Source organism: Anomalospiza imberbis, chromosome 27, assembly GCF_031753505.1.
Source record: "Anomalospiza imberbis isolate Cuckoo-Finch-1a 21T00152 chromosome 27, ASM3175350v1, whole genome shotgun sequence".
NCBI lineage: Eukaryota > Metazoa > Chordata > Aves > Passeriformes > Viduidae > Anomalospiza > Anomalospiza imberbis.
Window position 1 is genome coordinate 1,800,103 of NC_089707.1, and position 69,183 is coordinate 1,869,285.

The window sequence follows — 69,183 nt, forward strand, 5'->3', positions numbered from 1 at the left end:
CAACATTTTTGTGGTGCAGAGTGAGGTTTTCCTTCCACCAAACTCCTTCCACCTCCATCCTCCTGAGCCAGGGGCTCAGCCAGGGCTGGTTTGGATCCCTTTGCCAGAGCACTGGAGGAGGAGCTTCCAACAGAACATCAAAGCAGAGACCCACAGGGATCACAGGATCCAGTGTGAGGATCCAACAGCAACATTAAGACGGGATACTGGGCAGGAATTGTTCCCTGGGAGGGTGGGCAGGCCCTGGCCCAGGGTGCCCAGAGCAGCTGGGGCTGCCCCTGGATCCCTGGCAGTGCCCAAGGCCAGGCTGGACAGGGCTTGGAGCAGTCTGGGACAGTGAAGGTGTCCCTGCCATTCCAGGGTGGCACTGGATGGGCTTTAAGGTCCCTCCAACCCAAAGCATTCCATGATTCCATGATCCTTGTCAAATCATAACCCTGCCATGTAGATGTGCCATACTCTTCCCTCCTTGCTCTGCTTGGGTGTTAGTGCTTTTTTTAGCTCTGTTTCCAACATACAGCAAATGAATTTAGAGACATTTGGGTTTTACCTAAGAGGTGATGGCACTTAGGTGGTCATGGAGAGATGCTTTCTGTAAATAACTTGTGTGGGAATGATTCTGGATGGCTGAGAGGCTTCCTTGACAAAAAGCAGGGAAAGGAGAAAGGAAGATTTACATAGGAAAGCCTCAGTTTGCTTTGCCTACCAAAACAAAAGGGTTGGATTGCTACACACAAAAGCACCAAGAGAGAGCCAAGATGCCAATTTAAGCATAAAGACAATGCTGGCATGACACCAACTGGCGAAAAAAAATTGGCTAAAATAAATAAAACTGGAATTAAAAAGGAACTTTGTAATTCTGGGAGCTCCCAGCGTGTGCAAGGGACACACTGGGGGCTGAAGAGGGAGCTCTGTGACTTTATGAATCCTTGGACCACATGTGGACAGCAGGATTGGGCTCAGAAGGTCCCTCCCTGTCCTATCCCTCCAACAGCAAACACATTCCACATCCAGGTCTCCAAACTGGGAAGCCAAACCTTGCAGGTGGAGAATGCTCAATGTCCTCATAAAGCTGCACCAAAAGCTCTTGAAACCTTCTCAGATGAAAAGTCAGTCCAAGGATTGGGAATGCCCTGGGAATGGGAGCTTTTCAAAACATTCTAACAAGCAGGGATCTGGGAGAGCTGCAACAATAGCTGATTTCCAAGGAAAATGAAAGACAACTTGTTTCCCAAATCCCAGTTTCCTCCCAATGCGTCAGAGCTGTTATACCTGGAGGTCAGGGGAAAAAAAAGTCATGGAAAAAAAGGCCTCATTGGAACTAGTAAGTATTTTGGATAAAAGAAAAGACTTTGGATGTGTCCTGGCTGAATCCAGTGAGGACAGACTGGAGAGAAACTGTTCCTGCCTGTGGGAAGTGAGGGATGAACAGCAGCCATGGATTGAAGGGGGAAAACCCCAAATGCTTTGTACTAGTAAAAACAGCAAAGTATTGGAAGGGATTGTGTAGGGAAAAGTTTGCCTCCCTCTCTCTGCAGGGTTTTCTGAACAGCTTTGTCAGGAAGGGTTCCTGAAAATCCCTTCCTTTTTTAGGGCAGGATCTGGGTTATTTATCCTACAATGGCAACTAACACCACCTGTGACCCAAAATGGGCTCCTCTGATCCCCTCTGTCCAAAGCTGGACACAGAACTGCTGCTGGCTGCCAGCAGGGACCCACCACATCCCACAGTGACCTGGAAACACCATTCCTGAAGCAGCTGGAACACCCTGGTCCTAGCCTTGGGATTACAGTTTGGACCAGAATGATAAAGGCTTAATCATATTAATTAACTTTATTTGCATTGCTTTGCATGGAAGCCTCAGGAAAGGCTTGTTGTTAAAATTCAGTTTTCTAAGTCCCAGGGACACTGAGAGCAGTGATACAAATAACCAGAGTTTTGGTGCCATTGTGTCGTGTGGCAATGACAGGGGCGGCTCCTGTCCATCACCATCATCCTGAGAATGATAAAATAAATCCAGTTTTCTATAAACTAGTATCCTGCAGCCACATCCATAACATGGGGAAAAGCATCCAGTTGCCCCCAGCAGCAATATTTCTGATCACAGTTAAAACCTTAAAATTGCAGAACATAAACCTGACAAGGCCAAACAGCAGAGAAATCATGGAAAAATAAGCCAAGTATGATAGAAAAGAGAATTAAACATGATTATCACTGCCAAAGTGATCTCCCATACTTTTAAAGGTGACAAGGAGATCAATTAAAAAAAAAAAAGGGTGGGGGGGAGTTGAGGTAGGATTAGGACAGATAATTTAGGTTAAAAGGAACATTTTGCTGTGGAACATTGTTTACAAAGGTGACTTTTCAAAGGGACCTGAACTGCCCCCGGTCCATCTTCCACAGAGAAGGGAGGGAGCAGCAGAGCAAGATCAGCTCCCACCTTAGCTCTGCCTTCTCCCATCCTCAGCTTCCCAATCCCCAGGGACATGGGGCAGTTCCTGCTGGAATGACAGCTCCAAAGGGGCGGCAGGGGGCCACAGGAAGAGCCTAAACACACAAACCTGGGCTCCCTGCTTCAGGTTGGACTCGATGATCTTTAAGGTCTCTTCCAACCTCAAAAAACCAAAAAAAAAAAAAAAAACCACAAAACAACAAACAAAAAACCAAACAAAAAACCAAATCAAAAAACCCCCCAAAAAACAACAACAACAACAAAATACCCGTGGCCCCAGGCATGCTGTGGGATCCACCCTGCAGGTATCAGGTTTAACGTTAAGCCTGAGCCTGGGTTTAGCAGAGCTGCAGAGTGGTGGTCCTGGGCACATTGCTAAAGCCTGACCTGCTGACTCCCACAGCTCCCTGTCACATCCCATTCCTTCAAGGATTCCTGGTGACATTTTCCTCCCTAAAGAGCTCAACGAGACTGAAGATGGGCTGAGAGTGCCCAATCCATGATTCTGGACGTGGGATGAGGCTGTGTGTGAAGCCAAACAAACACAAGAATGTTGAGGGGAACGAGGAACTGAGAGCTGAGAAATGAAAAGTGCTGTAGGACAAAAGAGCAGGGAAGCAGCAGGAAGGCAGAGCACCACTGGAAAGGATTTACTCACTGGACAATCCAACAGGGAAACTCTGACCCAAAACCAGACAAACATTTATAAGAGGAATCAGAAATGTGCTAAATACCTCAGAAAACAGATTTCACAACGAAATCTCAGCTCCTGTCCAGTTTATTTCCAGTACTCACAGCCATTCCCAGTCTTCCACATACCTCTGAGGAGGGAGACTTTCAGCTCATCACCTGATGTAGCTGGCAAAAGTCACCATGAGCAGGAAATCAAACTAAGTAGGTCACAGCTCCAAGCCTCAGCAGTAATTTCAAGGGTCTTTACCTTCCTTATGCCACCTCTTTATCTTCCAGCACCTTAGGAAATCTGCTGGTCTCATTAAGAGCTCGGGGCACGTGCTCAGCTCTGTTGGAAGTGGGGCTTTGCCCTCCCAAAGAGGAGTCAGGGCATCTGTCTGTGACACACACAGCAGGACACATGGGAATAAACAGCTCCATAAAGTCTGGTTTCTCTGGAAACACCAGGACAGGCACCACGGGAGCGTGCCTGTGACACTGCACTGCTCACCCCTCTCCTTGAGCAGTGAACCCTTCAAACCTCAGCTTCTCCCGGAGTTAATGACCAACAGGAGGCAGGGGAAGTTAATCTGTATCTAGAACAGCTCCATAAATAAAACTGGAAAATTCTGGCACTGAACTAGAGCTGTTTTCATTTTAAAGCCTCCAGTCCTGAGTGTGGCGGCAGCCTGGGGGCTCCTTTGATGGCAGTTTGATTCCAGTCCCTTAGGGAGCACAAAGTCTTTGGATTTTGGTTTGTCACTTCCAGAGCAGGTTTGTCACTTCCTGGGGAGATGCCAAGGCCTGCCCAGGCTGGGGGTCTGCTGCCCACCCCCTTCCTGAGGGGATTTTTGGCTGCAGAGGCTCTGGGGTGGGCAGGTTGCTGCAGGGAAGGCTCGTGCTCACCAGAGCTGTCATGCTGCCACCTCTCCCCAGCCTGGAAGTCAGGAGTATTTTTAAAAAAGATGTAAACAAGAGAAGCTGCTCAGTTGGGCAGGCTCCAGCCCTGCTCTCACTGCAGGGATTGCTGACAATCCCAATACACAGAGCCCTGAGTAAATATTGGTTCAGACACGGATGCAGAGAGCACGAGGCCGCCTGCAGCTCAACAAACAGCCCAGCCAAAGCAGCTTTCCCCAGGCTGCACCTTCCTGTCCCTCTTGCAGCTCAAAAACCAGCCTGGCAAAAGAAACTGTTCACCAAAGTTGGACCTTCCTCTTCCTCCTGCAGCACCTGAAGGGCTGCCCTGGCCTTGAGCACAGGGATTTCTGGCCAGTGACAGAATCCACGTGGATTATCCCCAAAATAAAGCAGTGTGGAGCACACAGAGCTGGAAGAAAGCCACCTTTGCCCGTTGGTCTCTGGCTGGCTCTCAGGGTGAACTGCTTCCCTCAGCCCCAACTCTCCAAGGGACAGAACTGATTCCAGGCAAAATAACCTTCCCTGCCCTCCAGGCCTGCTCATTTTATTTATGGGAAAATATGCTCGTTAATGCTGTTATCACGGGCAGGATCTAATCGGGGGGGAAAGTCTCCTTTGAGTATCTCCACGTTAATGAGCTGCTGCGTGAGATGTTTCAGCAGGCAAAGCTCACTCTGAGCTCTGACAGAGCAGCCTCTGCACAGGTCTTAACGCTCATCCTGCTGGCAGCTGTTTGTTTGGATAACATTTCCAAACGAAATTAGGGGTTACAAAAGCAGAGCTGCACCGTGCACTTCCTCATCCCTGAGGCTGCCTGAGCCAAGCACCAGAGGAACTGGAGAAAAACAAGCCAGGCTGTCCCACTCCTCTTCCCCTTCCTAGCACGGGCTGGGCAAGGGGATTGTCCTGCAGGGAAACCTGGGATGGTGGTGGATTCTGGGAGAGGGGGAATGGAAACACAAAATAAACTCCTAAATCCACCACACAGGCTCCAGCAAGCAAGAGAAGGGAAGGAAAATGTTCACGGAGGAATTCCAGGGAGGCTGAAATGCTGATTATGATGGGATTGATTGTGAGGGGTTTGTGAGGGGTTTGCTCAGGACCCCAATGCCCTCTCCATGCAAACAGGAGAGACAGGGCTTCACCCCCTCCCCAAATTAACTCCCCTCTGTGACTCCTCAGCAAGAACCAGAGCTCCAGTGTAGGAAATGGATTTGTAGAAAATTCTTAAAATGAAGAAATTTACCCACAAAGGGTAATTTTAGATGATTGGCTTTAAGGCATTTACAGCATGGTGTGACTAAAGCTGATAGGCCAAGAAATGCTCATAGTGTATTGTAATTAGGAAATAGCTGGCTTCTGATTTTGATGGTGTGAATTATAACATCTGTATTGGCTCACCCTCCTCATGAGATTGAAAATGGAATAAAAGTTTTTAAAACGCCTCTCAGTTGCCCCATCTCTGGGCAACTGAGAAAAGGGCATGAAAAATCTCAGAAAAATCTGAAAAATCTCAGAAAAGGGCATAATCCAACATCCATCACCTCTGGGTAACTCGGGAGATGGGCTGGAGCTGAGCTGCCTCTGGCCCAGCAAAAACGAAACAGAAAATGGGGTGGGGAAGGGAGGCTGTTGACACGTCTTTCACTCAATTGTGTTGCAACCACCTCCAAATTCCTCAGAGCCATTTGTTCATAACTGGCAGCAACAGCCAGAGAAAAATCAATACAGGAATCAGTGGTGTGGAACGTTATCCCTAAATTGCAGACCCATACCATCAAGGTGCCCCAGCACACTTCCCAGAAATCATAAGGTGCCGCCCTCTGAGTGTTCCTTGTGGCTCCTGCTCTTGGCCAAACCCCATTCCAGCTGATTTCCTGTTCCCACTTCAACCCCCCCACCCCCCTCCACATTATTTTTATGTGGAACCTGGTCCATTGGATCCTGCAAACTCAAAAAGAACAACTCAGCCTTTCCCAGGTGCCCAAGTGATGTTGGATTCCACACTTTAATTCAGATAAATGAAAATTTACAGTATTTTAAACATCTATTACCTCATCTGCATTCAATCCCTCTTCATGCCAGCTGTTTTTTTATTTTTTTTTTTTGGTTTTTTTTTTTGTGAGAGCACACTTTTTTTGTTGGCCGGATGACTGTTTTCTTCTAGTTCAGTATGTCACAAAGATCTTGGAAAAATAAATTCTTCCCTGTGCTGGTAAACACCTATAAATTCTGGCTTCATTTGGCAGAGTCTCCTTCCAGAACAAGTGGGTCTGCAGAAAGCCTGACCTTCAAATGAAATCATTCTCACAGGGATGACAATGAAAATGAGAGTTTTTCCAGCTAGAAAAGGTGTTCTAATTACTTGTCCCACAAAGATCAGAATAGATTCTGACACACTAAAGAGTGATTTAGTGGGGGAGTATTTAAAATTAGATAACTGGTACTTAACTGTTACCTGTGAGGAGATGAACCAGAAGTATTAAGGAAGGAGAGGGGCAGATTTAAGAGCCTTTTTTTTTTATTAAGACTTATAAAATATAGGTCTGATAAGTGTAGAAATATTACTCTCCAGTGCCTCACAAGCTTTTGCTGTCCTTTGTCTACACAGAGAGCTGACCAACATTAAACATTTAAATTATTCCATGACTAAAATCAGCTAAATGAGAGGGTAAAGTCATCCCAGACAATGATTTCTATGAAATAATGTCCTGATGGACATCTCTGCTTCAGCTTCGGTCCTGTTTTGGTGCTTGGCTGCATCTCTAGATACATCTCAAAACTGGAAGAATAAGCAGAGTTTTCTTGCAGTGGAATAGAGAGAAAAGGCGATCAGATCTACTTGATTTTAAAGCCTGCTTCAATAAATCAATAAATCAATGTATTTTATTCCCATTTTGGGGGAGGTACTAAATGGACAATGCTATGCATGGAGTGCACATGCTTTGAAGGGAGCTCATGTTTTACTCTCATGTTTTTCCCTCGTCAGCAAATCGGAGCAGGATGAATTCCCCTGATGTTGCTAAATGCCACAAACATCCATTTCCACCTTCCAGGAGAGCCCTGAGAGTGTGATGCAGCAAAGCACAAAACACACATGGCTTTCTGCTACTCATCACGAAGGATTTTTGTCCCATTCCCCCTCCCTGGAGCTTTGCTGCTCCTCTAGAATACGGATGCAGGAGCAGCCTCAGCTCCATCAGTGGCAGAAAACCAGGCAGAAGCAGCAGTTTTTGCAGCTGTGTGATTTAATCCTGCTTTAATCACCTGAGTGACAGAAGGGTTTATCTTTCCTTCTTGGAATAAATGATGTTACAGAGCTGTGGTTCCAACGTGCAGGATTTCAGAACCTTAGGAGATTTATTATGAGTGCTTCAGCTCCTGAACATCTTTCTAAGCACTGATCTTGTGTTATCTGATCACAAACACCTGCACACCTGAAAACACAGGGAAGAGGGAAGACAGTTACTTATCCCACACCCATTTCTTGCTGTAATAAAAACAACAGTTTTAAATCTGGTTTTCTTCCTGTGCTGCCATAAACTCATCATTCAGACTATTTAAGAACGTAAAACCCATAGAAGCTTGACAAAGAATCACTGACTGGTGATTTGAATGATTGTTTGAGACCTCTTTTGTGAAAAGGGGGTAAAAAGCAGAAAGAAACAAACTAAGAAAGGAAAATCTGGGAAAATCAACACCTTGGCTTTTCTCAGCCTGAAACAATTTCAACTTAGATCCCTAACAGAGATCAGTTTGTTGGTGCTTCTGTCCTTTCCTCAGTAACTGCTCTGGTTATTGAGTAACTCGGGCTGCACAAGATTCTTTCCCAGGAGGTTTCAGGCAGCCCAGTTGCTCTGACCTGTTTGGGGTAAGAGCACAGAGCAACTGGGACTTGCTGGGGCTCTCTGGAGAGCTCCCTCAACAGCTGAGAACTGACACCAGCTCCTGGCTGTGGGACTGGGAGAGTCCTTGGAAATGCAGTTGTTGGAGAGGGGAAGACTGTGGTAGCTGGAATGAGGAGGACTTTGTGTGTTTGAGGACACCTGCACAGGATTTAGGATGAACGTGATGGATGAGATTCTCTGTTTGCAATGGTTGTAAAAATGCAATGTAATAAAGAAACAAAGAAGGATCCAAAGCTGTTGGAGAGTGTCCCAAGGAGGGACACGGAGCTGGGAAGGGTCTGAGGAGCGGCTGAGGGCACTTGGCTCGTTCAGCTGCAGCACAGGAGACTGAGGGGAGGCTCCTCGGGGGCTGCAGCTCCTCCCGAGGGGAGGCAGAGGGGCAGGGGCTGAGCTCTGCTCTGGGACAGGGACAGGAGCCCAGGAAGGGCTGGAGCTGTGCCAGGGCTTGGCATGGAGCTCAGGGAAAGGTTCTTCCCCCCGAGGGTGCTGGCACTGCCCAGGCTCCCCAGGGAATGGTCCCGGCCCCAAGGCTGCCAGAGCTGCAGGAGCGTTTGGACAGCGCTGCCAGGGATGCTCAGGGTGGGGGTGTTGGGGTGGCTGGGCAGGGACAAAGGCTGCACTGATGATCCCTGTGGGATCCAGCTCAGGAAATTCTGGGATTCTGTGAATCTTCCCTGTGTGTTGAAAGCTGCTGTGCTGGGCTGCTTAGACTGTCAGGGTTCAGTGCCCCCTGAATTAGGTAATTCCAGGGACTGTGATGCCAAACTGGGAATGCAGCCGGAGCAACAACCCTGCTGCAGAGTTACTCTGCCACAGGAGGGGCAATCATGGCAAAAACCAGCTGGGGATGGCAACATCTCCAACTGCCTCAGCCATAATCCTGAAATTGTGAGTCAGAGGCTTCTGTGTGAGGATTTCTGATTCAGTGTCCCTGCTAAAGTGGAAGTCAGGCTATCTCAGCAAAACTGCAGCTGGAACTAATCCCCCGTGGTGTTTAACACAAACCCAGCACAGGTTGGTTGGGCTTTTGCAGAGCTCCTGGAGCTCTCCAGGCACTCAGCTGTGAAATGGAGTGATGGACCATGGAGGTGACAGGGATTCAAAGGGCAAAGCTGTTCCCAGTTCTCAGGGAAGAGGAAACAGCTGCAGCGCTGATTCCACTCACACAGAGCCATTATAAAGAATTACTACAGGATTACTACAGGAATAATAAATGCCATTACTGGAAATAATGAAATCTATCACCGAATGCTAATGTGGCCCTTCCACCCCCTGACACCTTCAGCCCCCAGCAGGAAAACCTTCCTAACACAACACACAAACCAGGAATTGCTAAATCTCCTCTGATGTGCTCCGTGTGGTCTGGATATTCCGGAATTGCAGCTATCCCATTGTTTCAGGCTGGACTCTGGGCAATGCATTAAACAGAAGAGTTTCCCCTCCATAAATCAACACCCTCGAGGGTGAGGTGAGCACAAGCTCCATTTATGTCGTGTTCTGGAACTAAGGGCAGATGCCTGCAGCAGGAAAAGGACTTTCTTCTCATCCCTTTTACTTTCCAGGACTCCCAGATTTTTTCCCTGGCTGCTGGCCAGGCCAGGCTTCTCCTCTGAGCTGCAGGAGAGCAGACACTGCTTTATTTTGGCACTTTTTTATTTGACACTTTGTTCCATCCCGGCTTATCCCAGCAGCTTCGGGACACAAAAGGTGGGTGGAGATTTAGACAATGATCCCTCTGCAAAGTGGAGCTGATCAATCCATTGTGCTCAGAGGTCCTGGATGGGGATATTTTCAAGCAACTAAAAATAAGGTAGGAATAAAAGCCCCTAAGAAGTGGCCAAATGCAGCTCTGGTAGCTGCAGGCAATAAAACAGGTGTGTTGTAGCCTGAGTTGATGAAGAAAAAAAGAAATGCAGCCATCTACAAGTTTTTTAATGGAAAACTATGATTTTTAAAAACCATTACAATGTCTCTTCAGCAGTTTTATTTGGTTCTGTAAACACCTTTCCCCATTTAACTTACAAAGCATCCCTGCCTGCAAACACCAACACACCATTATTTTGAGCTCTCTTTCCATACAGGATAAAATCCACTGCTCAGGATGTGCCTTGGATGTGCCTCTGCCTTGGTTTTCAGGCTGAAACTATCAGAAATGGCTCAGCCAAAGATTTGGTTCCCAAACCCAAGGGGAATGACGACCTATTTAGCTTTTTGTGCACATTTCCTGCTTTAAGATGGATTTTGAAGGCTGACCCTCACCCCCAAGGCATGAAGCTGTGTTTCCATCAGTCCCATCCAGAAGAGCAGTGGGGGTGTCCTGTTTCCAAATTCCCATCCTTTCCTCCAGACTGTTCTTGTCTTGGGACTGCAGAAAGACCCAACCACATCCCCAAGCCTCAGATTTCCAAGCCCCTCGCAGGAGACGGAAAGCAGAGGGCATGGGGTGGCTGTAACAGGGATGACCCCAACTTCTGCTGTGTACATAACCAGAATTTACCCACATCTTCATGAAGGCATTTTTAGCCTAAAAGATCATCACTGTCAACCATTCCCTATCCCCAGTCCCTGACTGATCCATTAACCATCTGTTCCCCATCCTTATTCCCCTATAAATCCACAATCCAACCATTGCCATTCCACAATAAATCAACCATTCCTCATGCCTACTCCCTTATAATTCCATAAACCAATCCTTCCTCTTCCCTATTTCACTATAAATCCATGAACCAACCTTTCCTCATCTCTATTTCACTATAAATCCATGAACCAACCATTCCCCATCCCTATTCCCCTATTAATCCATAAACCATCCATTCCTTATCCCTTTTCCACCATAAACTAACTGTTACCCATCCCTAATCCCTTATAAATCCTTGACCTATCTATTCCCCATCCCTATTCGCTTATAAATCCATAAACCAACTATTCCCCATCCTTATTCCATTCTAAATCCACAAACCAACTACTCCCCACCCCTATTTCCCTATAAATCCATAAACCACGGCGAGGCCAAAGGGGACCAGCCCAAACACCCCCGACAAAACCAGCTCACAACCCCACCCTGATTTTTCAGGGACCCACCCCACTACTTGCGGTGGGTTTATTATTAGTTTTTAATTCGAAGTTTCCCTCAGCACCGAGCTCGGTGCGAAGCTCTGAGGGCGGGATGCCCCCGGAGTTCCCACAGGTGATCCTGCGGCCGCCCCTCCGCTGCTTCCAGCCCCAGGGCTGCACCCTACGGATCCGTCCGTGTTTTTCCATGACTCTCTTCACGTCTCTCCCTCCCTGTGCTCCCTCACACCCCGCTCCTCCCCCGGCCCCCCCCCGGTTACCTCAGCCGGGCGGGGCGCGGGCGCGGGACTCGAACCGGCGGCTCCGAGGGCAGTGAGCGCTTGCGGGGCGCCCGCCGGCCCATGCCCCGCCAGGCCCCGCCCCGCCCGCGGCGCGCGCAGCCAATCACGCGCCGCTACCCCCCGCCTCCCGCGCGGCACCCCCCCGCCGATGTCCCGCCCACCGAGCTCCGCTCAGCCAATAGACTGCGAGATAGTCTAATAGACAGCAGAACTGTCCAATAGAAACCGTTTCCTCGTGGAGGGGGGCGCGGCAAGCGCGGAGGGGCGTGGTCTCTTTGGGGGCGTGGTAGAGGAAGGGTATATAAGGAGGCAGCGGGGCCGCGGTGCCATTTTGTGTAGCAGCGCCTGGGGAGTGGGGGGCGGAGGCGGCGGAGGGTTTCGGGGTTCGGACCAGAGCGGCCGGATGGTGAAATCCTCCCTGCAACGGATACTCAACAGCCACTGCTTCGCTAGAGAGAAAGAGGGGAATAAAAGCACCATCATGCCCGCTGTGCTGAGCCTCAGTACCGGACAGAGCAGGTGAGGCGCCGCGGCCTCCCTCAGCCTCGCACCGCTGGGCCCTCGCTGCCGCCTTCCTCTTCCTCGTCCTCGCTGTCGCCTCCCTGGTGGCCGGAGAGGGGCGGGGGACGCTGCGTGGCCAGCGGGGGAGGGGCGGCCTGGCCCCCGCCGCGCGGGGAAAGGCGGTAGGGGAGGGTGGAAAAAACCACAAAAAAAGGTGATTCTGAGGCCCCAGCTCTGTCCCGGCCCTGGGAGGGACCCCCGAAGGCACCCCCGGGCTGGGAGAGGCTCCGGGCAGGGCTGGGGCAGGAGCCGGGCTGGGGGGGACCCGAGGGGAAACTAGTAATTAGGGAAAGATATCGAAGGATTGGAGGCTGTTATCCCCTTATGTAACCGTGGAGACTCCGTAAAACTAATCGAGGGTAAGAGTGTTATGAGAGCTGTTGGTTAAAAACGCAGCCGAAAGATAAAACACCCCCACAGGTGCTGGGAAGAAAGAAAATACCTGAATTAAGGCGGCTGGTGTGGAGCAGTTGATGCTCAGGACATCAGTCTGCCCTTTCCACCTCGTGTGTGGACTGTGGAAGGAGTTCTTTAACCGTTTTTCTATTTTAACTGCGAGCTAAAGATTGGTTTTTTCCTCCCTAAGAGCACGTAAACATCACTAAAACATACTTATGGTTGCAAACCTTCCTTCTGCACCACGTTTTTGGGGCAGAAAGGTGAAATTATTGAAGATTGCCACAGCACACCTTTGGAAAAGGTTTTTCAAGGTTTATTTGTAAGGGAAATTGAAAATGTACAGTTCACAGTCATTCTCAGATAAAAATAATGTTGGTACTAAAGAAAAACATCTCTTTCAAAGACTTAAAATAATGGGTTGGATACTCATTTAATTAAAGTAACGCTTTCAGTTAGTGCAGATTTTGTATTTTTAATAAAACTTCGCAGTTGTTACCCTTGCTTCATATTAAAATATAATTTACCTTCCAGCACATAATATTTAATCTCTCTGCCCGTTCCCAGCCTTTCTAATACAGATTATTCATCACAAATTTCAAGATCATTAAAAAAAAAAAAAAAAAACCAAAACAAACAAAAAAAGAAATAAAAAACCCCCAAACCAATCCAAACCCCGCAACTCGGGTGCAAAATGGTGGATTATTTTGTAGCTGTTTATTCGGATTTGCAAATGGCTGCAGTGGCTGCTGCTGGCACCCGGAGACAGGACGATTGTGAAAATTCCCCCAAGGGCCTCGATTGCTGCATCTGCTGAGATGACGCAACTCAAGAGTGGAGCCTGCGGGTGAAGGATGGTGCAGAGGGAGGGGCCAGCGCTGCTCTGCCTCGGGAGGAGTGAAACAGCCTTGAAAAGGATGGGGAGAAACTTAAAAATCTTCCTCGCCTCTTCAAAAATACAGTATTTTTCTCCTCGAGTGCTGAGCATTGTGGAATCGCTCTGAGCAGTTCAGTGGGAAGAGGTTTGGAGGTGTTTTTGGAGGTTTTGCAGAGGTTCAGGTGTGGCCTCAGCCACGCTGGAGGTGGAGGTGATTCCCTGGAACTGCTTGGCCTCCAGCTGGGAAGGTCTGGTGGTGAATATCCCAGGGAAAAGTGATCCCTGCCTTGCTGGCCTGGGGGTTTGTGCTGCCTCAGAACAAGGAGGACAGAAAACAGCACATTCCTGCAGGAAGGTTCTTCTCCTGAGGTCAGGTCAGGCCTGCCCTGGCACAGAAACACGCCTGACTCACTCAGCTTGAGTATTTCTCATTTCCAAGTGAGTTTTCACTCAAAATACTGCAGTGGCAGCTCCCTGGGCACTGTCCCTGGTGTGGAGCTTCCTTTGTCCTCCCCCTTGCAGTGGGGGGAGTCCTTTGGTCTAGGTTTGGTTTTTTTAACACGCTTTAAATCCTGCAAATCCCAGGGCTTTGTCCAAGCTTTCCTGCCCTTGTAACCATGCTCCCTTTGCAGTTCCAGGGTTCCCTTCAATTGCTGTAGTAACCTGGGTCCGGGGCCTCGGTGGTGCTCCTGATGTCCCTCACCCACCCCTGAAGATCCCAGGTGGGCGAGGGAATAGTCAGAGGGATCACAATCTTTCAGCTAATTTATTTTATTCGGTGAGTATGAGGTGCAAACAGCTCGTGGTGAGCTTGGCAGCATTCCCTGCCTCACTCCCTCCTCTGAAAATGAACAGGAAAATCACTCTGCCCTTCTCCCTGCTGCAGGATAATCGGCTGAATGTCACAGAAGAACTAACACCTAACAACAGGACAAGAATTCTCAATGTCCAGTCAAGGCTTACAGATGCCAAACACATCAGTTGGAGAGCAGTGCTGAACAACAACAACCTCTACATTGAAATTCCCAGTGGTGCTCTGCCTGAGGGGAGCAAGGACAGGTGGGTCAGGGAAAACTTGGCTGTGGGTTAGCACAAGGCCTCTTAGGGGGTGGGAGAACACTTTGCTCTTTGTATTTTGAAAGGTTAGTTTTGGTTCTTGAGGATCTCTTGTGAGCCTGGTCTCAGGGCTGCAGGCAGAACCGGCCCAAAGTCTGGGATTTCAGGCTGGTTTAGGCACTGAGATCTCCAGGTTGTTTTGAGTCTGTCACTGCAGCTCCTTCAGATTTTTCTGTGCCACTGAGGAGTCTGCCCTTGAGTTCTGCCTGGGGTTCAGGGATCTGGTGCTGTGAGGCTGCAACCTGTGCTTCTTCCCTAGGAGTTCCTGTGTGGATTGGCTCTCAGGGCCTTGTGAATCTCTCTGAAGAAGCACTTGCCTGCAGAGCTCTGGGATTGTTCAGACAGTGCTCAGGGTGGGGTTGTTGGGGTACCTGTGCAGGGTTGGCCTGGATGATCCCTGTGGTCCCTCCCATCCCAGGACATTCCCTGTTCCCCAGGCACTGAACCCCTGGTGTTTCTCTTGCAGTTTTGCAGTTCTTCTCGAGTTTGCTGAAGAACAGCTCCGAGTTGAGCACGTGTTCATCTGTTTCCACAAGAACAGAGATGACAGAGGTGGGTGTTCCTGCGCCTCCAGAGACACAAAATGCCTTTTAGTGGAAATTGAAGGGTTTTTTTCAGTATCCCATGGGTGAAACCTGTCTCCTGCTTTATTTTCTAGCTGCACTGCTCCGTACTTTCAGCTTTTTGGGCTTTGAGATTGTGAGACCAGGGCATCCCCTTGTCCCCAAGAGACCAGATGCTTGCTTCATGGCCTACACGTTTGAGAGAGACTCAGCAGAAGAAGACTAGATTGCAATGTTTGCCTCTTTAGAGCTTTCTTGTTGTCTATAAAGATGATTCTGTAGAAATTTTGTCAACATCTTATTCCAGTCCATCTTAACTCCTGTACGAAACCTTGTGTGACCCAGCTGCTTTGGTGGTGAGATGTTGAAAATTTCAGACTCCACATCTTTCTCTGGATTTTGTGCGCATGTCGTGGTTGTGAAAAAAATAAATGCTCCCTCCAAATTTAGCAGTATATTTCTTGAAGTTTAATATTGTGTTTGTGATACTGAAGTATTTGCTTTAATTCTAAATAAAAATTTATATTTTACTTTTTATTGCTGGTTTTAAGCTGTTTAAAGACTTGCACTCTTAAAGAGGTGGCTCTGGAACTGCCCCAACCATTAAAGTTGCAGGTGTGGAAAGGCTTTGCTTGTTCTTTGCTTGACTGGAACTCGTGGGTGTGCTCTGACAGGGCTTGGAATAATCCAGCAATCCTGGAAAGGTCTACTTTTAGTGAGTAATTAGCAGGTGTGCTAATTAGGACCAGTGCTTGCCTGCTCTGCCAGTGTTTTGTAGGATATTCAGGGCGTGATTTGGTTGGGAAGTCTTAAGTGGAATGTGATCAGCTCAACCCATGGCTGCTTTAAATACTAAAGATGCAACTTAAATACCTGGAATTTTAGTGTTCCCCTAACAGTGCAGCCTTTCCAGTGTGTGCAGGTGACTCCAGGAATTCTGGCTGTGAGCTGGGATGGTTTGTGGCACTCCTGCAGCTCAGTGGTGTCACTGAGACTGGGCAGGCTTTTTGGGGGGACAGATTGTGGTTGAAGGGTGAGGAGGGGGCTGTGCTGGGGCTCCACAGACAGCCCTTGGTGTTGAGGATGGTGAGCAGAAGGGGAAAGGGGCTCCTTGCGATGCTGGAATTAACAAGCCTTGAACTGAAGTTACAACAAATAAGTCTTCAAAGGGGCTGAGCTTTAAAGTGTGGTATTTGCATGTTTTTCAGTACTTGCAGGCTTGTTTGGCACTGTTGGAGCTGATGAATCTTTCCTCTATAAAACCTTGGAGCAGGGAATCCCTGGCATGGGTTTATTTCACTGAGTTCTGCTGGGTGTGAGTAGAAGTCTCAGTGCTGTGAAATGTGTAAGGCCCTAAAGTTTCCCCCACAGCCCATCCCTGGGCTCAGCAGTGCTAGAATCCCATGGAATACACTGAAATATCCCCTGAAACTCCTTGGAGATGCAGCACAGAGTAACCTGGGGCTGTGTGAGCAGTGGTGTGGTGCAGACTGGGGGCTCTTGCTGGGCTCTTTAATTGGCTCTTCCCAATTCTCTCAGGGCCCTACAATTGTGCTCATCCTGGTGGGATTTTTGGAAGGCCAGTGACAGGGCTCTGGGAAACTGCATGAAGCTGAGCTGGGGGAGGTTTGGCATGGAGCTCAGGGAAAGGTTCTTCCCCCCCGAGGGTGCTGGCCCTGCCCAGGCTCCCCAGGGAATGGTCCCGGCCCCAAGGCTGCCAGAGCTGCAGGAGCGTTTGGACAGCGCTGCCAGGGATGCTCAGGGTGGGGGTGTTGGGGTGTCTGTGCAGGGACAGACCCTGGGCTGATGATCCCCGAGGGTCCCTTCTCACTCAGGATATTCCAGGATTTCATGGTGGTGGCATGACCAAGGGAGGGTGTCCTTGTTTTGCTCAACAGGCTGGCACAGGGCTGAACTGCTCGTTATCTGGAAAAATCCCTGTTTTCCTCAGCAACGTGGTGCCTGTGCCATGTTCTGCTCTCCACAGGGACAGGAGTGTGGAATGTGCCTGGTCCTGCCTCCATGGGATGTTTTGCTGACTTTGGATGCTCCTGGCAGAAGGGGAGGGCGTCCACCACGCTGGAAACCAGAACTGGGGGGCTGTGGATCCTTGGAGCTGCCGGCCTAGGGCTGGGCAGGAGCCACGGGAGTGGGTTTGGCTTTGTCTCCCCGGGATGAGGGGCTGTGCCGTGGCCTTTACTGCCCTCTGGTAGCCACGGCAAATACTGCAGGAGAGACTGGGACAGCAGGGCTGGGCTCTCCCGGGGCACCTGGAATGAGATCTGCACCCCCCCATCTCTGTGCCAGGGTTGATGGGGTCCAGCCTGGGCAGGGAGGCTGCACTGGGGGATTTTGAGTGCTGCTCCAGGTGGGAGCAAACCAACCATGGAGCTGGGACTGAGCTCCATGGAGCTGCTCTCTGCAGGGTCCCAACTCTGGTTTATTTTTGGTTTTTGGAGCTCAGGGACTCTGAGGACGAATCCTCCCCACTCCAGCAATGCCCCAGGCTCTGGTGGCTGCCTGGGGAGCCACTGCCACATCCATGGGCACAGCAGACATGGGGAGGCTCTGTCCCACTGTGTGCACAGCCCTGCTGCTGTCAGGTGATGGGAGTCACTGAATCATGGAACTGTTCTGGTTGGAAAAGCCTCCTAAGACCATCGAGTCCGACCATCACCACTAAACTATGGCCCCATTTGCCACACCACACATTGTTTGAACACTTCCAGGGATGGTGACTCCAGCACTGCCCTGGGCAGCCTGTGCTGATGCCTGATCACTCTTTCAGTGAAGGAATTTTTCCTGATACCTAGCCTAGATGGCTGTGAGTGGATTAGTAATTGCTGAGGAATAATTGAAATGACCTTCACCATGCTGGTCCCTTGTCATCTGTGTGGATCTGGGGACTGGGTCCAGGTCCCATGTGCTGCCAGGTGTTTCACAGCAAGGAGCAGATGCCACAGCCCTGCCTTGGTGCCCATGAACTCACCTGAGCTGTTCATCAGAGCCCATGGAGGCTGTTCTGGGTAATCACCACCGGGCAGGGCAGTTAGGCTTTGTGTTTCCCTCTGGATCCATCCCTGGAGTGTGTAATGCTGGCAGAGAAGCACATAAAGGACCAGTGTTTGAGAGGCTCGGCTCCAGGTTTTATTGAAGCTGTATTTTTCCCTTTAAAATGTCATTTTTATTAGTGACTGTGCCACAAATTGTCTCTGGGAAGCACAGGCTGAAGGAGCTGTTTTTTCTGCTCTGCTGAGAAGGGTGAACTGTGATGGGTGGCTTTGAGTGTTATTTAAACCAGCAAAAACCTGGTGGCTGCAAAAACGCTCTGAGGGGGTTTTGTTCAAAGTCTGAGCCCCATAAACTTGGTATTATCAGCCACTAAATTGTTGCTTGGGGCTCCCATTCAGCTGCCGTTCCTCAGGTGTTCTGATAAACCAGGCTTAGAGTATCAAGCAAAAATTGTTTGAGGGTATAAACCCACACTCAGTGGTTTTACACACTTCATCAACCATGGGCTATGGGGGGAGTGGGTTTAGGTTTATAGAGCTTTCCCAGCAAAGGCCTGCTGGGATTTCTTAGGAACTGGTGGATTTTATAGAATCACAGAATGATTTGGGCTGAAAGGATCCTAAAAATAATTTAGTTTCAACTCCCCTGCCATGGGCAGGGACAGATTTGGCCAGGGATAGGTTTGGTCAGGGCCTCGTGAGCTCTTGGCTTTGAGGAGACCGTTGGGTAGGCTGTACTGGAGGTTGGTTTAGGGAGCATAGAGAACCTGGGTGACCTGGTAAAGGGTGTGTTCAGTGACCCCCTGGAAGTACTGGCAGCACAGCCACTCCTCCAGGCCGGGGCTGACCCTGGCCCCCGCTGAGTCCTCTGCAAACCTCAGGAGCAGTAGAGCCCTCTTGACCTGCAGCCAGCTCCGGAGCAGCTCGAGGCTCTTCCTGCTCCTGGCAAAGAGCTCCTGGCGTGGCCCCCAGAGCAGCACCTGCAGGATGCCCCTGGCCTGCTCGATGGACACCCTCTGGTGAGGATCCCTGTGCAGGAGCAGCGTGGCCAAGCACTTCAGTCCCGCCGAGTAGATGGACAGCAAGGGGATTTCAGGAAGCCTTTTGCTTTTGAAGCCCAAAATGTTCTCCAGGGAGATGTCCACGTGCAAGATCTGATAGATCAGCCTGCCCACGTTCAGCTCATCTGCTGCTGGAGGGGAGGATGCAGCGAGAGCCTGGCTCCAGTCCTGCTCCTGGCTGCTGGAACAAGGTCTTTGCTTCTCTTGCACCTTGAAGAAGCTGCTGATGAGCAGCCGTGGAAGGGACAGTCCCAGCGGCTCCTTCTGGCTCTGGGGGGGCCACGGGCACTGCACCAGCAGCAGGTTCTCAGGGCACAGGTCCCCCTGGGCCACATTCTGCCCCCGGAGATGCTCCAGCCCCATGCAGAGCTGCAGGAGCAGGAGGCAGCCCAAGCGTTCGTAGTGCCCAGGGCTGGTCCTGTGCAGAGCGTGGGAGCCCTTCACAAAGTCTGCCAGGGTCTGCTGGGGAACCTCGGCACAAAGGAGCACCTGCAGGACAGGCCGGGGGGCAGGACAGGCTGCTTCCTCTCTGGAAGGGCCCTGCCTCTGTGTTCCAGGGATTCCTGGGAGCACCAGCTCCTGAGGGAGGCGGTCGGTGAAGCGGCCGAGCAGGCGCTGGATGCTGCCGTGCACCCCCAGGGAGCTCTGCACCCCCAGGCTGGAGCAGCACGGCTTGGGGACCTGCAGGGACACACAGGACAGGGCCAGCTGTGCAAAGACAGAGCCTTGTCCTGGGCTGGGCCACCCTGCCAGCTCAGGGCCACAAGCCCTGCTGTGACCCACATGTAATTCTGGGGTCCCCCTACACCCTCTGAACCCAGGAATGGAGCCAGGATGGCTTTGAGCAAGAGCTGGGACGTGAAGGGTGGGGCAGCCCCCAGATGGGCTGGGCTCTCATCCTGATCTCCAGCTCTGTTCCAGCCTCTCCTTTGCACGCGCTGGCCCCTCTGGTTGAGTTAGCAGGACATGTCCCCCAGCAGGGCCGATTTTGACGTGTCCCTTGGCCCCAAGGGAACTGTCACCCTCATCACCCAGCCCCTGCCAGCAGCACTTTGTCATCCAGCAAATGCAGAAGTGGCTGCAGAAGGGGGAAGTGGCCCCAGTGTCCTGTTCCGTGGAAAAGCCAACACTCCTGGGTCCCCTGGCTCCCTCTGCACCACCCAGGCCTCTCACCCCGATTCCCCCCTTACCTTGGCTGCAAACTGCAGCTGGCTGTGCTCGAAGGTGAAGCCCACCCTGAAGTACCATGCGTCCCCGCTTTGGCAGCAGGGCTGGGGGTCCAGGACACGGAGCGCTGCCCAGCGCTTCCCCACCAGCTCTGCCTCCAGCAGCTGCTGCCTCTCCTCGGGCCCCACCAGCTTTTCCTGCATGAGAGCTGAGAGCCGGGCCAGGGAGGCCTCCTGGCACCCCAAAACCACCTCACAGACCCCGGCCGGGCTCTCCAGGAGCTGCCCCAGCTCCCCGTCTGCTGTCCCAAATGTCAGCTCCTTCAGGCTGGCTGAGGGGGCTCTCTGGGGGCTGCTTCGAGCCAGCGGCTCCCCCAGGCTTTGGGACTTGGTCAGGGGCTTCTTGGGTGCCCAGGAGGGTCTGTCCCGCGGGGGAGCCCCCTCCCCGGGCTGCAGCTGGGGTGGGGGGATGCTGTAGAGGATGCTGCCAGCCCGTGGCTCAGGGTCGTCATGGCAGCGCTGGGATGGTCCCGGCTCCGGGAGGGACTCGGCTCGCTGGAGCTGCTTTTTGGGCAGCGGGGGAGGCAGGGGGTCCGGCCCGGGCTGGGGGAGGGGTCTCCCAGCGCCTTCCCCTCGGCTGGCCTTGCGGGGGACGAGGTGGGCCCGCAGCTCTCCTGGCGAGGGAGGGACAGACAGACGTGACAGGACAGACAGGACAGAGGAGAAGAGCGGGATGGGATGGGATGGGATGGGATGGGATGGGATGGGATGGGATGGGATGAGATGCGAGTACAGCATGTTGTTCCTTGCCCCCCACATATTTCCAGCCCCAAAGCCACACCCAACACCAGCCGGAGGGGTGACACCGGGGGAGGACAGGGACAGCAGTGCCACTGCCCGAGGTGACGCCTCGGCAGGCAGGGGCACAGCGGGGTCAGGAGGTCACTCACCCACGTTGCTGTAGATGAGGGCTGAGTTGGGGGACCGAAGGGGGCAGCCCCCCGGCGTGTCCGGCATGGGAGTGGCTAGTCCGGGGTCAGCCGGGGCCAGGCTGGCACTGCGGAGCGCGGAGCTGACCCTGCACGGAGCCGGGAGGCAGCGTCACCCCCGCGGCTCCCGCTGCCTCCGGTGCCGGCTCAGAGGAAGAACGCGGAGAAAAGGGGAAGCAGCGGCCTGGGGAGCCTTGGCAGGGTGGTTCTGGGGAGAAACACGGGAAGTTTGGTGGCCCAGAGACTCCAGTTGCCGCGCTGGGAAATCCTGGGGGTGGGAGCTGGCCCAGGGGCCCCACACGCGCTGGTTCCCACCTGCATGGGACACCCGTGTGTGCCCGGGCCTGATGTGTCACCTGTGGTCCTCGCTGGGTGACCCCAGGGAGGCCACAACGCTGGCAGAGGTGTGGGACGAGAGCAGGAGAAGCCTTTGACACTCCCAGCCATGTCTGGGGGACAGGACAGGGGTCTGGGCACGGGGAGGGAGCAGAGGGAGCCCGAAAGAGGAGGGCACTGGGCTGGAGCCGCTGGTTTCACTTCCCCGTCCTGGCGCTGGGCTCTGGCTTTGGTGCCACCAGCAATACCGAAACCACGGTGGCTTTGTCTAAACCTCCCCGTTCTGCTGGAACGTTCAAAGTTCAGCACCAGCTGAGCAACCCCAGCCGGTGGCCCCACTCCATCCCCAGTGCCCCCGGGACCCCACAAAGCGCTGGGTTGGGGCAGCAGCCGTGCTGAGCAGCTCCTTCCCCTTTGCAGAGCCCCTTGGTACCTGTGAGGTGTCCCTGGCAGTGGGGGGGTCCCGCGGGGCTCCAGCTCCACATCCCGGACCCGCAGCAGCTCCCGCTGCCCATCCCAGCCCCTCCTGGTGCTGTCCATGGCGCGCTCGGGCCTCGCTTTGCGCAGGGTGCTGCGCCCTGGCCGGGCAGGATGTGCTTTCAACACCCGATCCGCGCTCGGCTGAAGGAAGCTGGGGTTTGGCTCAGCTGGGGTTTGGCTCAGCTGGGGTTTGGCCTTGCTCCCCAGAAGCCCCCGGAGCCCCCTGGCATTGCTGCGGCCACGCCTGTGGTCACTGTGTCACCGTCAGTGCCGCCTGTGGGTTTGTGTCCCTCGAGCTGCTCCTCCTTCCTGGATGGCTCCAGGGATGACTTTAAGGGTGGCAGCTGCTCTGAGGAGGGGATTTCCCCCCAAACCCCCCTCAAGTCACGGAATTAATTCCCTTTCCTCCGGGTTATTACTCTGGGTGGGTTGGCAAGGAGGAATATTTTCATTCTTTTCCATGGACCAAGGTTGTGGGTTCAGTTCCTGTCAGAGTTGGAGCTGATGATCCCTGTGCTTCCCTTCCTACTCAGAATATTCTTTGATCTGTGATCTGTCTTTTTGCTGGGATTTCCTGCAGCTATTGCACAAGAGGAGCCCAGCCCTTGGAAAACACCTTTTTGTTTTGTCTCCCAGAGCTTTACAGATGTTCAAAGTGCACCAAGTGACCCAACTCAGCTGGAAAAAATCCTCCCATTGGTGTCTGTCCCCTCTAGCATGAAGTCACTTTTTAAACACTCTAAACCCCAAATATTTCAATATTTCCTCCCTTCTAGTCACTCTTTGAGTTATCAGTGGTGCCACTGTGGGTGCTGTGGGCAGGCAGCTGCAGGATTTCTCCTGGGCACAGCGAGGTTGGGATGAGCAGCCTTTGGGAAATGTGGGTTTCCGTGAGGAAAGTGGAAAATGTCACTGCTTGAGCCCAAGAACAGCAGGACCCTGGGTCCAGGCACCTCAGCAGAGCTTTGGGGGCCGGGGTGGGACTCGGGGGGTGCTGGGAGCCCACAGCTCCCTCCCCATGTATTTATTTCTGTATTTCCCAGGCCAGCTGGGGGTTGTGGCTGTTGGCTGGGGCTGGGGCCATTTCTGGGTGCTGAGGCCGTGTGTGAGAGCTGATAAAAAACTCCATGGGGCTGAGTCATGCTTGGATCCAGCTCAGGGAGGAGGTGCAGGGCTCTGGGAGGTGCAGGGCTCTGGGAGGGGACAATGTGCACCATCCACCCCAAGTTGCACCAGCAACCCAGACTGGTTTGGGTTGGAACGGTCCTCAAAGCCTATCCAATGCCACCCCTGCCATGACAGGGACATCTTCTGCTGTCCCAGGTGGCTCCAAACCCTGTCCAGCCTGGCCTTGGACAATGCCAGGGATGCAGGGGCAGCCCCAGCTGCTCTGGGCACCCTGTGCCAGGCCCTCCCCACCCTCACATACAAAAAAATTGTCACTGTTTTTCCCTAATGAATAAAATTACCTTTAAGAAGTACCAGAATATGGTAGGAATAAAATTACAGAATTCCTGCCATGCCTGTGACCCTGCCAAGCTAGAGAGAAGTGGCCAGAGAAAGAGGGGCAGCCAGGAACTGCCTTTTAGCTGTGAAATTCCTCATTTGTCTTATTCTAACTGAGGAGAAAATGCCAAGTTTAAAAGCCACCTAAGCCCTTAACAAGGACGCTCGTTTCCTGTTGCCAACCTCTGCAGGACTGTGCAAAATGCTGATTTAATTCTCCAAGCCATGGAGCATCCCTGAATCCTTTGGTGGGTTCTGCTGCCTGTTCCAGGTGGATAAATCAGCTGCAGGACATGGCCCTGATGGCACTGACAGCATTTGCAGACTGGTCCAGGAGCAGCTGAGCCCTTTTACCCCTGGATTTGGGGGACTGATGCAGAGAAGCTTTTCTTAGCTCCAGCCTTTTTGGTTTGTAAGGAAATTGGTTTATCTTCCCAGTGGGAGATAGGGTCTTTAAATGCAGCCGCTGGAAAATGGCAGTTTTCTAATTGTCTTTATTATCTTTATTATTTTTGCTGGGTTTTTTTTGGTAGGTGTTTTTTTTTTTTTTTTTTTTTTTTTTTTTTCCCCATGACATCGTTCTGCAGCCCATGGGTGCTGTGGGGATGCTCCGTGCTCAGCTCAGGGTGGGTTGGGCTGATCCCTGGGGCACTGAACCCACCTGGGCGCTCTCTCAGCATCTCCATCCTGCAGCTCACCCCCAAAAGGAGCAGGGAGTTCAGGCCTGGCTCCCACGGTGCCCCCACACCCCTGGGCACGGGCAGGACCTGTAACCTCGACCCTTTGCCTCCCTGTGCCACGAAACGCATCTTGAAGGAAGAAATGAGAGAAAAACCCCAATTTCCTCCTTCCTCCCACGGCAGCTCTCGCCCAGCCCGTGGGGGCTGCAGCCTCGCGGTTATTTTGGCAACCAAAGCCACCCCTCCTCGCGTGATGGGGAGGGAGCTGGGAGCCTCCCCGGCCCCCAGGGTGTGTGTGGGGGATGGAATTCCGGGCTGGAGTGGCCCAGGGCTCGTTTCTCCAGCAGATGGAGGCATTGCTTTGCTCCCAGTGCCAGCCCAGTCCGTGCTGGGAGAGCCGGGACTGGGGCTGGCAGGGGACAGGGCGGGTACTGAGCCTGGAAAGGGACACGGGGGAATTTGGGGAGGGGCAGCGGCCCCTTTGAGGGGGACACGAGAACACGTGGCCCCCTCAAACATAAAACTGGTGCAAACATAACACTACCCCATGGCAGGTGCAGCTCACGAGGATGTGGCCTCTCCAAAGGGTAACAGGTTAAAATAATGATGCTTTTACCCCAAAAAACAGTGGATGGAATGGTTTGAAATATCTGTGTTTCAGTGTGGATGTACTCCCGTTCGGAGTTTCCAAGCAAAATGGTGTTAATATATAGAAGGACCGAGAAAATCTGCTTTTTTTGGTAGTTCCTGCAGTTGGAATGGATGATGTGGTCCATGGGAACACCCAGTTTGAATCTGATCTTTCCAGGCAGCACTTGGGGCTTTCTGCAATCTCTTGGAACACCTGGATACTCCAAGGCACCGTTTTCACGACTTTTTTTCCTGCTTCTCCTTCTCTTTGGACAAGGGGACGCTGGGCTGGCTGAGGGTGGTGGGGACAGTGGTGGCAGCTGTGCCAAGGGCAGGGGTGGCCTTGGCAGGGCCAGGCTGTGCCCTGGGGCTGGGGGGGGGTGGGGAGGGCACTGGAAGGGTCACTCTGTGGAGGAGGAACCCCCTCCTCCTCCTCACTGGCTCCTGCCCCACAGCCCCACTGCAGTGCCCCCCAGTGCCTCAGTTTCCCCTGGCACGTGCCCAATTTTCCAGCCCCATCCAAGGAATTTGGCTCTCTGTGTGTACCTGTGAACATCCGTGCACTCTGGGGTAGATGTCACTCCTTTTAAACCCTCCCAACCCCAATTTTCCTGCCAGAGGGACTCAAGGTGCTGCCTTTGCACCCTCCTTTTGGCACATCCTTCTAAACACCACATTAATAATTAATAATCGATTAATAGCAGCAGCAGTTCATTAGCACACGTGCATTAATCATTTATTAGTTATTAATATGGAATTTGGTACCCTCTGGGAGGTGGTTGCACATTGTTTATGTGGAATTTGTAGGACTGATGGTGGGGATGGACTCAGGGGCTGCAAATCCCAGCAGAGCCCTGGAAAGGGGGAAAGGTCTGCTGGAATTCCAGGAGCTTCCCAGCTTGCAGCAGGTCTGGAGAGCTCAAAGGTGTGAATTCTGGTGCTCCTGCCCTTTCCAGCTCCTGCTCAGGCTTTGCCCATTGATTTTGCCTTTTCTTATCGAGGCACATGGGGAAGAAAAGGGGGACAAAAACCCAAATGAGCCACAGAAGTCCCTTTTTTTTTTTTTTTTTTTTTTTGTTTTTTTTTTTTGTTTTGCTCACAAATACACCTCACATGCTCGTTACATAGAAAACTGTGCCAGGTCTGCACTGCCCTTTGCTCCCACTGTGAGGGTCCATGCCCAACCCTCTCCCACCCCCCTCCCAAGGTTAAAAAACCCCCAGACACCAAACAGGACCCTGGTAGGACACGGCATGCACGGCTGGGGGGCAAGGGGCACCGGGCATGCGGGGCCATGGGGACAGCTGGAGCCACGGCAGGGATGGATGGATGGATGGATGGATGGATGATGGATGGATGATGGATGGATGGATGGATGGATGGATGGATGGATGGAGGGACGGATGGATGGATGATGGATGGATGGACGGACGGACGGATGGATGATGGATGGATGATGGATGGATGGATGGATGGATGATGGATGGATAATGGATGGATGGATGATGGATGGACGGACGGACGGACGGATGGATGGACGGACGGATGGATGGATGGACAGATGGATGGAGGATGGATGGATGGATGGATGATGGATGGATGGGTGGATGGATGGATGGATGGATGAGGGATGGATGGATGATAGATGGATGGATGGATGAGGGATGGATGGATGATGGATGGATGGGTGGATGGATGGATGGAGATGGATGGATGATGGATGGATAATGGATGGATGGATGATGGATAGATAATGGATGGATGGATGATGGATGGACGGACGGATGGACGGATGGATGGATGGATGGATGGATGGAGGATGGATGGATGATGGATGGATAATGGATGGATGGATGATGGATGGATAATGGATGGATGGATGATAGATGGACGGACGGACGGATGGATGGACGGACGGATGGATGGATGGATGGACGGATGGATGGATGGATGGATGGAGGATGGATGGATGATGGATGGATAATGGATGGATGGATGATGGACGGACGGATGGACGGATGGATGGATGGACGGATGGATGAAGGATGGATGGATGGATGATGGATGGATGGAGGGATGGATGGATGATGGATGGATGATGGATGGATGATGGATGGATGGATGATGGATGGATGGATGGAGGGATGGATGGATGAGGGATGGATGGATGATAGATGGATGATGGATGGATGGATGGAGGGATGGATGGATGGATGATGGATGGATGGATGGATGGATGGATGGATGGACGGATGATGGAGGATGGATGGATGGCACCCTGTGGCAGCAGAACAGGGTTGGGCGATGTTCTGAGCAGCCACTTGTGCCCCACAAAGCTCCCAACCCCTCGGATGCCCGGTGCCACTCCGGGATGCCCATCAGGGAATGGGCAGCTGCGCCTCCAGCTCCCAGCCTGACCATCACTGGCTGGAGAAGGGACATCCAGGTGGGGAATATCCCTGCAGGAATAGGGACAGAGATGGGACCTGCAGCAACCCCCAGGGTGCACATGGGAGGAGGAAGACGAGGAGGAAGCAATGAACTCCCTGGATTCTCTAGGTCACATCCAGGCTCTTCCATTCCAGCTTCATTCCTTCTCCCACAAACAAAAATCCACACCCTAAGGCAGAGCCAGTGCAAAGCCTGGGAAAGGGTGGGATGGGAAGGCAGGAACCACCCCTGTGGTAGCAGGAGCAGCCCCAGGGACATTGACCTGTGGTCCTCAGCGCTGGAGGGTGCAGGATCTGGGATGGAGGTGTCAGTCAGGACATTCTCCTGGACTGCTTCTTGCCAGCTTTTGTCTCCTCTTCTTTCCTGGGCCATAGGGCCTCCCTGCACAGGATGAGCCAGGTCCTGCTCTCCTTCAGATTTTGACTTTGCAACTCCAAGAAAACTAACCCAAAAGTGCCTTTTGAACCCGTAGGAATCCCAACCCCCCACTGGGTGGATGCAGAGACGGGGAGGGGGGGCTTGCATTGCCCTGGTCTTCCTGATTTTAACGATCTTGGCCTCATTTTGCCGTTTTTTCCCCTTTTTTTTCTTGCTGACACCTCCTCAGAGCCTGGCCCTGGAGGGTTATTATTGCTTGTGCAGAAGCCTCCCCAGGCACCCACATTGGCAGATGCTGGATCTTAAATCCACGGATGAAAAGCTCTCAAGGCACATTTGTGCCCGGGAGTGAGGGGAGTCTGTCTTTGCCAAGGGGTTGGGGGACACCCCAGCTTGGTACAACCTCCCCAGTCCCACATCACTCCGGAAGACATTTCTCTTGGAAATTCATTAAAAAAAAAAAAATCAGACCAAAACCCCCACCTACAACAAGAAAAGAACCACAAACAACTATCAGGGAAGTTTTCTGAAGAGTCCCTTACAAAAAAAGGGAAAGGATGGTGGGAAAACAGGAAGCATTTTTCTCCCAGGCCCAAACACTGCTGATCTTTTGGCTCAAGAAATGCATAGTTGGTAGCAAAAACCTCGCTACATCAGGAGCCCCTGGGACAGCCCCTGAGCCCTGAGGGCTCTCCACTGGGCCGAGACATCAGGGTCATCCCTCCCTGACCCTGAGGTCCCCATGCTTCTGACCCTGCTGGCCTGTGGCACCTCTGTCTCCAGCCATGTCCCAGCACAGCAAAGTTACTCTGCCAGCTCCGGGACACGGCCGGTGCTCCCACAGCCCTCCCAGCCCCGTCCTGCCGTGGCTGTGCCCTGGGCTGGGCTGCAGAAAATGGTTCTCCTGTGGGAGAGGCTCAGATCATCTTCATGTTGAACTTCCTGGCCCCTCCTTGGCCGGTGGTGGTGGTGGGACCGTCCACCTTGCGGAAGGAATATTCCACGGAGAAGTTGTTCTTGTGCTGCCCCCGGCCGCGGCTCCAGACGAAGAGCAGGAGGAAGCAGAAGAGCACCACGCCCAGGAAGGTGATGCAGCCCATGGCTGTGGAGACCAGAATGGTCTTGAGGTCCAAGGTGAACTTCAAGAAGACCTGGGTGTTGTTGTGGAAGGTGTCGTTGAAGTCGCTGAGGTGCCAAGTCCGGTTGGCGTGGTGGGTGCCATCGACTGGGTGCCCCTTGACCGTCAGCGTGGCGAAGTAGGTGTCGTTGCCACCGGCATTGCTGGCGATGCAGATGTAGGTGCCACTGTCCTGCACCTGGGCGAAGCGGATCTCCAGGGTGCCCCCAGGCAGCACCGTGGCCCGCCCTGTGCTGCGGGTGGTGATCATGCGGTGCTGGGGGGACACCCAGGCAATGGAGGGGTTGGGCTCCCCATCAGCTCGGCACAGGAAGGACACGGACTGCCCTTCTCGCGCCGTCACGTGCTGCAGCTTCCGATCCCGGATCTTGGGCTTCTGGCAGGTGAAGTACTCGAAGAGCACCGAGTCCGGGAAGTCGCGCAGGGCGTTGCCCTGGATTTCGGGTGGTGAGGAGCACATGGGCTGCTGCCCGTCAAAGTTGAGCGTCTTCCGCCGCTGCAGGATCCAGAGGAGCCGGCAGTCGCAGGCCAGGGGGTTCCTGTCTACCCGCAGCGTCTCCAGCGTGTTGACCGAGTGGAAGGTGCTCTCCTCCAGCGTGGACAGGAAGTTGCTGGAGAGGTTGAGCAGCCGGATCTGTCTCAGGCCAGAGAAAGCCTGCGGCTCCACAGACACCAGGAGAGCGCCCACGATGTGGAGCTCCTGGAGCCGGATGAGGTCTTTAAAGGAGCCTTTCAGCACAGTGCTAATGGGGTTGTAGGACAGGTTGAGGTACCGCAGGTACACCAAGTTCCTCAAGGCAGCGGCGGGCACGGCTGTGATATTGGTGTAGGTGATGGAGAGCGAGGTGAGGTTCAGGCCCTGGAAGCTGGTGGGGGAAACCTCCTCCAGCAGTGGCCAGTTGTCGATCTCCAGCTGCAGGAGATTGTAGAGCTTCTTGAAGTTCTGGTCCTCCAGCGCAGAGATGCTGAGGTGCCGGAGCCGCAGCACCTCCAGGTTCTGGAGGTAGGACAGCGACTCGGCCGAGATGGAAGTCAGGTTGCACTTCTCAATGGTCAGCTGCTCCAGGCCCAGCAGCCCCGAGAAGGCGCGCTGGGAGATGTACACCAGGTCGTTGTCACCCACCTCCAGGCTCTTCAGGTTGCGCAGGTCCTGGAACATGTAGTCCAGCAGGATGACCAACTTGTTCTCGCTGATGTCCAGCAGGGTCAGGTTGGTCAGCTTGGTGAAGACCCCCGGGGGGATGAGCTTGAGCTGGTTCCCTCGCAGCCGCAGGGTCTGCAGGTTGAACAGGTTGCTGAAGGCGCCGGGCTCCACATTGGAGATGATGTTCTCGCTGAAATCCAGCTCCTCCAGCAGCGGATATGGGGCGAGGTCCCCGGGGTTCAGGCAGCGGATGCGGTTCTTGTTGAGCTCCAGGACCCTTGTCTCGGTGGGGATGCCCTCGGGGATGGCGGTGAGGCGCTTGCGGTGGCACAGCACCGAGCGCAGCTGCGGGGCGCACTCGCAGCGCGCGGGGCAGGCGCCCGCCCGCAGAGACAGCAGGACCACGTGCAGGGCCAGCACCAGGAGCCACCATGTCATTGTGTGGGGCATGGTCTAGGGGCTCACTGCCGTTCTGCCATGCGCCTGCGACAGAGAGAGAGCGGAGTCAGTGGGGACAAGGTCCTACCCGGCCCCACAGATCACCTGTCTGGGAGCTGAGACTGGACACTGCTCCCCAAGCCTGTGGGCTTCATAAGACCCCAGTCCCTCCAGGAAACCCTCTGGATCCCTTTCACCTACCGTGCCACCTGGGGATCCTGCCCTGTGGAAAGCTGGGATAAACGAGCCTCACTCTCCATCGGAACAGGGAAACTGAGGCAGGGGGAGAGGTCTGTGAGAGGAGCCGGGGCTGCAGACCCACACCTGAGCCTCTGCTCCTGCTGGCTCAGCCCTCCCTGTGCCTCTGACAGTGCAGGCACGGGCGGAGGGGGTGGTGAGCACCCTGGGATAATGCACAGACACCCCAAGGGCAGGGCAGGAGCAAAGAGATGCTGGCAGATGCTTGCCAACTTGTGACACAGGTGGGATGCCCCATTCCCTCTGGTGACACAGGAGGGATGCCCATTCCCTCTGCACCTGGTGTGAGGTCTCATCCAGGGGCACAAATTATCCCCAGGCCCCCAGCTTGGAAGGGGTCCCGTAGGACAGGGGACGCTCGGTGCTGCCTGGTCCCCGTCCCTGTCCTGCCCTCTCAGAGTGCAGATTAGGGCGGCCCCGGGCACAATCTTTGCCGAGGAGGGATTAACCCCGCGGCGCTGTGCCCCGGCTGCCCTCCTTTCCAGGGATTAGCACTTTGCTGCTGCTTTCCCTTTTCTTTGCTTCCCCTTTCCCACTCCCTGTCCCCATCCGTGCCCCAAATCTGCCAGGCTGCCTGGAAACACCACTGCAAACTCCTCAGCCACCTTTCCTTAATGAAGCATGGTCATTAACCTAATTAAGTGGCAGAGTTGCTCGGCTGGGGAGCTGTGGGCTGTTTTTGAGCCTGGCAAGAGAATACTGGAGGTACCAAGGGCAGAGGCAGCCCCTCCAGCCACCCCTGGGGAGGTGAAGGGAGTGGGGCACTGACACCCCCAGCATGGGGGACTTTGTCCCATCGCTCACACAGCACTGGGACAAACTGGGGTGCAGTCCCCGAGGGGTGGTTCCAGCCCTTCTGACCTCCAAGGAGCCCAAGCTGTGGTTCCAGGGAGCCCCTCTCACACTCCCTTCTGTTCCTTGGTGCACCTCAGGGACCCCAAACCTGTCTGTGGGAGGCCAGCAGGATGTGGGGCGAGGTAAGAGGACGATGTGACATCTGTGGCTACTCAAGGCCATCGAGGTTGAGCAGTGCTCCACCTCAGTGCCACTGCAGATCCTCAGTGCCCAAACGGTCCCCAAAAGGCCCTTCTTGAGGTGGCTGCTGCTTGGCTTAGGGGGTGACAGAAGGAGAGCGATGGGGACCCCAGATCCCACAGAGAGGTGACACTAATGGAGCAGGGACAGCAGCCTGGCATCTCCTGCTCCTCACACCCACTGTGCTGATAAAGGACACCAAAGGCTGGTGTCACCCTCCCTCCTGTCCCCTTGGGCACAGCCTCAGGGGGCTGTTATTGACTCTGTGTGCTCAGGTCTCAGGGAAGGATGATATCTCCATGATAATTTCCTGTCCTGATCCTATTAACCCAGAGGAGCAATCTCTGGCATTAAACCCATTGCTCAAGTTCAATTTTGGAAGGACGGGAGATGATCTTCAAGGAGCGTTTGGACAGCGCTCTCAGGGATGCTCAGGGTGGGGTTGTTGGGGTGTCTGTGCAGGGACAGGGGTTGGACTCATGATCCCTGAGGGTCCCTTCCCCTCAGGATATCCCAGGGTTCTGTGACCGTTTACAGATGTGGGGATGTGGCACTGAGAGACAAATGGTGTCCTTGGCAGTGCTGGGCTTGGACTTGATGATCTTAGAGGGATTTCCAACCTCACCAATTCTATTCTGATTCTATGACACTTTTTTCTTTCATTCTGCGTGCTTGCCTTAATTTTGCCACATTTCCCTTTTTCTTCCAACGAATCAAACCAAGAGGGAAGTGTCACCATTTCACACAACCACAGGATTAACAGCTGGTGGATGCAGCTGCGGGACAGGGGAGTGGGACCACCAACCCACTGCTGCCCCTGCCCCTTTCTCCCCTCTCTCCAGCACTGCTCAGCTTCACTCCTTGCACCAAACCCCCTTTGGGGACTGGAGGTCCCCAAATGCCACCTGGACACTGGAGCTGCTTGGCAGCCTCTGCCTTCCAGGAGAGCCACTTTGTGAAGGCTCTGCCGGGCTGGTGGCCCCAGGAACCTGAGGTGGCTCTGGGGTGAGGTGGGGGCAGCTCCTCTTGGTCCCCCTGGTTCTGGAGGCCCCACTCTTGCTCTGTCCTGGGGCTGCATGGGAAGGATGCTCCCAAGCACGACCTGCAAACCCACAGGACAAAATCTTCCCCATTTATTGCGACACTTTTCCATCCTATTCAGTGTCCCTACACTAAATAAAGGTGCCCTGGAGCCCCTTTAATGGTGTCCCCATGCCCACCATCCCTCCCTGCCAGCCCCAGGGGGATCCAGCCTTTCCCCTCCCTGCCTGAGGCTCTGCCCCGTGTTCATTATGGATGAGCCTGGGGTAACCCAACTCCACTTCTGGTTCCTACTCTGGCCACCTGATCCTCTAAGCAAAGCTCCAGCCCCACTGGAGTTGTTTTTCCCTGGCAGATGGAGAGCGGGAGCCACAGCCCTGGGCTCACCTTCCCTCTCCAGAGCCAGAGCATCAGCCAGCCCTGCTGCCCCCCAGCCCTGGGCTCAGCTTCCCTGTCCATCAGCCAGCCCTGCTGCCCCCCAGCCCTGGGCTCAGCTTCCCTGTCCATCAGCCAGCCCTACTGCCCCCCAGCCCCAGCCGTGGGTGCTCCACTGACCCCACAACAAACCCCACAGCTGGATGAGCCAGACCCGAGCTCTGAAACAAGGCTGGCTCTGGCCCTCCGGGCTCTGTTGGCCCCAGGACATCCTGCAGAGGAGCTGCACAGCCCCTGTGTCCCCTGCAGGGACATGCGGTCCCTCTCCGTGCCGGGCAGAGCCAGGCGGAGCCGGGCTCTTTATTAATAGCTCATTACCGCGATTGTGCAGTGCTTTCTGGGCTCGCCCGGCCCCTGGGGAGCCCGGCAATTAAGATCCAGAGCAAGGCCCAGATAGAGGCTCTTCTCCTCATTTAATTTGTTTTTAAAAATAACAAGCTTTCTGCATGCAGGGCTGGGGACAGAGCCAACAAAGCCCGGGGCTGAGGGGCTGCGATGGGGGAAGTAGAGCAATTTTGGACAATTTGACAATTTTGTGAGCCCCTGGAGCCTTCCCTGTCTCATTCCCTACTTCTCCACCAAGATTTGTGACCACTGAGCTTGTTTTGTCCCAGCCACCAGCAGCACAGAGGAACTGCTGCTCTCCAGCCACCCTGGCTTGGGGCTCCCCAGGGAAGCTGTGGCTGCCCCTGGATCCCTGGCAGTGCCCAAGGCCAGGTTGGACAGGGCTTGGAGCAGCCTGGAACAGTGGAAGGGGTCCCTGCCCATGGCAGGAGGTGGAATGAGATGGTTTTTAAGGTCCCTTCCATCTCAAACCATTCTGGGATTCCATGGCTCCTGCAGGTGGGATTTTGCTCCCTCTCCGCCCTTCAAACAGCTCCTGCTCCTTGGGCACAAGCTTGGCCCTTGCAGCTCCTCAAAAAGCAACTGCTCCTCAGCTGCCATTATTTCTCCCTTTTTGTGAATAAAGACCAAAAAATCAGCCCAGGTTGCCATTTCCAGGTTCCCCTGCTCAGACATCACATGAGCACAAACACCTCAGAGCAAGGTCTTGTTTTATCCTTCCCTTGACGTACAGGATGCACAATGCTCCTGCTGAGCCCCTCTCGTTCCAGCACCCCATTGCTGCTGCTCCAGGCCCATGGTGGGGGCCAGAGGCAACCAGAGGATGCTGCTGCATCTTTCCAGGGATGCAGGGAACCCCAGGAGAGGATGGAGACCCCAAAGTAGAGAGGGAGCAAATGGAGCAGAAAGTGATGGTGGGATGCCCACCCTGAAAACATTCACAGGGGGGATAACCCCAGTGTTCTGTCACATGGGCATCAGGGAGCTGCCAGTGCCTTGTGCCAGTGTGTCCCAAACTTGGCATGAGACAGGAGAGGGCTCCTACAAACACCAGCAGCAGCCAAGTGCTGTTGAGAACACCCTGAGCGCTGCCCGCTCGCCACTGCCCAGCCCTCGCCGGCAGCCAGCCCTGCCTGGCAGCTGAGTGTCCCCACGCCATCCTTGCTCCCTGGCTGCTGTCCCCAACCTGGCTCCGTGTCAGGGAAGGCAATGCCAACCATGCTGGGCTGTGCCAGCATCCTACAGACACTGTCACCCTGCTCAGCCCCGGTGTGGGGTTGGGGTTGGATGGAGTGTCCAGGCACCCCTGCAGTGTTCCCCAGTTCACTGACAGCTTGCCAGGATTGCTGCTGGACTCTCCTTCAGGACAAGCTCCGTGTGCTTCCCTGTCCTGGAGTGTGAGCTGGATGAGATCTCGACTGCCAGGAACAGGATTTGGCTGGATCAAGCAGTCTCCATGGGCTCGAACCTCCCCGAGCTGCTGGCAGGGGCTCTGAGCAGAGGATGGGGCACTCGGGATGCTGATGCCAACAATTCCCTGGCTCCAAGCTCTGCCCATGGGGAAGGGAAAACTGCAGCCAGAGCTGCCCCAGGACAGAGCTCCTCCAGACCTGAAGAGGAGCCCAGGCCCCAGTCCTGTGCCAAAGCCCGTCCAGACGTCTGCTTCTTCTTCCCTGCTGGAAAACCCTGAGTCCTCAGTTACACCTTCCAAAAGCACCTTTCCATCTGTATGATTTTAGGCTGAAATGGCAAAAAATTAGTGTCCCAGGGGTCTGCTCCATGCTCAGCTTCACTGGTGACACCATCCACACTGATGGTGGCACCAGGGGCTGCTGGGGATCCCCAGGGGGTGCCTTGGCATCGTTCAGAGCTGGCAGAGCCCAGTTTGATGCCCAAATGTGAACTCAGGGAATCCAACTGTGTTTTTCCAGCTGTCGCCGCAGCTCACAGCAGAGCACACTTCCCAAGGGGCACTGAAATGAGGACCAAAGGTGACCTGTGCCACCCTCCAAAAACAAACCAAAAGCTCCTGCAGCTTTATTTTAGCCCTTGTCTCGAGTCTGCAAAGTCAGTGGGTTTGGAGCCACACTGAGCTTGGCAAAAGCCCAGAAAAGACAGGGGGGCATGGGGAGGATAGAGGTGATGGGGAGGAGCTTCAGGAGCATCCCTTGGACATTCTCTGGCTCTTGGCATGACACCAGCAGGCCTCTCCCTCTGCACAGGGCAGCGGAAACATCCTGGTTTATGCTGGGGTGTGGAGGGGATTAAATCAGAGCTGAGACAGAAACAAAGAGGCAGAAACTGGAGGATCAAAGGAGGCCAGGGATGTGCCCAAGCCTCAGCTCTGGTGATCAGGCAATTAGCAAACCAAGCATGAGAATAAATAATCCAGCTGAAACAGGGAGAGCAGGACAGAGCTGGAGGTAAGAAGGAAGGAAATCAATCACCAGAGCTAATGGAGAATTATCCAGGAGAAAGTTATTCCTAATCCCATCAGGGGCTGGCTCGGAAACAAATTCTCCTGGCTCTGCGGCTCTCAGCACGCTTTTCTGGGTCAGGGCTGGGCTGGGCAGGCAGGAGGGCAGGGCTGGAGGAGCAAAGGGAGAACCAGTGGCTGGGTGGGCACTGAGGGCACCCAACAGGGGCCCTACAGAGCATCTTCCCACCCCACAGGACCCGGCGAACACCTTGAGGGTCCTCAGGCCACCAGGTGGCCAAGTGGCCATCCCCAACAGCCCTGTGGTGGCTGTGCTCCTGATGTCACCCTCGTGTCCCTCTCAAAGCTGCTCAGGCAGAAGCAGATGTTGCTGGCAAGGCACGGGAATGGGGAGGGGAGCGTGGGAGGAGCTGTCTGTGCGGGAGCCAGGCGGTGGCTGGGTCACCACAGAACGTCCCCGGGTGTGACTTCAGGGACAGCTCGAGAACATGAAAAGCTTCCACAGAAGGGAGTTATTTTGGTGAGTGGCAGCTGCTGCCTCTCACGAGGCTCCTCCTGCTCAGCAGCCCCAGGTCTCGGGGCGGCCAAGCCAGCACTGGAGCAGCTCCCAGGGAGGCAGGATCTGCCCTTCCTTCCCAGCAAACCCGGTGTCTCCATGGTGTCTTCCCACCCCAGGATGCCATCCCAAGTCCCCAGCAGCTGTGGCCACAGGACTCTCCACTCCTCTCCCACGTGGGAACTCCCAGCCCTCGCAAACCCCAGAACCGAGGATTCCCTGATGAGCCACGGCACCAAGGAGACGACCCGAAAGAAGCCACCACTTATTTTTAGAGACAACCTTATGATTCCCGAGCACGTGGCCCAGGCAACACTGCACAGGCAGCCCCAGATTGGCCGCAATCTGCTTTTCTTCTTGACAGACATCATGTCTGAATCTCTATCTCCACAAGATGCTCCCAGGAGAGGAGACATTTAGACACGACCACAACGTACAACATTTCGGAAAGGTCACTGCCTGCACCAGGCTATGAGGAGCAGAAGCCACTCATCAGCAACAGGGGCTTTAGGGAGGTGTTTAATATTCCATGAGCATCTCTATTTCTCTACCAAAGTGGATAATTCTTCTAAAAGTAGGGGAGGGGGGCAGGGCAGGTGGGTGCTGGGCTCATTTCCACACAAGGTGGGTTGACTGAACCACCAGTCAGAGCTGAATCTCGACTGCTGCTGGGAAATGGTGGCTGAGAGTGAACCTGACCCGGATCTCAACAGCCTCAGAACCTGCTGGATCAGAGCAGAGGCTGAGCTTGACTCGCCCTCATCAGCTGCACCCCAGACCACCCAGTTGCCACTGAGCTGTTCCACTAATGCCACCAGGAACCCTGGAGCTGAACTCCATGCAGTGGCTGTGGTCCCAGCATGGACAGCAGGGGCTCATTTTTCGAGGGTTCAGGTGAGAACTTTTAATTTGCAGAAGCCCATGAACATCAGGGGCAGGATGAGGAGGGGCTGGGAGGCAGCTACAGGGTGACAGCCCACGTCCCATGGCACCAGGACTTCCTGGTGTTGTCCCATCCCAGTCTGTCACCAGGACCGGGTGCTGGCCACAGCCTCCATGGTGTCCTTGTCCCTGAGCACCTACCCAGCCAGCAGCAGGGTGACAGCCCAGGTCTAGGAGACTCCCACTGCAAACCCAGCTTTGTCCTCTACCACCAAAGCTGGGCTTTGCCAAGGTCCCCATCCAAGCCCAAAGGTGCCCATCCAAACCAACCTGTGACCAAGGCTTGCCCAGTCTCAGGCTTCTCCCCAGCCTGGGAGTGGGGACAAGGAACCCAAACCCCTGGCAACTGTCCTGGCACCTCAGCTGTAGGGTCCATGTGACATTTCTTGCTGCTGGAGGTACAAACCAGGAGCCCACAAGAGCCCCAGCAGCACAGATGTGACAGCCAGGCACAGCCACAGGCACAGAAAAGCAGGGCCACGCTCCTGGCAAGGGCTCCTGCCCCCACATGATAGAGTAAGGGCAAAATTTAGCAGCTTAGAATTGAAATCATAGGAATGATTTCTAAACTGTATCGGGGGTTGGTGGTGGCCAGAGCAGGCAGGTAGAAGGAACAGGCCTGGGCCTGCAGGACAGCCAGGCCTTGGGAGTGAATGATAGCCCCGTTACAGTGATTGTCCTAACCAAATCAAGCATGGTCTTCAGCAAATCAAGCATAGTCTTCAGTAGGTCAAGTGAAACTGCACCTGTGTGGGAATGGGAACTAGAATGGAACAATATAAGTTTAATAATTAATGTGGGGTTGGGGGAGAGTAGAAGGGGTTATAAGCTACCGATTCGGGTGTATCGTTGAAGCCCAGACCTGGGGTCTCACCCCCGGGCTTCCGCGCGCTTCAATAAAACACCTTCATATACGATCAATTCTGATTGTGTGTGGATCCTGACGCTAACACACAGAGACACAAATACAGAGCATTCAATGAGAGAGGGGAATTTGCTCCTTCCTCTGCAGCTGCCTCCCCCTCCTGCCTCCCTCCTGAGCTCATCTCTCACCTTCTGCACCGAAACACAGCCTGGGAGCAAACCGAGAGCGGCGAGGGCTGAAGCCACGTGGGAGGGGACAGAGGGAAAGTGCCAGAGCCTGGCCATGCAGGACATCCCCAGGCACAGCAGCGGGGCCGTGGTGGGGACACCTCTGGGGGTGTCCCCTCCTGCTGGGGGGGGACACATCACCCACAGGGGCTCTGAGCAGCAGGGAGGGCGTGAGACCTTGTCACAGGAAGGGATCCTGTGCCTTCGCTGCTCCAACCAGCAGCTCGGTAACAAAGGAGGTGCTGGGGCAGGAGGATGAATAAGGGAACAGGAAAGCAGAGGCTGTAATTAGGCACCTTTCAGAGCGCTGATGGATGACGCTGCTCGGGGGCGTGCAGAGCGCCGGGATGCTGACGTGCAGCCGCCCCCCAGTGCCAGCACTGGTCCCAGTCTGGCCAGCAGCGCCCAGCAGAGCCCTGCCCTGCTGCTGGACAGTGATTTCCCGGTGATTTCAGTGCCAGCTGCCTCCCACGGGCTTTGCCCCAGCACACGACCTCATTTGTCCAGCTTGTTCATTAAGCTCAGCACTTCAGTAACGCTGGCCCCCTTGGGGTGCTGGCACATAAATCACACCCTGATCGCTGTCACTGGCTGCCAGTGCTGGACCTTTGATGGCAAAATCTCCTCCTAATCCCCCACCTGAGCTGTGGTGACACCAGTCAGGGCAGTCCCAGCCACCCCTCCGAGCTCCTGGATAAAACAATGGCTCTTTGCATCCTTGACCCACAGGGAAGACCTTGCTCCTGAGGGCTCAGGCCCATGGGAGCCTTCATCCATGGCAGGGGTGCCCAGCAAGGCCAGCTACCCTCTGGAGAGGGAGCCCAGAGTCCTGGCTGCTCCCAGCCAATCTCTGCACCTCGGCAGGGTGATCCATCATTCCAGAGGCTTTAATCCGACCGGACTGCTGGACATGTGGGCAGAGGAGCAGACTGACAGGCCAGACTGATGGACAGCTGCCTGCTCCGAGGCCAGCAGGGAGAGGCAGCTGTGGCTGGAAAACAGCCCGGTCCCAGCAGGACTGCTCAGCTCTGCAGAACCCAGCTCGGAGCTCTGCGGGGGCAGGGGGAAGGGGGCAGAGGTGGAGCCCCCAGTCTGATGGAAACCCTGCTGGGAGTGGGAATTCCAGCCAGGAGCAGCACGGAGTGACAGCTTTCCCTCCCCATCCCAGCTCTGCTCAGCATCAGTCCCAGGCTGAGAGCATTTTTTAAGACCTGTCTACAGCTGCTGCTTCATTGGAGATTTTATTGCCATCCCAATTATGATCATGGGAGCAGCGAGAGAAAAATGCCATTACAGGGGTGAAACGGCTCCTGACATCCCAATCCATCCCTGTCGCGCCAGGCGGGAGCGGTACCAACCCCCTGAAATAATTCCAGAGATAGGAGGGGGACAGGGGGATTCACCCCAGATCCCTCCTGGCCTCGCTGCCCAGATTCCAGAGGGGCCCAGCAGAGCCCGAGGGGGTCCAGCTGTGCCATCCCCAAACCCCTCCCGGGCTGGAGGATGCGGCAGTGGTGACATTTGGAGCGAGACACGCTGGCGTCAGTCCCCAGATCTATGGCTGCAGGGCATCAGATGGGGCTGGAGCACCAGGAGAGCAGCTCCTTTCCCAAGTGCAGCCCCAAGAGGATCCCGAAAGCCAGAAATCTCCATGGGGGAAGGGAAAGGGGATGGTGGGGCCGTGTGGCTTTACTCCCTGTCTGGCATCTGGACAGCAGAGCAGGGGCAAAGCCTCCAGAGCTCCTCTCTGAGCTGATGATCTCCCACATCCCAGGAAATCCATCCAAACCCCAAACCACAGCTGCACATGGACCCTGGCATGGCCAAGGCTGAGGGCCCAACAGTGTCCAAGGCTGGGGTCCCACTGCTGCCTGCTATGACATTCACATCCTCTGGACAGAGAGACACGATTCTGGCTCTCAGAAGAAGCACAGAGAAAAGAGAAAACAATCTTTATCTCTGCTCCTTTGTTTTCCCCATGTGGAATCTCCCCATGTGGAGATTGTTTACCTGCAGTGGTGGCTGGGTTGGATCCTGGTGAAGGTTGTTTGGGGTCAGTGACCAGTGGGATCCAGCTGTGGCTCGGGCTCTCAGCAGAGTCACGAGTTTGAGTTAGTTAGGCAGGTAAGTAAGAAGTAAGTATGTAGAATAAGATAGTATCTCTTTAAATGGTATATTAATGTCATATAGTATAGTTTTAATAAACCTATCCTTCAGCCTTCTGATCTGAAGCCAGACATCAGCATTTCTTCCCTGAGCTGGGGTTCGCTGCATTTTTTTACTATAGCCTGCCACCAACCCTGAGCAAGTACCTGAGCTCAGCAGCCCAGAGCTTCACAGCACAGCTCTGCCTGAGTTACTTCTGGCTCGTTCTGGGGTGGTGACAACAGGCTGGAGATCTCCCAGCTGCTCCACGGGACCAACGTCCGGCCGAGTGCTCCTGCTGCACGGGGAGGTGGGGACAAGGAGGGGGCTAATGCCACCAAGCAGGGCTGGTCACAAGGTAAAAATGAGCTGGATTTGAGCGTCCCAGTGCACAACCCCCAATCCCACTGGAGCCCAGAGAGCCCTCACCGTTCTGCAGGTCCAGGGCTGCTCCGACATTGGGATCTGCTGAGGCATGGGAGCCTGGGAATGTTCAAATGGTGACGTGTCCAGCACAGCCAGCCTCGGCTCCTCTGCACAGAAAGCACAAGGAGAGCACTGTCAGTCACCTTCCCCCAGTGTCTGCCACAGAAATCCCAAATAAACTCCTCAAAGTCCAGCGATGCACTTCCCAGAGAGAGGGAGCATCCTCAGTGCTGCTCCAGCCAGATGTGTGACCTGACCATTGCAGCTTGACTGGTTTTATCTATAAATACAGAAACATTATACATTATATAATATTTTTATATTTATATATAAAAATATATTTATATAGAAATATATATAATATAATATAATATAATATATATAATATATTTATATATTTATATATTTATATTAATATACACTATTTATATTCAAACATTAGATATTTATAATACTTTATAACACATATTATATTCAATACAATATATAATAGATATAATATACTAAATATTATATAATACAGAGTATATTATATATCATATTATTATAATATAACAATATTATATATTATAATTATATATTATATATATTTAATATAATACAGTATTTTATAATATATATATTAATATGCAAATATTATATATTTATATGTTATATAAATATAAAATTATATCACACTTTATGCCCTGAAGGATCTTCTCCCCACCAGGAGAGCGCCCGAGCCCAGCCCTGCCGTGGGTAGCTCTGGGTGGAGAAGGGAAGACACGGCACTGCCCTTGGGGAATCACGTGCAGGGACTGCAGGGGGGCACTGAACCCAGGAGGCCTCGAATGTGGGCAGATTTCATTTAAGTGTGGAAGCAGAAGTGCCACTGGTCGGACCCCCAGCCCCGTGTCCTCCCCCTGGGCATTTTGGGGGCACTTGGGGGGTCGGGAGATGCTCCCAGCACTGGTGCAGCAGATGCTGAACAAATGATTTGCTGTGGTTTTACCGAATTGCTTTGAGCTCTCTGGATCAAGTTTAATTTGCCTGTTGCAAAGAAAAGAGGGAATTTAAATAGCTCCTTTTGTGTGGAAATCCTGCTTAACAGCCCTCAAATGTCCCCGGCTCGGTCTGGAGCACACCCACGCAGAGACGCTGCTGCTGCGGCTCAGCAGTTGCTCTGTGCCTGCTCCAGACCTCACTCAGGTCTGGAAGGTGTGGTTTGGGTGGGCAGCAGCAGCAAGCAGAGGGGTTAACTCCTGCTGGGAGAGGCTTGGGGAGCCTTAGGCAAAGGAGGTTTCCACGGCACGGATTTGCCGGGGAACGGCAGAGGAACGAGGAGCCGGCTCTGCAGCAGCAGCCGGCCCTGGGGGCACAGGGATCACACCCCTGGCACATCCCGGAGCCAAGAATGCCGGGGAGATGGAGCTGTCCATCCCACTGTGCTCCTGAGAAACCCAGTGGTATCCACATGCTGCTGGGGTTGGCTAAATCCTCCCTTTTGGGGTTCCCGGAGAACTGTCAGTGCCCAGCTTCTGGAAAAGCTAAAATTCCTCTAGGAAAGCAGCACTACCCCAAAGTCAGAGCGATTGCCTTCAAACCTGCAGGTTTGGGCTCAGCCATGCAGGGACAGTGCTGAGGGCTCCACACTCCTGGTCACCCCCAGGCCCCTGGGGGCTGTGAGGCTGCAGGACTTCCACCAGTGCCTGGCAATCCCAGCTCATTCCCTGCTCCACAACATCTTCCCTTCCTGCTCTGCCTGAGGGACCCAGACTTCTCCCTGCAACGGCAGGAACCCACAGTCCCAGCTCCCAGAAGGTCCCAGTGTCAGTGGGATACACTGAGTCCTTCACCCCATCCAGTCCCTGGGTCACAGGGATGCAAATCCTATGTGGGATACACGGAACTCAGTCAGGGACGCTCCCCAGTAAAGGAACAGCCCTAAACCCCCCACAGCAACCGAAATCCCCTGCCCTGGGCGTGCCAGAGCTTCCTGCTGGAGCCAGGGGATGCACCAGCCCCTCCAGGAGGTAGGGCTTGGACAACAGGGACAGCTCAGGGCTGGCAGCAGGATGGATGTAAAAAACCCAGGATCCCAGCAGGATGGAAAAGCCCAGGAACCCAGCAGGATGGACAAGCCCAGGAACCCAGCAGGATGGAAAAGCCCAGGAACCCAGCAGGATGGACAAGCCTGGGACCCCAGCAGGATGGAAAAGCCCGGGATCCCAGCAGGATGGAAAAGCCCGGGATCACAGCAGGATGGAAAAGCCCGGGATCCCAGCAGGATGGACAAGCCTGGGACCCCAGCAGGATGGACAAGCCCAGGAACCCAGCAGGATGGACAAGCCCGGGATCCCAGCAGGATGGACAAGCCCGGGATCCCAGCAGGATGGAAAAGCCCGGGATCCCAGCAGGATGGACAAGCCCAGGATCCCAGCAGGATTGACAAGCCCAGGAACCCAGCAGGATGGACAAGCCCGGGATCCCAGCAGGATGGAAAAGCCCGGGATCCCAGCAGGATGGAAAAGCCCGGGATCCCAGCAGGATGGAAAAGCCCAGGAACCCAGCAGGATGGACAAGCCCAGGAACCCAGCAGGATGGACAAGCCCGGGATCCCAGCAGGATGGAAAAGCCCGGGATCCCAGCAGGATGGAAAAGCCCGGGATCACAGCAGGATGGAAAAGCCCGGGATCCCAGCAGGATGGAAAAGCCCGGGATCCCAGCAGGATGGACAAGCCCGGGATCCCAGCAGGATGGACAAGCCCGGGATCACAGCAGGATGGAAAAGCCTGGGATCCCAGCAGGATGGAAAAGCCCGGGATCACAGCAGGATCCCATCTCCTCAGGAATGTGCCCTGCAGCACAGGGAGCTGGAGGACAGACTGTGGGAGTAACTCTGACCCAGCACCTGAAATACCAGCAAGAATGACCCAAACCAAGCTCTGAGATGCAGAAACAACCCAGAAATGTCTGAACCCGCCCTCAGCACCTGTAGGGGGGAGCTTGTGGCACCTCCAGCAACTACAGCTGGTGCAATTCCACAAGGGGGATGCAGTTATTTGTGCTTTGAGGGACTGGGGCTCCAGGGGCTGATGCCCACAGATCTGCTGTGGATCCCTGGGGCTGCTCCAGTCCTGGGAGATGGGATAACTGGGAGGGAAGTGGGTTTGGTTCTCTTGCAGCACCATGTGTGGGACTCACACACTGAAATATTCCAGCAAGGATGGAGGAGGCTCCCCTTGGAACCAGCACCACCCCAGGGTAAATCCCAACCACAACAGCTCAGCTGCTGCTCACCATGGCCAGGCTCCAGCTCTGGGGATGGAGAAGGTAAAATTTCAATCCACTTCCAGCAGGCTGGACACAGCCACGTATTTACTGCAGTCCTGTAAACTGAAGTCAGCCCAAATGTGCTCAGCTCCTGCCCCGAGCAGCCTCTCCTGCCCTCCCTGAGAGGTTTCATTCCCAGCCCGGCCTGAGCATGGGGAACATGGAATTTAAGCTCACTTAGAGACCACCTGAGCTTGGCTTGTCAGGTGGGTCCTTCATTCCCAGCCCTGGGAATGAGCTGATGGTCTTGGCATTTGTTTTTGGCAGCTCCCAGGTCACTTAGCAACCTCTGTCTCAGGTTACCTCCGGGGGTTTTGTCTACAAATACATTTTAATCCTTGTGAAATGGGACCCACCAGCACGTGGGTGAAGTGCCTAAAGCCTCCTTCGGTCCCATGGTGACACCAGCACAGCTCCCTGGCCCTCTGTATGTTTGTGCCACCAGGGATGGTGTCACCTTCTGCTCCTGTGCTTTGTGTTTTTTTACTCAAAACATGGATTTAAACTCTTTTCTGGGCTACTCAGTGGAGGAGCCAGGACAGGATTCCCCTCTCCCTGGGTATCACATGGGACCTGCTTCTCCATCAATGAGCTTCCAGTTCTGCACAGGGGATCCCCTTGAAAAAAGAAATTCAGCAGCAAATCCCAAAGCCAAACAGGACCCAGATGTCCTGGAAATCAGCAGACATCCAGAAAACCAGACCAAGGTGCCCATGTTGAGTTCTTTCAAGGCAGGAACATCCCTTGGGATGTGCACAGCAACTGTCCCATGCATCACAGCAAATCTGGCTCATCTCAGACCGATGCAGAAAGAGACCTGGGGGTCCTGGTCAGTGGCAAGTTGGATCTGAGTCACCGCTGTGTCCTGGCAGCCCAAAGGGCCACCCTGTCCTGGGGGCACCAGGCCCAGGGAGGGATTGTCCCACTCTGCTCTGCACTGGGGCAGCCTCACCTCCAGTGCTGGGGGCACTTTGGGCACCACAAGGTCAGAAGGATCCAAAGCTGTTGGAGAGTGTCCCAAGGAGGGACACGGAGCTGGGGAAGGGTCTGAGGAGCGGCTGAGGGCACTTGGCTCGTTCAGCTGCAGCACAGGAGACTGAGGGGAGGCTCCTCGGGGGCTGCAGCTCCTCCCGAGGGGAGGCAGAGGGGCAGGGGCTGAGCTCTGCTCTGGGACAGGGACAGGAGCCCAGGAAGGGCTGGAGCTGGGCCAGGGCTTGGCATGGAGCTCAGGGAAAGGTTCTTCCCCCCGAGGGTGCTGGCACTGCCCAGGCTCCCCAGGGAATGGTCCCGGCCCCAAGGCTGCCAGAGCTGCAGGAGCGTTTGGACAGCGCTGCCAGGGATGCTCAGGGTGGGGTTGCTGGGGTGTCTGGGCTGGGACAGGGCTGGGCTGATGATCCCTGAGGGTCCAGCTCAGGAAATTCTAGGATTTGATCGTTCCATGGACCCCAGGACACCTGATAGTGCCCCAGATCTGGTCAGTGTCACACAGCCCTGGTATCCAGGAGCATTAAGCCAGAGACTTCTGCTCATTAGTGTAATTAATGTCAGATTTCCCAGCCAGCTGAGCTTCCAGCTGACCTTTAGTTATTGAAATATCAACAATAAAAATGACACATTACCATGGGGAGGTGTCACAGGCTGCTCATTTGAAATTCTCTCTCATTGACAGGCCCCCAAAGAGTTTATTTCTGCAAAAGTAAATAGGAAAATTTGGAAAATGCTCAAGGAAGGAGGAAGAATTCAGCTCCACAGCAGCACAATAGGGACACAGCATCTCCCAGCTTTGGGGGCACAGCCAGAAATTACCTCAGGGAGAGAAATGGAGGGAGAAATGAGGCAGAGCTGTTAAAAATGAAACAGAGGGAAAAAATATCTGTTTCTTAGGAGTCTTGGGAAAGTCACTGAGGTGGAGACAGCTGAGCCAGGACTGAGGCAGCAGGGACAGGTCCCCAGGCCATGGAGTGATCCCTGTACGAGGACAGCTCTGCCCAGCACGAACTCAGGGGCAGCAGCAGCCTGAGCCAGAGAGAACCTCAGGGCATGGAAAGAAACCCCAAAAACCCGGCAGCATTGTCTGATGCTGGATGAGCCTGACCCAACAGATCACAGCCTCATTTGTCACTGCAACAGCAGCAACCTGGACCTGGATTTCCAGAGGTTTCCAAATGTTGGTGCAGGCTGATCAAGGCAGGGGAAGGCAGCGGTGCCAAATTGCTTTGCCACAAGGCTGGTGCTTGATGTAAAAGTGACCCTGAAGGTAAGAGGTAAGACCCTGAAATTTGTTTTCCCTCAGGAAATGATACCTCAGGTTTGAGCTTTTCTATTTTTCACATTCTGAGCTGCTTTGGTGTGTGGGTCTGGGCTTCATATCAGGGGATGGTGAGCTCTCTGCACAGAGCAGGGAGACAAAACAATTCCTTCTCCAGCTGGGGACCAAGGACAAATGATCCAAATCTCAGGCCCAAGAGCACAAACAACGTGGAATTAAGAGAGAGAAAAACAAGCAGGATGGGACTGCATGGGCTGGAGCTGGAATTGGACGATGAACTCCAATGTGCAAATGGAGCAGAATTTATAAAAGTGAGAGCCCCTGTAAGCAGTTGTGCACTTTGTGACCATTTTGGTTCATCTTGGGCGCAGCCCTGGCTGGGCTGGAGGTCCAACCCCACAATAACTCCTGGAATGACTTCCAGAGCACTGGGCATGGCTGGGAGGGATGTTGGCATCACCCACTGCACTTCCCTGGGAGCAGCCCAAGGCTCCTTCTCCTCATCAGGCCCAGGAATAAGGATTAATGAAGGCAGGGTTATTTTTCCCCACTCCATTAGTCACACTTGGTTAATATTCCTGCTTAAGGAAAAAGGTCACAGTTTCTCTCTCATTTATATCACTCCACCTTCCATTTGCAATTGCAGCGTTCTGCTCCTTTTCCATCCCCAATTAGTATTCCATTACAGGGGCCCTGCCCCAGCCCCCCACCAGGCACAAGTCCTGGGCCACACTGCCTCTGCTGGGTCTCCCTGTGGAAAACTGACCCAAGAACAGCCCTTTTTTCCTCTGGCAGCACAGAGGGAACCAGATGGACGTTCTTTCAAATGAGATTTAAATGGAAAAACACAAAATAGCTCTTTGTGCCAATATTGAAGGGTTGGTGTCCAGCTGTCCTGAGCACAGGGAAGGTCAGCCCGGGTGACCCTCTGGAAAAAGAGGCCAAAAGCATCAAACACCCTCATGGTTTGCTCCTCTGGCTGCACCACTGAGAAGGGGTTGGAAATGATTCCTTGAACTCTTCTGTTGCCTTGTGAAGGCTGCTCTAGAACAGGGACTGGACAGAGCTGAAGAATAAAGTAGGGATTTATTAAAAGGCCTCAATGGATCCACCTTGGGCAGCACAAGAGCCCAGCCAGGGCTGCACCCAAGATGAACCAAAATGGTCACAAAATGCACACCTGCTCACGGGGGCTCTCACTTTTAGAAGTTCTGCTCCATTGGCACATTGGAGTTCATCGTCCAATTCCAGCTCCAGCCCATGCAGTCCCATCCTGCTTGTCTTTCTCTCTTCATTCCACGTTGTTTGTGCTCTTGGGCCTGAGATTTGGATCATTTGTCCTTGGTCCTAGCTGGAGAAGGAATTGTTTTGTCTCCCTGCTCTGTGCAGAGAGCTCACCATCCCCTGATATGAAGCCCAGACCCACACACCAAAGCAGCTCAGAATCTGAAAATTAGAAAAGCTCAAACCTGAGGTATCATTTCCTGAGGGAAAACAAATCCTCTCACCTAAGGTGAGGTGTTCCACCATGGAGTGTGGCTGAGGGAGTTCAGATACTCAGGGAGAGCCCCTTTAGCTCCCCTGCCCTGTAAACCCCTGCTGCTGCTGCCCTGCGAGGAGCACCGTGAGGACCATGCTCAGGAAGCTTCAGAAGATGGAAAAGAGCCTTCCCAAAGCTGCCTGAATCCCCTTTAGTCCATGCTCCATCCCCACTGGTGGCACCTGGCGCAGCAGCTCCGTGTCACAGCCATTGCTGCGGGTGCTCAGGGGAGCTGATCCCACAGAGCAGCCATCAACATCCTGCTGGCTACTTCACTCTACAGACAAACCCCCTCATCCTCCTGGACTGAAACAGCAGCCAAATTGAGAGGAAAAGCAGTCAAGGCCTTGGTGGAGCTTTCTGGAGATGCCAAGGATGGGAATTGAGTCGGAGATCAGGCGCACCCCCCACTGCAGGTCGCTGCTCCTTCTTCCCTCTCGTGCCTGCTGGGATTTGCTGGGCGAAACAGCCACAATGTCCCACACTCCCAGCCCTGAAACCATCAGGGGCTTCACTGTAGGGACACAGTTTGGGGTAATTGGGATGGGCTGTGGCTGAGCCTCATCCCCAGTGGGTGCAGCTGTGAGAAGCAGGTGAGCAGCACTGACAGCAATGAGCCATGGCGTGCCCAGGTGTGCTGATCACAAAGGGACCAGAGGGCACACAGGTGCAATGCATGAACATGAGGGGGATAAAAGGCTGGGCTAAAGAACAAGCAGGGCAGATGCTTGCAGCCCCCTGAAGTGATGTGATTTTGTTCTGTGTGGCTTGAAACTTTCTGAAATTGTTGGATGATCCTCTGTGTATCGTGGCTGTCTCAACTGCGACACGTGCCATGACACTTCACCACCTCCCTGGCAGAAGCAGGACTGTACCCAGCACCCAAACTCCCCCCAGTTCCCACTCAGCTCTCTGGGAACATCAGGGTCCTGTGCCGTGACAGGGACAGCGCTTGGGCTCAAAAACGCCCAGGGAGGGACAATATTTGGTTTAAATTTTTCCTCAACTCCTTTCCCACTGAACATTTTCTCTTTTCCAAGAACTTCCTTTATTTCTCTGTGTCTCCCTCTAGCAACAGTATCTGGGAGAAACAATGAATTTTTAATAGGAGGGGGTGGTGGGAAGAGGCAGACCCTGAGGCAAGAAGAGAAAACATTGATCTGTTAAATCACCCCCATCAGCAGGAAACCACATTTAAGGGAGAGGGAGCCACGTGAAGACCACACAGCAGGGCCGTGGTCCCCCTTTTCTCTGAACCCAGTGGATGTAGTACAAGTCCCAGGCAGGGTGAATCCTGCTCAGAGGAGCTCTCCCAGCCACTCCACACACCCCTGGCCATGGCTGATGTGGGGCTGGGGGTGCAGGACCCCCAAGCAGCCCCTTGCACAGGGAGGAGAACCAGGGTTTTTCCTCAGCAGCACCTTCCCTGGGAGGGTGGGGAGGCCCTGGCACAGGGTGCCCAGAGCAGGTGTGGCTGCCCTTGGATCCCTGGCAGTGTCCCAGACCAGGCTGGATGGGGCTTGGAGCAGCCTAGGTTGGTGGAAGGTGTCCCTGCCCATGGCTGGATGAGCATTAAGGTCCCTCCCAACCCAAATCATTGGGGATTCCACGATCCCAAAGGTGAGGTGTGCCCACCTCCTGCTCCCCACTCTGCTCTGCAGGGCCAAGGCTCATCCCCACAGAGCTGAGGATGCCCAGCTCCCCTCCCTCAGTGCCTGGTCCTGGCTCCCCACCACAGCCTGAGCCTAAATATAGTCCCTGGTTCTCTTTTCTTGTAGACACAACCGGTGCTCTGAGTCAAAGTCCTTTCCCATGAACTCACTGTTGCTTAATAAAGCACAAACCCTCGGAGACCTTGATGCTGAGATCTGTCATTTTAATTCCCAGTAACACTTGTTCCTCTCCACTCCAGTATGTGGCCGCTGCTATTTTGGTTGGCACATCGGGAGCTGAACAAGGAGCCCCGGCGCTCCAGATCTGAGCTGGGCAGAGCTGGGACAGCTTTGAAAACCAAACCCTCTGATGGATGGGGCTGCAAGCTGCAGCCGAGCTCGTGGTGGCATGAAAAATTCAGGGGGAGGAAGGCAGGGAAGCAAGGGAAGAGCTGGGCTGAGGCAGAGGAAGGAGGAGGGCGCACTCGGAGAGACGGATCCTGCCTCTGCTCCCGGCATGCCCCGGCCTTGGGGTGCCCATGTGGATGCCAAGGCACCACAGCAGCCTGGGGATCACAGCCCAGACCCTCTGTGCTTTGTTTTTAACCCATCCCTGGTAAAGTTGTTTCTGTTTGCCCAAATTCTCCATCCCAATCTCTGCTGTTTGGTTTTTCTGGGGTGAATTTGGTGCTGTCCTCAGCTTGCCCATTTTACATGAAGAAGAGGGAATGGCAGCCCCTGCCCATGCCTGGGCCATTTCCCCACTTTGCCCCCCCTGTCCTGCCCAGCCTCAGCCCCTACCTCTGACACCCCACAGACCTGGGCACCCACGGGGTTCCAGCTCCAGCCCCAGACAGCACGGCTCAAATGGGATCCGAAGGAGAATCCAGCACATTCCATTGCCAATGGCTGAGCAAGGCTCTGGCCCAGCCTGTCTTACTCCTGTATCCTTGGTCCCATAACCCTTGAACCAAACCTCATGGAAGCAGCTGCTTTGTCCTTCAAGGTAAACCCTACAAAAACTTCAAACAGAAGGTTTGTCAGCTGAGGGTGCCCAAAGCCCAATCAATTTCCCATCCACAGCCACTGTGGCTCTCAGCAGCGTTTCCAAGCGTTCTTGTGGGATTTATGGCTTTTCATCTCCTCTCTCATCTCTGTTCTGATCATTTCTGCCCTCTCCTGTTTGTTTTGGGGCTTCTCCAGGACTCCCAGAGTGGCCCTTTGGGCTCAGGCAGCACCTCCCACCCTCCCTGCAGCCCCACGGACTGGAGACATCCTGCAGGATGCTCCCTGATGCTCCCTCTGCCTGCTCAGACAATCCCACCACAGCTCCACAGCCACATGCAGGCAGCAGGAGTTTGGCTGCCTGAGGGTCTGTGCCACCCTCCAAAGCCAGGCTCCACACCACAACCCAGGGAAACTGAGGCACGGCATGCACACCAAAGGCTTTTGGAGCCTCGTGGCAAATCAGTGCCACTGGGGACAAGCCCAAGGATGGCCTCACTTGGCTCCCACTTCCCTTCCCTCGGAGCTGTGCCTTTGGGGACGTGGGGAGATGTTGCTGGTGACAGGAGTCCCACCGGGCTGCCCACACGCACCGGCGGCACGGGAATCGCCGCTGCCCACGCACAGCGTGCCTGGCCACGTGCTTCACATTCCCAGCGTTATTCCCGGGGCTTCCAACACCCCTCTCCCATCCCGGGGATGTGAACGCAGCAGCAACACGGCTCCGAGCTGCCGGAGCAGCCCAACTCCTCCTGCCTTATGGCAGCTCCGGCTCCTCACGGAGAGAAGAGGAGCCACCTGCTCCCTGGTGGGATGCTGGGTGGGGGGGGAAACAGGAGTGATCCAACAGCCAGGAGCTGGGAAAAATCTACCCCAAACACATGGACTGAAAACCTTTAAACACTGAGTGCAGCCAGCGCCGAGTCTGCCTGCACCACTGGGCTGTGAGTCCAGTGTTTAATTTGGGCCTGGGAGGGAAGATCAGGGATTAGGTTTGGGCCTTGGAGCCAGGGATGAGTTCTCTGGTGAGGCAGGATTAGCTCAGCTAATAAAAGCAGACATTCCTGAGCTCTAAACACTACAAAACAGGAAAAAAGCCCCTGGCCCTGCTATCTTCAGCCAGGGATCAGCAAAAGTGCATCCCCCAGAAAGGCTGAGCCTGGCAGGAAAGGCTGAGCCTGGGACATGTCCCAGCTCTACCCAGCACAGCCACATCCCACCCTCAGCATCGATGCCCTGGATGGGTGAAACACAGCCCAGCCCCTGTTCCTCCTGTCCTCCTGCTCCCTCCTCCAACAGGGCAGGATAAAAGCAAAATCCACTGATTTTTAAGCCAACTCTTTCCTGAAGCTGCTTTGCCTCCTGCTCCCTGTCCTCGGGACGCTCCTCCAGCTGTTTTGGAGGATGGGCATTGGAGAGCATCTTCCCCCAAGATCAGCCCACAACCCAAGTGCTTTGGGAAAGGCTGCAGACACCTGAGTGGGGTTTTTGCAATGTGAAAACTGTAAGAAATCTTGGGTGGACCAAAAATCACCTCTCCAAGCTGCTCTGGCCAAAATCCATCCGGCTCCACCTGTCCTCCAGCAGCCAGAGGCAGCAGCTCCATTGCCTCTCCTCCACGAGTGCCACAGAGCCATCGGTGATAAAAACATCAGCACAAAATTAAACCAGATCACCCCAGGCTGCCCAGCTGGCAGCTCCCCCACTCATCTTCAATTATTCTCCCATTTAAGGGATGTGCAGCACATTCTCTGCCATGCCCCAGGGTGCCGGGATTTTATCCCATCTCCATCCTGCAAGGGGTAATGAAGCTTTGGGGTGCAGAGAACCCCAAGGGCCTTGCACCTCCCAAAGGGTTATTGCAGGGTTCAACACCTGCATTTGGGATTTTAACCCGCACACGACCACATCACTGCTGGGCAACTCTGCTCTTGGAAGGCTTTTTGGTTTTAATGGAGAGGATTGTAGGATCTCTCCCTGCCTGGATGAGGCTTTTCCCACAGTGACACCCCTGCATTGAGGCTGGTGCTGGGTTTTGGGGTCTCCATCCTGCAGGCTGCACATCCCCAGGCAGGGTGAGAGTGCATGAGAGACCTTCCACAAGACCAAGCAGCAGCCAGGAGCTCTCCTAGGCCTGGGCTGGTGTTCCCCAGGCCACCAGACATTCCCAATCCCGGTCACTTCCCTCTCCAGCCACTCTGGCTCCAGTGCTCCTCACTCCCAAGGGCTGGGGTTGTGCTCTGGGTGCTGCCAGGCTGCAGAGCCCGGCACGGCTCCACTCTCCATCTATTTCGCAGGCACTCTGCCTTCTCCTGCCATCCTCTCCCTTCCTGGTTGCTCTTTTCTCCTTCCCAAAAGCCTCATTTCAGGGTAGGAACAGAAAAAGCAGAAAAACCGCTGCCTGTGCAAACGCCGTGGGAATTGGAGCACCTTTTGTCAGGTTTTAGCTCAAATCCACTTTGCAAGTGGATTAAGGAACTGGCACAAAAGTACTCTGGATGGAGAGTGGGAAGAGGGAAAAGCTGCTATTCCAGCACGGCAATAGGAGCCAGGAATGCTGCGCTTGCTGCCTGCTCCATTTCCCCGAGAAACACAACCCGGTAACATCCGCGGCTAAACCAACCCTCGGAATTTTCGACAGGAGAATCCGCCTAAAATCCGGGATGCTCGGGGAAGAGGCAGGAAGGGCCCTGGGGTGGCGAGGAGTGAGGACCTGCAGCGCCCGGGGGGGAAACACGAGCGAGAGGAGATGGGAAAAGCTTTCCCGACGCCCGGCGATGCTCGGACCCGCTCGGCTGTGCCGGGGAAAGGGGCTGCGAGCGGCGGCCCCAGCCCTAACGGGGGGGGGGACTGCGGGTACCGGACCCCCGGGAGCGCCGGGGAATGGAGCGGAGCAAGGGCGGGATGGACCCGCGCCGAGGCGACACCACCGCCACCGCCGGTGCGACCCTGCCCGGAGGCACCAGCGCCGCCCGCCGTGCCGAGCCCCGTCCCCGGGCACAGCCGGGGGCTGCGGAGGGGCCTGGCGGCCGCGGGCGGTGGGCACAGCCGGGCAGCCCCCGCCGAGCCGCCGGCGGGGAGGCGAAGGAGGGAGGGATGGAGGGAGGGATGGAGGGAGGCTGCGTGTCCCCAGGGGCGGCGGGGGCTCGGCGGCCGCCCCCCGGCGCCACGTGTGCGGCTCGGCACGACCCTCCCCGGCCCCGGGACCCCGCACTCACCGCTCGGCTGCCGCTGCGGGGCTGCCCATGGTGCGGTGGCGGCGCGGGCAGAGCCGCAGCCCCGGGGGCGGCGCGGCGGCGGCTCCGGACGGACCCCGGCCCGGCCCCGGCCCGTCCCCGGGGGCGGCGCGGCGGCGGCAGCGCCTCTCCAGCCGCGTCGGGCCGTGCGCGGAGCCGCCCCCCGCGCCCCCCGCCCGGCCGAGGGAGGGGGACGGGGCCGGGGGCGATGCGCGGCCCCGGGCGGAGAACGGGCATAGCCCCGGAGGAACGCAGGGAAGGGTATGGGGGTCTCCTCCCCGCGCAGCCGTGAGCAAAGGGGAGGGGTTCCCCCGGTCAGCCTGGGGTGTTCAAGCCTCGGAGTGCTCTTCCTGAGGTCCCCGACCCCATGCCAGCACCGTGGAGTACCCCCGACCATCCTGCCTGGGGTATACAACCTCATGCCAGCACCGTGGGGTACCCCCGACCACCGTGCCTGGGCTCCCCCAGTCCCACTCCGCACACCTGGGTACCCCCACACCGCCGTGCCTGGGCTTCCTCCACCCACAGGTACTCATCTGCCACCCTGCCTGGGATCCCTCAGCCCCATAGCAGCACCTTCAGATACCCTCCCACCCCATCCCCATGACAGCCTGTTTGCTGCCCAGTGTCCCTTGCCTGCCCCAGGGCAGGGTCTGGGGGCCACCTCACCCTGAGCTTCCCTCTGCACTGGAGTTGGAGGTGGTTGTGGATGAACACAGCCATTTGCCCCCTATCCCATGGGAAGTTGGGGCAATCAAGGCACAAACAGAGCCGTGATGCCAGGAATGAGCGCAGCCCCCAGCCCAAGCAGGGCTCCTGTGTTTGTGCCCCCTCACTGGGCTCCACTGTCCCTTGCAGCAGTGCCAGGGAGATGCCAGGCTCACGGGACAGTGACCTGGAGCCCCCCACAGCAGCCCCATCTCCCATGGGGACAGCACTCACCATTGCTATTCCTCCCTGGAGTTCTCCTCTTGCTCCTCTTCGCTCCTGCCGAAGCCTCCTGAGCTGTGGTGATTTGGTTAATTGGGCTTTGAGGATGGCAGAGGCCAATTCCCTCCTTGGCTCTGACTTTCAGGGTGGAATTGTTGCTCCTCTCCACTCATCACTGGTCAGTCCAGGCTGGCCTTAGCCTTGCTGGTCCCTGGCCTCAGGGGCTGTAGGCAGCTGATGCAGAGCGTCCTGTGCCCTTGATGTGCTGTGTGCCAGCTGACCAAGCACCACCTGAGCCATTCGGTGACATTTGCTGTGTCTGACAGCGCTTTTCAAGCAGGGTTTGGCAGCATCTTCTTCACTTTACAGCTGAGGAAACTGAGGGCAGAGCTCAGGGGGAAGGAACGGGACTCAGCACTGAACACCAGGTGGGTCCAACGTCGTGGTTTCACCTGGACTGGCTCCGTTTGTGCAGGATTTTGTCAGGAGAAATGCCAACAGCTCTCCCAGCCTTGTCGGTTCCACTCCCAACTCCCATCCCTTGCTGCAGCCCAGCGCTTCTGCTGATGGAGGTTCCTGGTGCCTCCTGCTGCTCGCTTGCTCCGGGATGTGGATTTATAATTTCATTGCAGGCACACGCAGCTCAGGCTTTCCCATTTGAGCTTCATCCCCAGCCTCAGCCATGGATCTGCGGTTAAAACCAGGAGATTTATGTGGCTGGGAAGGAATTTCATTGCTGTTTTAAACAATATCAACTTATCTCCTTAGGAAAAGATGAAAAACCTAGGCATAAAAATTGTGGCCGGTTTAGTTGGGGATGGATTTTTAAGAGGCCGGCGTGGGGGGGAGGGTGTGCCGGAGCAATCCACATCTCATTTCCATTCCCCAGGATGGAAGGTGATTCTGGCTAATTTGAACACAATCATTAAGCTGCTGTATCAAAAGCACAGAGTCAATTAAGCAGCATCCCCCCCACCCTGGCCCCGCAGGCTGCGCTGTTTTAATCAAGGATGGGGGGAATTGCTGCTGCTTCCACACAGCTCCCGATCCCAGTGCTGGGAGCTGATTTTGCCTGGTGGAAGATGTTCTCCTGCCTGCTGACCAGGGGGAGCAGACTGCTGACAAATGCACTGGGGGAGCCCCAGGTTGGAGCGAGCTGCTTTGTCCCCTCCCCAAGCACCTCACCAGAAAATCAAGTTATTTCTGTCTTACTGTGCTCCCTTCATGGCATTATTTTATTTTGGGGGAAACCAAGGCACAAACTTGGATAAGGGAACAGGCAGGTTGTGGTTCAAGCCTGGGCCGTGGGTTTTGGCTCAGCCCTGCTCCCCTTCTGGGCTCTCTCCCCCACCCATTAACTTCAGTGCCCTTCTGGCATCATTTTGGGCATTGAGGAAGGAATAGGACAAAGCTGTGGAGGAAAAGCACCAGGCTGAGGTGACCAGTTCTGCTTCCCCAAGCCAGAGTCCGGCACTGGACATTGGAGAATCCCATGGGGCCCTTGGTCTCGTGCTCCAGTTAATTCAAATTTGCTTCAATATGAGCATAAATCCAAAGGGATCTTAGGCCAGGAGCCAGGGACAGGTTGGGGAGGAGGTCCCTGCCAGGGGCTGTGGCATTTGGGGTGCTGAGATGGGATCCCAGACCCCTCCTTAGGGAGCTTTACCCCCACCTGCCACCTCTGTCCCAAGAGCCTGGCCCTAAACAAAGATAGCAGCCCCACAAATGAGGATGGGGACCCATAAACCACCCAAAAACCTCTAAAATCTTGCTGAGCATCAGGATTGGGATGAATGGGGCCACCTGGGTGCCAGCTGGGAACACAAATATCATGGAATCATATAATCATCATGGTGGGAAGAGACCTTCAAGACCACCCAGTCCAACTGTGTCCCAGTTTGGGGGGACACACAGAAGTGGCAGGACCCTGGGGCTGCCCGTGCTCCAGGGAGGGTCCCTGCCTTTGGAGATCCTGTTCCAAGTGAGCCAGCTCTGAGAGTATCTTGACAAGTTTTGCTGCTTTCTGGGGCATTTTCACACAGACTCAGCAAAATGATTTAGGGGAAAAAAAAAAGAGAAGTGTGAGAGAAATAAAAAAAATCACAGCTGCTCTGGCACATGCTCAAAATCCCAAGGAGTTTTTGACTGAAACGTGCCAAGGGGGAAAAAATAATTCCAACAAAGTGAGAAGTAAAGTCCCTTTGCCCCCAGTTTGCCCTCTGTGGTGAAGTGAGGGATCTTTCCCTGCTGATCATAGGATTCAGAGCCTCTCCCTGCCTGCAGGTCCCTGCCAGCCCCTCCTGCCGCCGGCCACGCTGGTCCCCTGCCAGCCCGAATGCAGCATTCCAGCACTGCCAGCTCCAGTGACAGCCCGAGAGGTTTTTGTCCCCATTCAGGATGCAGCAGTGGGAGCCACGTGATGAGAGCAGGCTCCTGGTGCCCATTAATTTTGCCTAATGGGAACCTCGATGGGCTCCTCGAAGGAGCCAGCTGGCTGCTCCCACTCCACGAGGTCCTAAAGAATTGGGGTTTTGGGGAGCCCACTCTGGTGCTGGGCTGATGCCATGAGGGCTTGGAGGTGCCAGGGAGCTAGTCCTGGCTTGGCAGCCCAGACTACTCCCCAGCCCCAAATGCCCCTGAGCAAAGCCAGCCACACGACAGGGACTGGGGACAGTATTGTCGCCAGGATTTGCCCCCAGGGTTGAGCTGGGGGTTTATTCTGTGCTGATCAGAGGCTTTGCAGTGCCCCAAACATCACTGGAGGGTGACACACAGCTGGAGGGCACCGTGCCCCAGGGACATCACCCTGTGTTGTCCCCTCCACCCAGCCTGGAGCCACCCTCTCGCAGGGCCCTGCTGAGGTGGGCCCAGGAGGTCCCATGGGCTCACTCTGGCCTGGTCACACATCACACCCAAAAATGCAGCTTCTCCTCAGGTGTGCACTCTGGCAGGACTCAAGCATGGAAAGTGGGGGGCACAGCCCCACTGTGGGGTTTGGGGGACACAGGGAAGAGTGGCTGCCACACCATGAGTGACATCCGTGACCTGCTGTGCACGGAGCTGGGGTGGTTCCCCTGCAAACCCTCTTGTTCCCCCTCCAAAGCCCTGGGTTCCCCCTCCAAACCCTCTTGTTCCCCCTCCAAAGCCCATTTCTTCCAGCCCTCTCTGCCCTGACCCCAAAGTCTCTGTGTCTGCACTTTAGATCTGTTAATTCTGAGCAGGAACCCCTGAGGGGGGACAGCCTCACCTCGTGCTCCCCGCCAGAGCCCTGGGCAAGTGGCCCCGCTCTGCACACACAGCCTGAGCCTGTGACTAAGCCCAGTTACTTTTAATAAATATTTGGTAATAACAATGGAAGTTTCTTTGGCCAGGAACCTGCTGTTCTGAGCTGTGCCAGGCAGAAGCACCATCAGGTGAAGGGTTTTCATCCAAGCAGGAGGGAAAGGGACCTTTCCCCTCTCTCACTGCCGGGCTTCAAGCGACATCAGTGCTGGGATCCTCACCTGCCCTTCCTCCCACTGCAACCCCTAAGTGAGCCCTCATGTCTGGGTCCAGGTGTCCCTTCTGGCACTGAAGTCACCCCAAGGTGACAGACTCCACCCAAGAAGGATTTCCTACCTTTTTCAAGGGCCAGTTTTGCAGAACCAACCAGCCCCAGCCAGCTTCAGCAGGAGCTTTGCAGGCTCAGCAGGCTTAAACCCAGCCTAACATTTCCCTGCTCAGAGAAGTATCAAGCAAATTATCTCTGGTTTCCCAGCACAGCCTGCATTTCTCTAGCCGAACAAATTAGGCCACCCCAGGTCCCATTTGCAAGGCCATCCCTTCTTCGCTGGGGATCAGGGGGGCTTGCATAGCACCCAGATCGCTCCCCTGTCCATGGTCACGGCCAGACATGGAGCTCGTGTCACCCTCCAGGGCTGCCCGGCCCCACAGAGCCCATGGCCAAGGGTCCATTGCCCAAATAAGAAAGATATTGAGCCATTAGAGAGTGTCCAAAGGAGGGCAAGGAAGATGAGGAAGGGCTTAAGGGGAAGCCATGTGAGGAGCGGCTGAGGGCACTTGGCTCGTTCAGCTGCAGCACAGGAGACTGAGGGGAGGCTCCTCGGGGGCTGCAGCTCCTCCCGAGGGGAGGCAGAGGGGCAGGGGCTGAGCTCTGCTCTGGGACAGGGACAGGAGCCCAGGAAGGGCTGGAGCTGGGCCAGGGCTTGGCATGGAGCTCAGGGAAAGGTTCTTCCCCCCGAGGGTGCTGGCACTGCCCAGGCTCCCCAGGGAATGGTCCCGGCCCCAAGGCTGCCAGAGCTGCAGGAGCGTTTGGACAGCGCTGCCAGGGATGCTCAGGGTGGGGGTGTTGGGGTGGCTGTGCAGGGACAGGGGCTGCACTGATGATCCCTGAGGGTCCTTTCCAGCTCATCTTATTCTGTGATTCTGTGATTCTGTGAGATTGTCCTGCCCATCCACACCAGGATGTCCCCATTACTGTGCCAAGCACACCTCAGCCCTGATAAAAATAAGATAATAATAAGTGGATGACCTAGATTGCATGGACAAGAATTGAAAATCTTGGGGGTAAAATCTGAGGTGATCATCTGTAGAGTGCACCCCACAGCCCAGCCACCTGCTCCCCAAAACCCCTGAGCTCAAGTAGCCTGGGGCAGCTGCATTTGGAGCCTGAAATGTTCTGCTCCCCACTGCTTTTGGGTGGAGCAGGGGTACCAACGTGAGGCTTTCCCATGCCAGGGACTCCCCCAACCCCAACCCTGTCACTGCACTGTCCCTGGGCTGCTCCCAGCCCGGCAGGGGCCCTTGGGGACACAGGTGGCTCTGCCACCCTGCCTGGCTGGGCAGCGCTGGGCAGCAGCAGCAAACCCTGGTGTGGAGCCAAGGATCACGGTGGGGAGGAGGAACCGGGGCTGGCAGCACCTCCTCTGTCAGTGGATCCTGGTACCTGCAGCACCTTCCTGGATTAGCAGAGCAAACAGAAACCACGCAGCTGCCAGGATGGGAAAATGAGCTGGGCAATGCTGGCCCCACTGGTCGAGGGGAATAAATCATCAGGTGTGGGGAATAAATCCCAGGATATCCTGAGTTGGAAGGGACCCTCAGGGATCATCGGTGCAGCCCCTGTCCCAGCTCAGACACCCCAACACCCCCACCCTGAGCATCCCTGGCAGCGCTGTCCAAACGCTCCTGCAGCTCTGGCAGCCTTGGGGCCGGGACCATTCCCTGGGGAGCCTGGGCAGTGCCAGCACCCTCGGGGGGAAGAACCTTTCCCTGAGCTCCGTGCCAAGCCCTGGCACAGCTCCAGCCCTTCCTGGGCTCCTGTCCCTGTCCCAGAGCAGAGCTCAGCCCCTGCCCCTCTGCCTCCCCTCGGGAGGAGCTGCAGCCCCCGAGGAGCCTCCCCTCAGTCTCTCCTCCAGCCGCACAGATGAGAACCAGATTTTTTGCCAGGCGATTCCTGTCTCACCAGGTCCCAGGTCGCCTCCCCATCCCTGAACAAGCTCAGGGATGGATCCATGTGCTGCCGTTCCCGGTGGGATCCCAGCGCTCCCCCACCCTCGAGGAGCTGGGGGCGGCCACTCCGCTGCCTCCCCGCGAGGAAATTGCTCCTGATGGAATCCAGCCCACGTTCCCTGAGCCGCAGCGTGCGGAAGAAACGCGCTGCCACCCCCGTCTCCCTCGCCCTCCCTCCTGCCTTTATCTGCGAGTGGCATCGAATCCCTCCAGCAGCTCCCAGCTCCTTTTCAAATTCCATTAGAGCGATTAGAATTCCAGGCACTGCGGTGCCACGGGCGGCAAACACGGCATTTGCACCTTCCAGATGGAAATGTCCTCGTGTCCCCGCGTCCCTGTGCCACCGCGACCCGCAGACAGAGCACGTTCTAATCCCCTTCATTCATCAGCTTGGCCTCATCAGCTCCCAGCTCTGGAAGCTGCTGGTTCCTGCTCAGGGATGGGGCCATTGTGCAATGGTCGGGGCCCCTTGTCCCCAGGGAATCTAAACAGGATTGTACCTGAAAACCCCCAAATCTGTGCCTGTCTCTGGCCAGGTTCTCACCCAGGAATGGCTCAGGAATGGCTTGCTGAACTCAGGGAAGAAGGTATCTCACTGGGGCCACCAGCCAGGAACATCCCCCTCAGCCTCTCCTGGTGGCTCCCTCCCAGCTGACAGCATGTCTGACCCACCAGTCACTCTCCAGGGTGCTGTCTTGGGAAAAAGAGCTGCCACTTGGCATGAGTGGCTCAGGGCCACATCCCCAGTCACCACCAGGATTGTCCCCTTGTTGGGAAGGAAGGGACTCACAGCATCAAACTGGAGAAGAGCACCTGCACCCCAGTGGGCTCAGTGACCTCCCAGCAGGAGCTGCCCAGCCCCTTACCTGTGCCCAGGTGTAGCTGGCAGGTGACAGTGGTGACAACACACTGTCCCTTTGCCTGCTGGAGGCTCTCAAGGTTTCCCCTTCCTCTGCTGTGCCCTCTGAGGGATGTGCCCTTTCCTGTCCCTTTCCTGCTTCAGGGCCATGCTGAGGCAAGGAGGTGCCAGTCCCTAAAATTCTGCTTCTTCCCTGTCCTCACATGGATCACAACCAGAATATGAACTCAAACAGCAAAGGAAGAAGTTCCCCGTCCCCATCTTTTCCTGCTCTCCCCAGTCCAGCACACGGGGTCCTGGGGTTTTTTTTTGCTGCCTACTCATGCTCCTCGTCCTTGGAGTGGGATGGAAGCTGTTGGGTTGAAAGACAAATTATGCTGGGATGCAGTGATGGCAGAGCTGATTCATCAGCCGGGGGGGGGGTCTACAAGGTCTAATTTGGGAGGGAGGATTGCTGACGAATCCTTCAGTAACCAGGAAGACTTGGGAAACTTTTCCTGGCTGAACACATTATTAATTTCCCTGCCCATCCAAGAGCTGGGATGGGGAGGCTGCCATGGTTAGAGAAAAGGTTTTAAACAGGAAATGTGTTCGCAGGGAACAGCTTCAAATTTGCTGGATCATCATTAATTGTTGGACTCGGTGATCTCAGAGATCTTTTCCAACCTCAGTGGTTCCATGGTTCCAAAGCCTCTGGGAGCTTTGGCCAACACCAGGATGAAGATGATGGTTTCTCTCCTAAGGAATCCAGCTGTTGCCAGATATTGAGAGTCTCTTCTGAAGCTCCACAGTGCTGGATGTGTTTTGCCTGCCAGAAGAACCCTCATTCCTTGTGCTCTCCACAGGGACCAGGAGCAGGTTCCGGAATGCTCTGGCTGCCCTGATGCTGAACAGGGTTGGATGTGGCTGGACATGGCTCTGGAGCATGAAGGAATTTCTCCAGCTTGATGCTGTAGGAATTAGCTCAGGCTAGCAGCTGCCAGGCAGGCAATTCCAGCCCCTCTGGCAGCCTTTGGGGCTTGAGGAGACACTCAGGGCCGGGCTCTGGGCACTCCTGGCTGTTTCCGCATCCCCAGGGAGGCTCTGGGGTGGGGGGACTGTCATGGAATGGGGCTGGAAGGAGGATTTTGGGGACCTGTAAGTGCTGGAGGTGAGAACAGGCCTGGCACCCAGCCAGCATTATTAGTGTCTCACTTCCACAGGCAACAAATCCACCCACGTCCTCCATGGAAGGAAAAAATGTTTGAAAACAAGAACTGTACCTGGCACAGGGATCCAGAGATGCTCTCCTGGTGCATCTCCCTGCACCCCATGGCCTTGGCAGGATGGGCAGCAGTGCCCAAGGGTCCCCATCATCCTGTCCCTGCTCATCATTCCAGCAGCAGCTCCTGGATCCATGGATATGCGAGAGGGGTGGAGGTCGCTGCACCCTGCCTCGCTCTGTGAATTATTAATCCAGCAGGAGACAGCTTGGACTGGGAACCCTTCCCCACTAGCCATCCCCCAGCAGGCAGGAACACTGGGAATGGGTTTTCCAGGCTGTGCTGGGTGAACTGGCCAGGACTGAGGCACCTGGGCCAAGCACGGTCCAGCCTGTCTGCTGGCTGCTCCACCCCCGAGCCATGTGGAATTCAGGGTTGCCCTTGCTCTGCTCCAGTTTCTCTGCTCTGCCCTGGGGTAAATCCTGCACCAAACCTTGGGGCCCTCCTGGGAAAGGCCTGAGCAAAGGGTGGGGGTGCTGCAGAGCAGAGGGTGCTCCCAGGGGCCCCGAGCCCAGCTCCCAGCACGGGGTCCTGGCATGGGGCAGGTACCAGGGGGATTCAGCACTGGAGAGATAGACTCAGCTCCCTTGATGCCTCAGGTTTTAGGTTTTTTCAGATTCTGAGCTGCTTTGGTGTGTGGCTTTGGGCTTCATATCAGGGGATGGTGAGCTCTCTGCACAGAGCAGGGAGACAAAACAATTCCTTCTCCAGCTGGGGACCAAGGACAAATGATCCAAATCTCAGGCCCAAGAGCATCAACAATGTGGGCTGAAGAGAGAAAAACAAGCAGGATGGGACTCCATGGGCTGGAGCTGGATTTGGACAATGAACTCCAATGTGCAAATGGAGCAGAACTTCTAAAAGTGAGAGCCCCCATGAGCAGTTGTGCACTTTGTGACCATTTTGGTTCACCTGGGGTGTAGCCCTGGCTGGGCTCTTGTGCTGCCCAAGGTGGATCCATTGAGACCTCCTAATAAATCCCTACTTTATTAATTAACTCCATCGAGTCTGTTCTAGATCAGCCTTCACAGGGGCATCACCCTCGGGCCAATGCTCTGCCCTCCCAGCAGCCAAACCCTTGGAGCAGCCCCTGCCAGTCCCCACCCTCACCTCATGCACTATCCAAGCATCCCCCTATGTATTCCACTCCAGCATCCCATCCCAGCATCCCGCAGAGGAGGGAGAAGGAAGGGCAGCTCAAGGCTCCAGGCTGGTGTGGCTTGTGCCACCTCACCTCCACTGACAGCTGCAGTCACCCCGGTGACCCCAGCGTGTCTGCTGTCCTCCTGTCACCCTGTGTTTGTGTCCCTGCTCCCTGCAGGCTGTTCCCATCCTCTTCTGTGGGGAACAGCCAGGGCTGCAGGCAAAGGGAAGCTACTGCTGACTTTTGTGTTTTCCCAAGCCATCGGCTCTGGTGGTGTCTTCTAAACAGATTAAACTTGGATCCCAGCCTGAAGATCAGCTGATGGAGCTGCTGGGAGGCAGAAAAGGGGTTTTGGGGAGCTTTTCTGAGTCTGGGAAGCAGGTGGGAATTTTGTATGCTGGGGATGGGGAGGCACAGGTTGCCCAGAGAAGCTGTGTCTAGCCCTGGGCTCTAGAGGTGTCCAAGGCCAGGCTGGACACTGGGCTTGGAGCACCCTGGGATAGCAGAAGGTGTCCCTGCCATGGCAGGGGTGGAATGGGATGATCTCTAATGTCCTTTCCAACTGAAACCATTCCATCATTAGGGGGGATCTGATCCTTGGCTCTGAAAGGTGCAGAGATGCTGGTGCTGGAGCTGTATTAGAGGCCACCCTGGGCATTGAAGGTGTTTTTGGGGAGCAGCACCTCTGCTCGGATCACAGGAGCCTGGGGACACATCCACATTGGCCATGGGCTGGTGTCATTGAGCTGAGCTGTCCCTGCTCCCCCTCACAGGGCCTGGGCCACCTCCAGGCTCTGCTCCACCTTGGTGGACCCTCATGAACAACATCCCCTCACTCAGCCTGGTCCCTTCCCATAAACCCCTCCAAGGCTTCATCCACTGAAGCCCCTGGAAGCTCCCAGTTGTCGCTCACTGAGAGGAAGAGAGGCGAGTGCTGAGGTGCATCCAACACCCAAGGCAGCATCTCAGAGCTCCCCACGTCTGACAAAAACTGTTTAACTTGGTTAAACTTTGGGAGTAACAACACCGTCACACCACTGCTGTCATTAATCCTTGCTAATTGTTTCTATAATTAAAAGCCCCATTGTGTCTTGTCTCTCCAACAAGATTTATCAGATAGGGAGCACTCTTGCATGAATGATGCACAGCTGGTGGGAGGACATCTGCTCTGGGCTGCCTGCATGGAGGGGAAGTGCATGGGGGCTGCTCCCTCCCCCAGCCCTCTGTGCACATCAGCCTCTTCAAGCCGAGGATGAAATCCCAATCCCTGAGACACCCCTTGGCTTCCTGGATACCAAGGAAAGGATCTTCCCCCAGAGGATGCTGGCCACTGAACAGGGAATGGTCCCAGCCCCATGGGACCTGTGCAGGGAGATGCATGGCCCAGAGTGGAATCTCTCCTTTTTCCATGGCTCTGGGAAGATTTTACAAGTCTCAGGAGGAGCAGGGTCAGCCAAAACAGGGTAGAGCAGCCACAGTGACATCAAGAAGGGTCTGAACCTCCAACACTCCCAAAGAAGCTCCTGCTCAGCCCCAGCAATTCTGTTCTCTTGAAGCAGCACCTGGACATTTATTTACAAAGTTCTGGGTTCCAACAAGGTCCCTCAGGTCATTCAGGTGTCACAGGGCTTTGTCGTAGCCTCTCTTGGAAGATGAAGTGTCCTCAGGGGCAGCTCCAATCTCTGCTCTGGGTCAGGAGCCCAGGAAGGGCTGGAGCTGTGCCAGGGCTTGGCATGGAGCTCAGGGAAAGGTTCTTCCCCCCGAGGGTGCTGGCACTGCCCAGGCTCCCCAGGGAATGGTCCTGGCCCAAGGCTGCCAGAGCTGCAGGAGCGTTTGGACAGCGCTCCAGGGATGCTCAGGGTGGGGGTGTTGGGGTGTCTGTGCAGGGACAGGGGCTGGGCTGATGATCCCTGTGGGTCCCTTCTCAAGTAGGAGCTTCCATGACTGATCAACATCAGGAATGGGATTGTTTCAAGCCTTTGTGCAAAGCTCCTGGCCTTTGATCCCCCAGTGAGATAACAGCCAAGGACAGAATTCGCTCCTGAATGAAAGCAGCAAAAGAGGAGCCCCCTCCATCCCTGGGGTGTGGGAGGGTTGGGGTTGATGTCAGCAGATCATGTTCTGCCTCTGCTGGGAACTGCATTAAAAACCTGAAACCAGGTGGGAGGAGCTGCTCTTTGCTGCTGATGAAGGAGGTGGTCCTTGGATTCCTTCCCTCTCTTGGAAACCCTGGAGCCTGTGAGGAGCCTGGCTGGAAAGTGCAGCAGAAGATTCAAACCAGGACAGTTCCATGGCTGGTGTGGGCATGAAGCCTCCTTAGCTGGGGGCTGCTACTGATAAGGCATTTTTGGTGACAAAGCTGGGAACTGGAAGTCACAGAATCTGAAAGGTTGGAAAACCCCTCTGAGATCGAGTCCAACCACTGCCATGCCCACCTGTGTCACCAAATGCCACATCTCTGGTCATTTGCCAGCAGTACCTGAGGTCCCAGCAGTGCCCACCGAGCTCTGCAGGGATGGGGCAGGTGCTGGGAGCTCCTGGAAGCAGCAATGGCATCGAGGGGAGGATGCTGAGCCAGCCAGGGTCCCTTGGGGACAGAGCAGTGACCTGCAGCCTCTCCTGCCTCTCCACACTGCCTCGGTCTCACTTTCCCAGGGCTGGGATGTGAGGACACAGCAGGAGCACGAGTCACTTGCTGTGGGCAGAGAAGCATCCACAGCTCTCAGGGAGGTCCCTGGGGAGAAGGGGGTGTCACAGCAAGGAGGGGACAGGTGGCAATCTACATGCCCACCCTTTTTGATGTCCTGAACCAGCCACAGGTGTCTCTTCCCCTGCAGGCAGATCCAGAGCCAAGAAACTCAGTGCAGTCATGGAATGGTTTGGGTGGGAGGGGACTTCTAAAACCATCGCATTCCACCCCTGCCATGGCAGGGACACCTTCCACTGTCCCAGGCTGCTCCAAGCCCTGTCCAACTTGCCTTGGGCACTGCCAGGGATCCAGGGGCAGCCCCAGCTGCTCTGGGCACCCTGTGCCAGGGCCTGCCCACCCTCCCAGGGAACAATTCCTGCCTATTATCCCATCTAAACTTCCTCTCTTTCAGTTTAAAACCATTCCCTGTCATTACAAACTCTTATAAATAACCTTTCTCCAGACTGGCTCATCCTTGACCCCTGGGGGCTCCTCTGCACCCCCCACCTGAAGGCCTCTCGAGGGCACAGGTACCAGGAGGTCACACATTGGTACCAGCAGCTCGACTCAATGGCACTGACCTCATCCCTCCTTCCCTCTGTGGGGTGGGGATGGGAACCATCCATAGCTCCCAGGCTCTCCTGCCACCTCCTATTTTTCTAAGCTAATATCTTGCAGCATCTTTAAATGAAATATGAACAAAACCAGTGAGTTTTGGGGAGCGCAGGGCTGAGGATAATCAGACCTGAAAATGACTCTGCTTTGTGGGCTGAGTCACACCTAATGTATGTGCATGTTAATGCTGCCCTTCCCAGCTGTGCTTCCAAGAGCTTTCACTGGGCTTGAGCTGGAAAGACACTGGGAGAGAGGCACAGCTCAGTTCCCAGCTCTGCTCAGCGGGACTATTTGCAGGGGGGGTCTGGCCTGCTGGATACCACTTTTCCCTCATTTTTCCATCCCTTTTTCCTCAGTTTTCCCACAGTCTGACACAACAAATCTCCAGGCCTCAGCTGGATGCCAGCCCAGCCGTGGCATCTGCTGTAGCACCAGTTCCTCCCTGCCACCCAACTGTGACCAACAGCTTGGAGACGCCAACAAGGGCAGCAACACAAATATGGGCTCAGATCCTTTGGAAAACATCAACCTTCACAGCTCTCACTGGCCAAAAATATCTGGGCTGGGAATTGTGCACCTCTGAGGGGATGGTTCCATGTCCAGAGATGCTGGGGATGGCCAGAGTGCTCTGTCACTGCTGGCACCATCTGCTCCCAGTTACACACATGGCTGGAGCCCTCCTCAGGGGTAAAACGCTGCTTAAGCTGGTCCAAGGCATCTTTGGGCTTCCAGATACAGATAACCCACAGGGAGCAGGGTCAGGCCTGATGCAAATCCCTCCCTGGCATGTGCAAAACCCCAAAGACCAGCTTGAGACACAGGGCTGGTCCCTCCCTGCACATCCCTGAGTGAAGCAGAGCCAGCACCTGCCCACCCCCGTACTGTGTCCCCAGAAAGGCACATTATCATTCCCCAGGCACCCAGGACTGGGCACATCACCCTGAATCCGTGATACTTAGGGAGATGAGCAGATATGGGGACAGATGGTTGTCCCCTGCAGCTGTAAAATCTGCTGGGTTTGGGGCAGCTGGAGCTCCCCACGAGCTGGGGCTAGTACTGGGCTCCCTGGGGATGCATCACAGCCTCCCTCATTCCTTCTGCTGTCACAGGGGAAGATAAAGCTGGGAGTATCACTGGGAGCTGTCACCAGCTGCAGGCAGGAACCTCACACAGGTGACAGCACCGGGAGGAGTTGGATCACCACCCGAGGCTGAGCAGGACACATAGAGAGACCCCAGATTACCCCAGTCCCGTGAGGACAGAGTTCCCTGGCTCTGAGAGCCCCCGTATCTTCTGAGGAATGACAGAAGCACCTGCCTGCTCCTCCTGCTGGTGGCTCTACTGGTTTTAATGGGACCACACCAGGCACGGAGGTTCTCACTCTCCTGCTTTGCTTTCCACACTGTGGGAGCAGTCGGGCACAGAAGGTGGGGCTGGAAGAGGCAGGGGTTGGGTTCAGGCAGTGCTCAGTGCCTGCCCCTCACTCCTGGAATAGGGGATTTGAGGATGAATTTATCCAGGAGTAACTCCTGGAGGGGCAGGAGACTGAACAGGAAAGAGAAACCCAGTGACAAGTGTTGTGGTTTCACATTTTCCCAAAACAAGGGAAAATTTTGTAACTAAAATCATGACCCATAAAGATGAATTTGCGGAAATGAACCCTTTGAATCTCTTTTTGCTAGGAAAGAAATTCCTGCTATAACATCAGATCTCTCAGTTAATATTTAACCTCACTATTTCCAGCATGCCAGGGCTGCAGCTGAGCACATCCCACCTCCCACAGGCCCCCGGACCCCAGCAGTCACCTGAAAGGACAGACTGGAGCAGTTTGTCCTCTGCTCCTCATAGGAAAGAGCAAAATGCTCCTTCCAGCCCTGGGGCGGGGTTGGAATGGGGCTCCTGCCCCTCTCCATTACCCGCCTTGACAGCGGCAGCGATTGCTGCTCCCCCCTGGCTGAGCACAGCCTGCCTAATCCATCGCTCCAGCCTAATTAGGCTCTGGCCAGGGCACAGAGCCAGCAGCCCGAGGAGGAGAAGATGCTAACGAGCCCCAGCCCCGGGAGACCCCCTGCCACCCCCTGTCCCAGCCCTGGGACCCCCAGCCCTCCCTGCTGCCCATGCCAGGCCCCAGGTAACCCGCCCCCGGCTTCTAATTGGATTTGTTCATGCTAATTATGATCGCTTTCGCCTCAATTAAGCCATTTGTTTCCCACACAGCT

The 69,183-nt window shown here is 55.0% G+C and overlaps 3 protein-coding genes and 1 long non-coding RNA gene across 7 annotated transcripts; 1 reads left to right on the forward strand and 3 right to left on the reverse strand.

Moving 5' to 3' along the window:
• Positions 1-7,286: 7,286 nt before the first annotated feature.
• On the reverse strand, positions 7,287-11,397 carry LOC137462975 (uncharacterized). The gene is made up of 2 exons (XR_010993811.1): positions 11,287-11,397; positions 7,287-7,483 (listed from the first exon to the last, which is right to left on the reverse strand). It is a non-coding gene; the product is annotated as an uncharacterized lncRNA (long non-coding RNA).
• Positions 11,398-11,641: 244 nt separating this feature from the next.
• On the forward strand, positions 11,642-15,357 carry OAZ1 (ornithine decarboxylase antizyme 1). The gene is given in 6 exon segments (XM_068174100.1): positions 11,642-11,826; positions 13,774-13,831; positions 13,833-13,919; positions 14,028-14,200; positions 14,724-14,809; positions 14,916-15,357. Coding segments are annotated over 6 exon segments (651 nt in total). The 5' UTR covers positions 11,642-11,710; the 3' UTR covers positions 15,047-15,357.
• On the reverse strand, positions 14,026-22,616 carry PEAK3 (PEAK family member 3). Its single transcript, XM_068174099.1, has 4 exons — positions 21,817-22,616; positions 21,009-21,362; positions 20,083-20,732; positions 14,026-19,573 (listed from the first exon to the last, which is right to left on the reverse strand). The coding sequence occupies exons 2-4, from the start codon at positions 21,073-21,075 to the stop codon at positions 18,581-18,583; spliced, it is 1,710 nt and encodes a 569-aa protein (XP_068030200.1). The 5' UTR covers positions 21,076-21,362; positions 21,817-22,616; the 3' UTR covers positions 14,026-18,580.
• A 4,259-nt stretch (positions 22,617-26,875) lies between these two features.
• On the reverse strand, positions 26,876-56,954 carry LINGO3 (leucine rich repeat and Ig domain containing 3). 4 transcript variants are annotated; one of them, XM_068173688.1, is made up of 4 exons: positions 54,897-56,954; positions 45,872-45,940; positions 40,944-41,047; positions 26,876-30,273 (listed from the first exon to the last, which is right to left on the reverse strand). In XM_068173688.1, the coding sequence occupies exon 4, from the start codon at positions 30,238-30,240 to the stop codon at positions 28,426-28,428; it is 1,815 nt and encodes a 604-aa protein (XP_068029789.1). In that variant the 5' UTR covers positions 30,241-30,273; positions 40,944-41,047; positions 45,872-45,940; positions 54,897-56,954; the 3' UTR covers positions 26,876-28,425. The 4 variants fall into 4 exon arrangements, with proteins under 4 accessions (XP_068029789.1, XP_068029791.1, XP_068029787.1 ...); XM_068173690.1 differs by lacking the exon at positions 54,897-56,954 and adding an exon at positions 53,937-54,075; XM_068173686.1 differs by lacking the exon at positions 45,872-45,940.
• Positions 56,955-69,183: the final 12,229 nt, after the last annotated feature.

Excerpts from the sequence above, each read along its gene's own strand:
- LINGO3 (XM_068173686.1), bottom strand. The coding sequence starts at position 30,240 with ATGCCCCACACAATGACATGGTGGCTCCTGGTGCTGGCCCTGCACGTG.
- PEAK3 (XM_068174099.1), bottom strand. The coding sequence starts at position 21,075 with ATGCCGGACACGCCGGGGGGCTGCCCCCTTCGGTCCCCCAACTCAGCC. Across the intron at positions 20,733-21,008 it reads CCTCATCTACAGCAACGTGG|GAGAGCTGCGGGCCCACCTC; the intron begins GTGAGTGACCTC and ends CTCCCTCGCCAG. Across the intron at positions 19,574-20,082 it reads AGCTGCAGTTTGCAGCCAAG|GTCCCCAAGCCGTGCTGCTC; the intron begins GTAAGGGGGGAA and ends GTGTCCCTGCAG.